The sequence below is a fragment of the Pseudoliparis swirei genome, chromosome 23 (genome assembly GCF_029220125.1).
Source record: "Pseudoliparis swirei isolate HS2019 ecotype Mariana Trench chromosome 23, NWPU_hadal_v1, whole genome shotgun sequence".
Taxonomy (NCBI): domain Eukaryota; kingdom Metazoa; phylum Chordata; class Actinopteri; order Perciformes; family Liparidae; genus Pseudoliparis; species Pseudoliparis swirei.
Window position 1 is genome coordinate 413,902 of NC_079410.1, and position 72,089 is coordinate 485,990.

General features: G+C 46.9%; 3 protein-coding genes across 3 annotated transcripts in view; 2 read left to right on the plus strand and 1 right to left on the minus strand.

Moving 5' to 3' along the window:
* Positions 1 to 21,361: 21,361 nt before the first annotated feature.
* On the plus strand, positions 21,362 to 36,172 carry cdc27 (cell division cycle 27). Its single transcript, XM_056406301.1, has 14 exons — positions 21,362 to 22,328; positions 22,505 to 22,604; positions 24,117 to 24,226; positions 24,398 to 24,497; positions 25,112 to 25,292; positions 29,875 to 30,047; positions 30,863 to 31,015; positions 33,428 to 33,508; positions 34,646 to 34,773; positions 34,873 to 34,990; positions 35,070 to 35,198; positions 35,290 to 35,364; positions 35,613 to 35,742; positions 35,817 to 36,172. Exons 1-14 carry the CDS (start codon positions 22,147 to 22,149, stop codon positions 35,906 to 35,908), a joined length of 1,752 nt encoding a protein of 583 aa, XP_056262276.1. The 5' UTR covers positions 21,362 to 22,146; the 3' UTR covers positions 35,909 to 36,172.
* A 1,130-nt stretch (positions 36,173 to 37,302) lies between these two features.
* Positions 37,303 to 49,335, minus strand: ifnphi3 (interferon phi 3). The gene is made up of 5 exons (XM_056406325.1): positions 49,207 to 49,335; positions 49,013 to 49,105; positions 48,754 to 48,915; positions 46,112 to 46,180; positions 37,303 to 37,461 (listed from the first exon to the last, which is right to left on the minus strand). The coding sequence occupies exons 1-5, from the start codon at positions 49,333 to 49,335 to the stop codon at positions 37,354 to 37,356; spliced, it is 561 nt and encodes a 186-aa protein (XP_056262300.1). The 3' UTR covers positions 37,303 to 37,353.
* A 14,311-nt stretch (positions 49,336 to 63,646) lies between these two features.
* LOC130188153 (globoside alpha-1,3-N-acetylgalactosaminyltransferase 1-like) overlaps positions 63,647 to 72,089 on the plus strand; it is a 10,923-nt gene continuing 2,480 nt past the window's right edge. Inside the window, exons 1-3 of the mRNA XM_056406319.1 lie at positions 63,647 to 64,212; positions 65,427 to 65,459; positions 65,628 to 65,684. Coding sequence (XP_056262294.1) covers positions 64,157 to 64,212; positions 65,427 to 65,459; positions 65,628 to 65,684 — 146 coding nt within the window. The 5' untranslated portion in view covers positions 63,647 to 64,156. The remainder of the gene's footprint in view (positions 64,213 to 65,426; positions 65,460 to 65,627; positions 65,685 to 72,089) is intronic.

A 72,089-nucleotide genomic window follows, 5' to 3' on the forward strand; every position in this document is an offset into this window, starting at 1 on the left:
TCCAGGGCCTTTAAGAAGATGGACCGCCATCGCGTCTTCAGTATCCCGAAGGACCTCTCCACAACACACCTCGCCTTTGACAGGCAGCAGTTGTAGCTTGGAGGCGGACAGGCTGCCTGAAGGGGGTCATGAGGCAGATGGGTTGGGACAGGCAGGGGGAGCCACCATCCCCAAGGATACAGTATCCTGGTGGAGGGGATGACTGCTCATAGAAGATGGGGCTGTTATTCAGGACCCTGGCATCATGCACTGTGTCTGGGTAGCCCACACACACATCTATGAATTTGCACTTATCACAGATGGCCTGCAGCTGGATGGAATGAAAAAGCTTCCTGTTAAAATAGCAGGCAGCATCCTCCGCTGGGGGCTTCACCTGACATGGCAGCCATCAATAGCCCACCACTCTGCTGAAAGCTGCCGACCCAGCTAGACGGGCGGGCAGGGAAGGAAGATTATATTAATATGCAAGTCATTTTATCAATAAAATGTTGTCATTGAGGTTTTGTAGTCTTTTATTGCGTTTTCTGATTTATATTAGAATTGATGCATGTTTGTAACAATAATTAATATGCCTGTGTGTTCAATTGCTAATTGATTCCTGTATCAGGGTGAACTTCACTACAACAGAGATGTGTATAAAAGTACAGTCAGTCAAAGTAGGCCTATTACTGTGTGAATTCAAGCAGATGATGCCTATCATTTCAGTGGATAATTCTTAAAACTAATTGAATCTAGGGACAAACATGTACAGATTTGTCATGTTTTATTTCCATATGGTGTGTATGTGGATTGCAAAGAAGAAGGCTACTTCTGACAAAGATAATTGAGAATTTAGCATACCTAGCGAGGAGAATTTAATTGCAACTACTACATGAAGCTATGCTGTGAAGGTAAGGCAAAATCACACAATTAAATTTACATATACCATCTCGACTTCAGCCAGAAGGCGGAGGCTCCTGCCGCGATTGTGGAGGTATCGCAGTTTCCACATGGGGTGGAGAAAGGTAAACAAGGGACAACAAGAGGGCAAGAAGTGCATTCATTTGGTCACTTTAAGGGTTACGGTATCGTAAAGCAGATTTGCATACGTCACTCCCGGCTTAATTTCGCGGGGTGCCGTGAACAGATTTGCGTCCGTCACTTCCGCCAAGTGGTTAACGTAAGTGTTCCATATATATATATGTATATATATATACATATATATATACTATATACATATAAATATATATATAATATATATATATATATGTGTATATATGTATTACATATGTAACTATGGTTCTATGAATCCTGGATCCAGAGGCGGTGCTTAGCACTGATATCTTCCGTCTTGTAGCATCAGGTAAGTCACCTCGTGTGACCCACCTCGGGTATAAGTGTCATGAGACATCCCCACGGAATCTTCGAACTCACGAGATTCCGATGACTAAAGTGGCGGTCATCAGGATTAGAACCATAGTTACATCGTAAGCGTTCTATTTCATCCTTCCTGAGAGGTGAGGCTTGCTGGATGACTTATATCAACAGAGTCACGAGGAATCCCAAAAACCTCATGACTCAAGCAGAGGATCTGGACCACCAATGCATGGAGGTGTTCTCACTCTGTAGTCTCTGGTGAATGTGCACTGAGGCTGTACACATATGCACTATATTCCCTACGGGCATACCTCTTTGGCTGTCGCCCGTGATGTGGAGATGTGGGAACAACACCCTGCTCTGGATAGCAGAGCATGCGAAAGTGCACAGGCAATGGCCTCCACTATCTAGTGGAACAGGCACTGTTCTGCAGTGATGCATCTTAGATCTAACTGACTAGTTATGGTGGTCAAGCTGTGCAGGCTGGACAGGCTGGTTGAGACCGGCGTGCCAGGCACCTTTGAGAAGCCACTGCTTGGGCCGCAGTGTGACCCGAGCCTCTGAGTTCCTCAGACAAGGCTCATTGACCGACAGGGCGTGTAGCTTGCCTACTTGCTCTGCCGCAGTTATGGCAAGGATGAAAGGTCTTTGCAGACAGCAACCACAGCTCTCCTCTGCCAAGGGTTGAAGGGAGGCGGGCATGGGTGTCCAGTACCCGGCTGCCTGGAGGCCCTCGGCTCAGGGACACACTGAGGCCTCCTTATGAAGAGGAACACCAGCTTGGCTGTTCCGCATCATTGTCGCTTTAGCATGCTGCCGAAGGCAGCTATGTACCCTCAGGATAGAGGCAGACATGATAAGAGAAGGGATGATCGGGCGTGAGTGCAGAGAGCATCAAAGGGTCCCTCCGGTCGAGAACCCGGCCGGTCTGCCGCTTGTGACGGATGGCACTCTGGCGTTCAGAATGGCGACTGATTCTGTTCAGCGCTTCTGCTCTCTGCGGCCAAGCCTGTTGGCCGACGGGATGACTGGTCCCACCATCTAGCTGTGCTAGGGTCACATGAGGCATCTGGCGTGACAGCGAAGTCTGTGCAGCCAGGAACCAAGTCCTGGCTGGATGCTGCAGACCACCAGCAAAAGTGGCCCTGTTGAAGACCCAGAAGTTGGCAGAGATGGAAATGCGCCCTGGTTCCATTCTCCTGGTCGATACCTGCCCGAAAATTGGTCAGGTGAAGGGTTCACCTGAGTAAGAAAATCAGAAGGGCACAGGGAGCTGAAGCAGCTCTGCAGCCCTAGACCCTGGAGGTTCAAGCCAACACGTGGATCTGATGTCTCGCCCAACAAGTACATATTCCCTCCAAGATGGCAGGAACTGTTTGAGCAGGTGCATGGCCTGTGGCTCCAGACCCAATGTCGCTAGAATAGACTGTCCTCAGGAAGTCCTGTAATGCCAACACTGACCTTGAGGCGGAGGAGATGCTGTGGCGACCTCGGTGGGGCGGCCTTCCTGGTGGATACCTCTGGTGCTCTCACCACGAGGATAGAGCCGCACCACTGTGACCCCGTGCCTGTGCCTGTGGCCTGAAGGGGCTGTTAGGCCCTCCATGGAGGGATGCGCGACAGCAGCCCAAGCATTGCCCATAGACAGGAAAAAGGATAAAAGACCACTGCCCTCAGACCTACCTGCTTGAGTGCGGGCAGGCCCCTTAGTGGCTGCACTATCACTCATGACCTGAGGTTACCGAGAATGGCTCAGAAAACTCTTTATGTTCACGGGCCCAACAGCCCAGGAGAGTGTAAGACAGCTGATGCAGCTGTCAAAACCACCGATAGGCAAGAAGAGAGGATAAAGACAGCATCTGCCCCTCAGAGGAAGGCTGCAGAGGATGCTGTCCACGTCTGAGGCCAGGCCGCAGTTGTACATCCAGATAGACCAATAAAGGTTATGCTCTGAGAATGGCTCACAGTTGTTTGTTCACGACGGCGTGAGAGAATGTGTCAAACAATGCACTGTGGGCCCTAAATATTCGCACATATCAGCCAGATCGCCCAGGATGGCAGGGGATCCTCATCCTCAGTTTGCGGCAGCCGTCTTGCTTCAGACAAAGTCCACATGGAAGCCTGGGAATATGCTTTGAAGCAGCTAACAGAGCAACTGTGACAGTTGCATTCTCCTGACAAAATCCTTAAGTCGACAGACATGAGCCGATCTCTGAGACCACACGGGGATGTCTGGTGCTCAGCCTGAGAAAGTCAAAGTGGCGAGTCTGTGTGGACACTCCCAAAACCAGATAACTGCTGCCTGGTCTAACCGACACCGCTGCCTGTAGAAGAATTCCCTGATTCACTGGGACAGTAGAGGTTGGACCTCATGCCTGATACAAGGTGCCTGCGCCAGAAAGCTGGTCTGAACCAGGAGAGCATTAGGCGCTTCCAGAGACTCTGGCCACCATGCATGCGAAGCATCACTGAGGCCATAAGAAGTAATCACGCGGGTGTTAAGGGCTCGGCTGCAGAGTGCAGGAGCGGGGGCTTTAGATGATTGTCATCAGCTGGTCTCATCAGACAATCAGACAACTGATGTTAACTGTTCTGTATCTGCGGTGAGACTTCAAAAGGAGCTGGATGGACAGGAGGCCGAGCAGAGACACAGTCTGCATCAGAAATCAATATCCCTGTGGCTGCTAAGACTTTGGTGCTTTATGGGGAACCTACTAGTGACAGCGACACTTGTCACAATGACATATGAGAGTTGCCGTGTCGCGAAATGGTCACCTGAGAACCGACTGGGGCACGGTCATCCGCCTCGGAGTCTCTTTGTGCCGATGGATGGAGATAGTCAGCTCAATGGATGGCACATTTGGCCATATCCTGCATGAGAGCCGAGTTGGTGATCTATCGAAGATGGTAACCTCAGATAGTCTCTGGAGGGAGACTGAAAAGGTGGCAGGACTGAGGAATGTAGGGCACTCGTGGGGTTCCGCTGCTGTATCCAGCAGTTCCTGCTGCAGCCCTGCGAATAGTAACCCGTGAGGTAGACTGCCTACAAGGGGCTATGGCCGTGAGGAATGGGAACCAGGCCCAGAAGCAGTGGGCACTGCTTGTCCCGCCTAGTCCTAAGGAGATTGGTGGACACTGCCACTGGGATGTCCTCGTGGTAGTACTGTGAATGGATCCCCGTGGGTGGATCTGATAGCTTCAGTCCTCCCTGCACTAGGGTGGCGACTTATCTGAGCTAGTTCTGCGGTAGCAGACCTACTCTATAAGCTTACATGCATTTACAGCACTGCTAGGGGAGCTCGGCTCTAGCGCTTGCAACTGGTCGGCTGGCCTAGAGCTGACCTGACCTGTCTAAGCAGGAGCTAACAGCGCAACTCCAGCGCAAGTACTGTGGAGCAGGACAGAGACTAGTGAGGGAGAGCGTCATCTGCCTCACTGTGTAATCTGTGGCTAATCCAGAAGTCTAAAGTAGCACTGCTGCTGTGGCCCAGGTCCTGTGGAGCAGGACAGAGACAGCCTGGTGAGGGTTGAGCCACCACTGGCCTCACTGACGGTAGGTGTAGCAGCTAGGTGACGGAGCACTTGGCTGTTGCCCAGGTCCTGTCGATGAGGACGGTGCCAGAGCGGGGACATCAATACAGTAGCTGATTACTGGTGTCCAATCAGAAACTTAGCAGAGCACTCTGTTACTGTGGAGAGCGGGTGTGACAGTTTCGGAGGTTGAAGACCAGCTGCTGCATTCTGATGAGCCAGAGGTCGATATCTTAGCAGGCAGAGCAGCCAGTTCAATTCAATTCAACTAGTTTATTTGTATGCTCAATTCCCCACAACTACAAATTTGTCTCGAGTGCTTTTACAATCTGTAACACATATAGACATCCCGCCCCAAAACCTCACATCGACCAGGAAAAACTCCCAAATAACCCCTTCAGGGGGAAAAATGAAATATCTAGGAGAGCAACAGAGGAGGATCCCTCTCAAGTTTCAAGTTTCAAGTTTCAAGTTTTTATTGTCACATCCCCTTTTATACAAGTATAATCGGTTCGTGAAATTTATGCAAAACAACCACAGCAGTAGCAGACCAAAAAAGAATAAGAATGAGAATAAACTATACAACATCTACACACAAAAAGAAGAAAGTATAATCAATATATATATAAACAATGTAATAGAATATACATCATATTAATATATATATATAAAACAATGTAAATATACACTTTTTGAGACTATATATATATATATACATAATATATATATATAAACAATGTAATAAAATATACACCATGGCCATAGATATTCATTAACATGTTCAGTGTAGTTAATGAGGGTCTCAGTCCTGTTCAGCAGCTCGATGGCCTGACCGAAGAAGCTGTCCCCTCGTTCGTTTCAGCGGCACTTGATACCGCGGTATCGCTTCGCCTGACGGGTAGAAGGTGAACAGTTTGTACGTGGGTGGTTATTGTCTTTCATCATCCGCTTTGGCCCTGGCCACGCACCGCTTGGTGTATTAAGTGTCCAGGATGGAGGAAGTCACCCAACGATATGCACTGTGCCGACCGCACCACCTCTGTAGTGCCCTACGCCCAGGGCGGTGCAGTTCCCGCACAGACGGTGATGTAAACCTGTCAGAACACTCTCGATGGTACTGGTGTAGAATGTTCTGAGGATGCGAAATATGTTGAATTTCCTCAGTCGCCTTAAGGAAATACAGGCAGGCGCTAGTTGGGTCTCACCACGTGAGTGGTGTGCGTGGTCCATGTGAGGTCCTGAGATGTGCACGCCGAGGAACTTGCAGTTGCTGACCCCCACTGCAACCCGTCATGGAGATGGGGTAAGCCTCCGCCTCCTGTAGTCCACGATCAGCTCCTTGGTCTTCTTGACGTTGAGGACGAGGCTGTTCTCCTGCACTCACTGTACCAGTGATCCAACCTCCTCCTGTAGGCGTCTCCTACACAGCCGGTGATCAGCCCCAACACTGCTGTGTCGCCAGCAAACTTGATGATGACGTTGGAGCTGTGCATGGCCGCAGTCGGGCACAGGAGTAGAGGAGGGCTCAACACGATCCCTGAGGGGCTCCTGTTGAGGGTCAGCGGCTCTGAGGTGGTACTGCCTTATCCTCACCACCCATGGCGCTCCGACAGGAAGTCTAGTATCCGCTGCACATGTAGAGTAGGCTTAGACCCCGAGTTTGGTGTCGGCTTGGCGGAACAATAGTGTTGAACTGGAAGGTAGTCCACAAACCAGCATTCGCAGACACAACAGTTCCTCCCTCCAGGTGGAAAGGCGGAGTGCCATGGCAATTGCGTCGCCGGGTGGATCTGTTTGACGATATAAAATTGCCATGGTCCAGCGTGGCAGGCAACATGGAACAATGGAAGTCCTGACCAACCTCTCGCTACTTACTGACAATCGAGGTGAGGGCTACGTGGTTCCAACAGTCTCAGGCAGGTTACCTTGGGGTGTTTGGGTAACAGGCACAATGGTGGACATCTTGCTTCCTTGGAAACAACAGCCTGGGACAGGGAGAGGTTGAAGGCACCATAAGACCCCGCCAACTGGTCTGCACATGCCTGGAGGGCGCCCGGACGTGGTCGACCGCCGCCTTCCGGATGTCCACCCGCTTTAAGGCTCTGGCGCACACCCTGAGATGATCAGCAGGTTGGTTCGGCGGCGCTGCTCTCGCGGCTGTTCACGCCAAACCCAGCAAAGAATGTATTAGGCTCGCTTGGAGGAGGTAGAGGAGTTTCTCACCGCTGGTTCTCCTCTGAAGTCCGCATTGTCTGTAGCTCTTCCACACCTCACGCCGCGGTTTTGAGCCTCCACCTTGTTCCTGAACTCCGCTGGCAGAGCCGATATTCACGGAGGTCGAAGCGGGCTCTTTGTATTCCTCGGCCATTCCCGAGGCGTCAAGGCGGTGTTACGCTGCATGGAGGCAGCGCCGAATATCGCCATTTATCCACGGTTTCGGTTGGGATAACCGGAATCCCACTTGGTAGGAACGCCATCTGGCGTATTTCTTGATGAACCCGGTGACCAGGACGCTGCATCACTGACGTTGTTGTCCGACGCCGACCCTGAACATATCCCAGTCCGCACGCTCAAAACAGTCCTGTAGCATAGACCATTGGTCCGACCAGTTGCACTCCTTCACAGCGATTGGTTGCTGCCAAGCCCCGCCTGTGGGCGGGCAGTTGGATGGAGCGGTGGTCCGACGGTCAACGGTGGGCGGAGGAGGGCTTTGTATCCATCCCGAAGGGGAGGTAGCAGTGGTCGAGGAACCGCCTCCCCTCGTGTTAAGCTTTTGCAAGCAGAACTGGGAGAACTTTCTTCAGGTTCGCTTGTTGAAGTCCCCTCACCACAAGTCGAGCAGCCTCGGGTGTGCCGACCTCGCTCGCTGATCGCCTGTAGAGTTCCTTCAGCGCCATGTCCGCAGCAGCTTGAGGCGGAATGTACACAGCAAGCTACGTGTGACTGCTGTAAACCTCCGCTGGGTAGCTGTAGAATGGTCGACACATGAGCATTAGGTACCCAGGTCCGGGGAATGAACGACTTGAGAGTATGTACATGACTTTGGTTGTACCAAGATCTGTTTATCATGAAAGACATACCCTCCACCCATCTTTTACCAGAGAGAGTCGGTTCTGTCCGCTGCGGACGGAAAATCCCGCCGCTCGATGGCTGAGTCGTAACCTCCGGCTACATCCATGCTCCGTAAGGGCAGATGATGCAGTTGTCCTTAGTTTCGGTGGAATTAATACCAGCCTGCAGTCGCATAAAGCTATTAACCAAAGACCGTACATTTGCCAGCAAATGGTGGGTAGTGGGGGCCCATTGGCTCGACGCTCCTCAGCCTAACCAGCACGCCAGCTCGCTTCCTCCGCCGGCGATCACGCTATGCGTGAGATCGCTACTTGCAATGGACGGAGATAGTTCCACTGTTCCTGGCGGACGTCCGAGTAAGAGTTGAAAACTTGCAGGCGAAGTAGTAACTTGTCATCCAATCTCCAGAAGTGTATGCCTGTCGACGTTAACTGGTTACAACGTTTTGTGCAAAAATAGTCGCAATAAGAAGGATAAACAACAAAACTGGCTACAAAATCCGGAGTTTTGCATCACAGCCGCCATCACGTACGGCGCCATATCAGTCCATATCTCTCCAGGATGGACAGATGCAAAAGATGTAATGTGTACAGAAGGACAGATTTAGAGTTTAAATACATTCAATGAATGTGACAGAGTGTATGAATAGTTCATGTGGCATATCTCCACGATGGAGACTCCACGATCCATCAGGCAGATGGCGGGGAGGAGGAGGGCGGAGTCTCAACAGGGGCGGAGTCTCAACAGGACAGTGGCGAAATAGGAGCAGGAATTCATCATCTAGACCTCGATGATCCATCATCAGGCAGATAGATATTCATGCTGTCTCATAGGGTCCGACCCATGAGTATCGGAAGTCGTGCGACCGGGAGAAAGCAGAGTTAGTAACGCAGGATTGAGAGATGAACATCATCCTTAAGGAGAGAAAAGAGATAGGTACTCAGTGCACTTAAACGGCCTCCGCAGCTATCAGCCTATAGTAGCATATCAAGGGCTGGACCAGGTGAACCTGATTCAGCCCCTAACTATAAGTCGTCAAAGAGGAAAGTCTTCAGTTCACTCTTAAACGAGGTGACTGTGTCTGCCTCCCCGGACTGAAATTGGAAGCTGGTTCCATAAAAGAGGAAACTTGATAACCAAAGGCCTGGCCCCATTCTACTTTTTTAAGACCTAGAACTACAAGTAGTCCCAAGATTTAGTGAGTTTAGCTCTAGTGGGCAACATATACTACAAGCCCAAGATATGATGGTGCATCACCAATCAAGGCTTTGTAGGTTAAGAGAAGAATTTAAAAAGATTCTTGATTTTACTGGGAGCCAGTGCAGAGCAGCTAGTGCAGGAGTGATGATTCCTTTCTTAGTTTTAGTGAGAACACGAGCTGCAGCATTTGGATCAACTGAGGACCTAAGACGATGAGCAGCCTGATAATAAGGAGTTGTGCAGTAATCCAGTCTCAAGTAACGAACGCTATGGAACCAATTTTCTGCATCTTTTGAGACAATATGTGCCTGAGTTTTGAAATACGAGATGAAAGAATGTGTCCTTGAGATTTGTTTACGTGGGAGTTAAAGGACAAGTCCCCGATCAAAAGATAACGCCAAGATTCTTTACAGTGGTGTTGATGCCAGGGCAATGCTCGCTCACAGAATCCAATATCACCAGATAATTGATCTCAGGTGCTCAGGCCGAATAAAATTACTTTGTTTTGTCTGAGTTTAACATCGCAGTTGCAGTCATCGATGTTTTTGTGTCTGTAAGTCATGCTTGAATTTTACCTAGTTGGTTGCTCTCCTCTGGTTTTATCGACAACATAGTTGAGTATCATCTGCATAACAATGAAAGTTTATGTATTGTTCCATGACAATATTGCCCAAAGGAAGGTTGTATATAAGGTAACAAAATTGGTCCAAGCACAGAACCTTGTGGAACCCGCGACAACGCTGGTGGTTATCGAGGCGTTATCAAGCATAAATGCAAATTGAGATCGATCTGATAAACACACTCGACAGTCAACTCCTCCCTGACGCCAACATCACCGCGACGACGCTGCTCCTGTAGGTACACATGCTGCACAACATCAGAGAATACCCTCTTCACTCAGAAGGCGGCGAGGTTCTGATCCAGGCTCTGGTCATTTCACCACTACTGCAACTCCCTCTCCGCTGGTTCATCTGCTAAGGCCATCCGACCTCTGCAGCTCATCCAGAACGGCAGCTCGACTGGCCTCAGCCCGAATTCACCCATACCACCCTCCTCCGCCTTCCACTGGTTACCGTGGCTGCTCGCATCCGCTCAAAACACTGGTCCTGGCGCATCGCGTTTCAGACGGATCGGGCCCCGCTCACATCCGGGATATGGTCACACCGCACACCGCACGTCAGCTTCCGTCAAACAGCCAAACCACCCAGACCCTGCACCGGCTAATCATCACTACATCCAGATTGTTTGTCCTGCTCAGTGGTGGAACGAGCTCCTCCTCACCGACATCAGGACAGCAGAAAGTTCTCTACATCTCTGAGACACTGAAAACACAATCTTTTCCTAATTATCCGATTAAACAGATTAGCAATTTCAGTGGCACTTAAATAGCACTATTTATGGTACTTAGTTCACTCATGTTGAGGAAATGTTACTCTTATTCTTGTTGTTCTCAGTTTGTACCTAGGTTGAAATGCATTTCTGTTGTAAGTCGCTTGGGATAAAAGCTACAAATATGCTGTATCGTACTTCAGCCAGGATTTAAAACCAAATTAGTGCCAGGCCTGAAATGCCAATCGATCTGCTCCAGTCTCTGTAACAGGATGTCATGGTCAATGGTGTCGGAATGCAGCACCAAGGTTCAACAAGACCAGGACAGAGAGGAGTCCTTTATCTGTTGCCATTAAGAGGTCATTTGTAATTTTCACCAGTGCCGCCTCGGTGCTGTGGTGTTTTCTAAATCCTGATTGAAATTTCTCAAATAAACTATTATGATGTAGAAAGTCGACAACTGATTTATACTCACTTTCTCAAGGATCTTGGAGAGGAAGGAGGTTAGAGATCGTCTGTAGTTAGCCAACACCCTGGATCCAGAGTGGCTTCTTCAGGAGAGGTTTAATAACAGCCACCTTGAAGGAGGTGGTACGCGGCCTGTTAGCAGAGACACATTGATAATATCTAATAGAGAGCCGCCAATTAAAGGCAAAACGCCTTTAAGCAGCCTCCTCGGGATGGGGTCCAAGAGACAGGTAGACGTGTTCAAGTAGAAACCGTTGAAGATAATTGGTCACGGTTGATGGAGAAAAGCCTCCAAATATACACCAGGGCATACAGCTGTTTCCAAGGCCATTCCACTTGAGGACAGATTGGCACTGGTTATGGCAAGAGAATATTAATCTTGTCCCTGGCAGTTAAAATCTTTTCATTAAAGAAGTTCATAAAGTCATTACCACTGAGGTTTATAGGAATGCTCGCTCCACAGAGCTGTGACTTCTGTCAGCCTGGCTACAGTGCTGAAGAGAAACCTGGGGTTGTTTTTATTTTTTTCTATTACTGATGAGTAATAGGCTGCTCTGGCATTACGGAGGGCCTTCTTATATGTTTTAAGACTATCTCGCCAAACTAAGCCGGGATTCTTCGAGATTAGTTGAACGCCATATGCTCAAGCTGACGCTTGCTTCAGTTTGGGTCTGAGGGTTATACCAGGGAGCAAACCTCTTCCTCACTGTCTTCTTCTTCAGAGGGGCTATCGAGTCCAGTGTCATTCTCAGAGAGCCTGTGGCACTGTCAACAAGATGATCAATCTGGGACGGACTAAGTTAGACCAGGAGTCCTCTGTTATATTGAGACGGTATCGAATCAAATACAGAAGGAATCGCTTTAAATTTAGCTACAGCACTGTCAGTTAGACATCTGGTGTAGAAACTTTGACCAACGGAGTACACTCCGTAGTATAAATTCAAAAGTTATGAGGTTGTGGTCTGACAGAAGAGGATTCTGTGGAAGACGCTCAAATGCTCAATGTCAACGCCATAAGTAAGAACAAGATCAAGCGTAGGCCAAAGCTGTGAGTGGGGTTTCCGTACTCTGACAGAAGCCAATCGAGTCCAACAAGGAGATGAATGCAGCACTAAGGGCAATCATTATCAACATCCACATGGATATTAAAATCTCCAACAATAATAACTTTATCAGTTTTAAGAACCAAACTTGATATAAATTTAGTAATTCAGATATAAACTCTGAATATGGACCTGGTATTGCAGAATCACAAATAGAATTGGCTGTAGTGTTTTCCAGGTTGGATGAAAGACTAAGAACAAGGCTTTCAAAATGAGGTGGTGTAATTTGGCTCGGATTAATTAACAGGCTCGATTCAAAGATGGTTACATTCCACCTCCCCGATCTGCGCCTCGAGGAATGTGAGTATTAATATGACTTGGAGGAGTCGATCCATACAGGCAGACATATACATCATGGCACAGCCAGGTTCCAGTTAGGCAACATAAATCAACAATGTGATTAGTTCTGATATTAAATCATTTAGTAACACAGCTTTAGATGACAGAGATCTAATATTTAGGAGACCACATTTAATAGACTTATTTTGTTGCACTGCCGTTGAAATAATGGTGTTAACTTGTATAAGGTTATTGTGTACTAACCTCTTCTGCCATACTTTTGATTTATTTAATTGAAGTGGCCGTGGATTGTGACACAGTCTTCAACCTCAAAGTCATGGTGGGTAACTGCTCGAATGGAAAGAGCGGAGAAGGGTGTTAAACTACAACCTGCTCCTGGTTCCTGATCTGAACCCCGGGTTGTCGCGGATTAAGTCCCGTGATCAACTTGGTCATATTCAAGAGAAATGAGACGCGCTTCCGTCCAACGTGGGATGAATGCCGCCTCCTCATCAGATCAGGTTTTCCCCAGAAAAGTCTTCCAGTTGTTTCCACGAGTCTACATTATTCGCTGGGCACCACCAGCCAGCCACGTTGAAAGACGAGTTATCTATATCTGCCATACAATTCGCCTGTCTGCAAATTTGGGAGAGGGCCAGAGAAAATTATTGCACCGACAAACCTGCCTTGGCATAAGCACACATGGATTCCATGACACTTTAGTGACTTCCGACCGACGGGCTCGGGCGCCATTACCACGCGGCGTGTACACAATCTGACTGTGGCCTCCGCTTGTCTCCAGCCAGCAGCTTCAAACAAGACTCCATCGCCGCCCGCATTGGCCCCGGAGCAGCACACGACTCTGGTCCGCTGCTTCGCTATGTTTCACTTATTCTGACTATAGAGCTCCCGACAAACCAGGTGTGTTCTCAGCGGGTGTGTCGCTGAGCAGGGAAAACTGGTTGGAAACGTGAAGTGGTTGGTACAGCGGGCTTCTGTGTAGACTTACTACCCCGCGGAACAGTTACCCAACCATCCGCCGCATCGTTACCGCCGGGAACAGCTATCAGCGACTGCGCCCGCCGCCACGGGAGAGAGGGCGGCTAACTAGCATAGCTGTCTGAGCTTCCGATAGCGCCGGGAGCCGCGGCATCTAACCCAGCACTTAGACCCGCTGCTCCAACCCAGCAAATAAACTATTTGCTGTAATGTATCGCTATCACAGAGGCAGGGGGGATAACCATACATGAGACACACTGAGCAAGAGGGATGGAGGGAGAGAAGAAGAAGTCATGAGTTGCTGAGCAACCGGAGCTTACCGGAAGAGTGAGATGATGCGTTCAGGAGCAGCTGGGAAAATCAGTCAATCGAGAAGCGACTTGAGGGAGTTGCAGTAGTCAAGGCGCGAAATGACCAGAGTTTGGACCAGAACCCGACCAGAGCCTGACCAGAACCCGTGCTGCCTTCTGAGTAAGAAGAGGACGTGTTCTCCTGATGTTGTGCAGCATGGAACGTATTATGAACTGGCCGTCACAGTGATGTTGCTGTCATTGACTGTTCAGTGTCTCGAGGTTCCTGGCAGTCAGCGGGCCAACACAGAGCTGTTGAAGGTGACAGTCAGGTCATGGGTGGGGATTTTCCTGGAAGGAATAGTAGCTCAGTCTTGTCAGGGTTGGTTTTTGGTGGTGAGCAAGACATCCACTGAGAGATGTCAGTCAGACAGGCAGATCTCATACCTGTGTTTCAGACGGTGGAAACGAGAAGACTGAAGGTGTCATCGCATAGCGATGGTAGAGAAATATTACGTGAGAGCCAACGACAGAGCCGAGAGAATTAGTGCAGAGGAAGAGGAGGGGACCCAGACTGAGCCTCCTTGAGGAACCCCATAAAGAGAGGAAGAGGAGGGATCCAGGACGGAGCCTCGAGGAACCCCATAGTGAGAGGGAAGAGGAGGGGATCCAGGATCGAGCCTTGAGGACCCCATAGTGAGAGGGAAGAGGAGGGGACCCAGGACGGAGCCTTGAGGGACCCCATAGTGAGAGGAAGAGGAAGGGACCCAGGATGGAGTCTTGAGGAACCCCAGTGAGAGGAAGAGAAGGATCCAGACTTGAGCCTTGAGGAACCCCATAGTGAGATAGGAAGAGGGGATCCAGGACGGAGCCTTGAGGACCCCTGCTAGAGAGGAAGAGGAGGGGGACCCAGGACGGAGCCTCCTTGAGGACCCCATAGTGAGAGGAAGAGGGGACCCAGACGGAGCCTCTTGAGGAACCCCACAGTGAGAGGGAAGAGGAGGGGACCCAGGACTGAGCCTTGAGGGACCCCATAGTGAGAGGGAAGAGGAGGGGACCCAGGACCTGAGCCGAGGGACCCCATAGTGAGAGGACACACTGCAGACAGATCCTCTTCCAAGTAGCACCATGGCAGTACCAGTGGCATTACTTGTGGTAGCACTAGTGGCATTACTCTGGTGGTAGCACTAGTGGCACACCGTGGTAGCACTGTGTATTACTCTGGTAGTACCAGTGGTCACTTGGTGGTAGTACTCAGTGGCACACTGTGGTAGCACCGTGGCAGCACTAGTGGCATTACTTATGGTAGCACCATGGTAGTACCGTGGTAGTACCTCGTGGTAGCACCGTGGCAGCAATTGCGGTAGCAATTCTGTGGTATTACCCCGTGGTATTACCTAGGAGTACCGGGTAGTACCCGTGGTACCTGTGGTAGCACTTGCACACTGCACACTGTGGTAGCACTGCAGTAGTACCTGCACACTGCAGGCACTCCGTGGTGTACCAGTGGCACATTTGTGGCAGTACCCAGTGCAGCACTCAGGTACCACCCGCGGTAGCACTAGTGGCATACCGCGGTACACTGCAGCACCCAGGCAGCTCAGCGGTAATACTTGTGGCAGCACTTGTGGTAGTACCAGTGCACACTTGTGGTATTAATCAACTAACTAGCTTCATTTGTTGTTCAATTTCACAAAATCACCAATGCGTCTCAGAGTGCTTTACAATCTGTACACATAGACATCCCTGATCTTTGACCTTGACCTCACATCGATCAGGAACAATTCAAATAAATCCTTCAGGAAGAAGGTCAACCCTTGAGGAGAGAACAGAGAGGATCCTCCAGGATGGACAGAACAATAGATGTCATGTGACCAGAAGGGACAGATTTAAAATACATTCAATGAATATGACAGAGTGGATGAATAGTTCATAGTTGGCATATTCCACTTGTGGTATATTACTTGTGGTAGTACTCGTGGTAGTACTCGTGGTAGTACTTGTGGTATTACTCGTGGTAGTACTCGTGGTAGTACGAGTGGTAGTACTAGTGGTATTATGCAGCACGGTGGAGCTTGGCAGTACGGGTAGCACGTGGAGTAAGTGGCAGTTCCAGTGGCCACTAGGTAGTTTGGGTAGCTTGGTGGAGCTGGTGCACCAGTGGTACTTGGAGGTGGGCTATTTTACGTGCGTTACAGGGTGCACCAGTGGACACCCAGAGGTGGTGCTGGTTAGTGGAGTGTGGTTGAGGCTTGTGGTATCATTTGAAGCACTTGGTGGTGCTTGCTTGGAGAAGATGGTAATACTGTGGTTTGTGGTACTCTGGTGCTGGTGGCACCAGGTACTGTGGTGCGTGGTGTTCCAGGCAGTTGGTGCACTAGTGCTGGTGGTGCTGTGGTACTCTGTGGTGCTTTGTAGCTTGTTGGTGCAGAGCATGGTAGTAATCTGGTGGTACTCTGGTGCATTGTGGTGCCATACGTACGCTCACCAGTGCACGCTCCATACGTACCGCTCCATACGTACCGCTCTATAAGTACCGCTCTATACGTACCGCTCCATACGTACCGCTCTATAAGTACCGCTCCATACGTACCGCTCTATACGTACCGCTCCATACGTACCGCTCTATAAGTACCGCTCCATACGTACCGCTCTAAGTACACTCTGTCGTACGCTCGTGCGCTCATCGTACCCGCTCCATAAATACCCGCTCTGTCGTACCGCTCATCGTACCGCTCTATAAGTACATCATCTCATTTTACGCTCTGTAAGTGCCGCTCCATTACCTCATACGTACCGCTCCATATACATCGTACGCTCTATAAGTACCGCTCCATACATACCGCTCTATACGTACCGCTCCATAAGTACTGCTCCATACGTACCGCTCTATAAGTACCGCTCCATACGTACATCATAAATATTCTGCGCTCTATATGTGCCGCTCTGTACGTACCGCTCTATAAGTACGGGTCCATACGTACCGCTCTATAAGTACTCCCATCGTACAGCTCCTGTCATTTTGCCGCTCCATAAGTGCCGCTCCATGCGTGCAGCTCCATACCGCTCCATAAGTAGCGCTCTATAGTGCCGCTCTATCATTACGCTCTCAGTACCGCTCCATCGTGGCTCTATAAGTACCGCTCCATACGTACCGCTCCATAAGTACCGCTCTATAAGTACCGCTCTATAAGTACCGCTCCATACGTACCGCTCTATAAGTACCGCTCCATACGTACCGCTCTATACGTACCGCTCTATAAGTACCGCTCCATAAGTACCGCTCCATACGTACCGCTCGTACCGCTCTATAAGTACCGCTCTATAAGTACCGCTCCATACGTACCGCTCTATAAGTACCGCTCCATACGTACCGCTCTATACGTACCGCTCATACGTCAATATGTCTGTCTCTCAGTGAGGTCAGAGGAGGCCCTGTACCTGCTGACCTAACTGTACCTGTCTGTCTCTCAGTGAGGTCAGAGGAGGCCCTGTACCTGCTGGCTACATGTTACTACCGCTCGGGGAAGCCCTATAAAGCGTACCGTCTTCTGAAGGCTCACAGCTGCTCCACGCCGCAGGTTCGATTCCTGTTGGCAAAGTGCTGTGTGGAACTCAGCAAGTAAGCAGCACCAGCACACCTTGTGGAACAATGTGGATGTCTCAATGGAGCGCTCACCTGTCTGTCTCTCTACCTCTCTACCTGTCTCTCTACCTCTCTACCTCTCTACCTCTCTACCTGTCTGTCTCTCTACCTCTCTTCCAGGCTGGCCGAAGGAGAACAAGTTCTGATTGGTGGAGTGCTGAACAAACAGAAGAGTCAGGATGACATCATCACAGAGTTTGGAGACTCTGCCCCCTTCACACTGTCGTTACTGGGACACATTTACTGGTAGAGTGTGTGTGTGTGTGTGTGTGTGTGTGTGTGTGTGTGTGTGTGTGTGTGTGTGTGTGTGTGTGTGTGTGTGTGTGTGTGTGTGTGTGTGTGTGTGTGTGTGTGTGTGTGTGTGTGTGTGTGTGTGTGTGTGTGTGTGTGTGTGTGTGTGTGTGTGTGTGTGTGTGTGTGTGTGTGTGTGTGTGTGTGTGTGCGGTGCCCTGACCTGTGTCTCTCTCTGAGCAGTAAGACAGATCGTGTTGCTAAAGGTGCAGAGTGTTTCCAGAGAAGTTTAACCCTCAACCCGTTCCTCTGGTCGCCTTTCCAGAACCTCTGTCACCTAGGTAACTCACACACACCTGACCAGGTGATTCCTCACACTCATTAACTTCATCGTGTGATTTTGTGTGTGGTCTGTGTTCCAGGAGAGAAACCAGATCCAGACCAAGTCTTTAGGTTGTCTTCTCTACACAACTCCTCTCTAGCACTGCTCCCTCCATCTGTTAGCCCCGCCCAGAACCCCTCCCACCGCCTAGACACCGCCCTCATGGAGACGCCCCAGGACACACTGGTACATACAACACGACCTCCCTGCTCTCTGAACACAGCTTGTCATGTAATGTGTCTGGTAATAAGATTACTCAATGTAGTAAATCTGATGATCATATTAATGAGCTGGTTAATCTGCCTCTAGTGGGGTGCAGTGGTATTACAGGTGGTGCGCAGGAGAATGCAGATTTTTTTTTAAAGAACTTTCTTAATTAACTTCACATATTTAAAAAACTACAAAGAACATGGTCATAAAACTAAAGGTGCGTTCACACCAAAATCATGACAAATGTTCATGTCACTATTTGTTATTGCTCCATCCGCGCAGAGAGGAGGAGTGGCGCTTATCTCCGTGGAATAAGTTAGTTATCGTTTCCACCATAGAAGAAATAAACACTATTTATACGGCAACAGCATTTTGCCGTTAACAGGTTACGCTCCCATCGGCTTTTCTGCCGGTGCCCTTCAATACAAAAGCTCAACATTGAGCTTGTGGCCGTGTGAAGCCTGCAACTCCGTTTTGGAAGATGTGTAGTGGAAAGCAGAGTTCACTATATATGAATAGTATATACATGTTTATCTGGTCCCAATTAACTTGTTGATCTGAACTTGAGAAGAGATCTGCCTTGATTGCTCAGAAGAGTCCAAGTAACAACCTTTCTGTATCTTTGCTCATGTCACAGGGCTGATTGAGCCAGAAGTGATTTCTAGAAATATGGCTGCGCTGCGCTGCGCTGCGCTGCTTTTGCGCACACACTTTCATTTCACGGTGCCTGCATGCGAGGGAAAACACGTTTGAGGTCGTGCGTCGACGCAGAGGACGCCGGGAACGTCGATCAACACGTCGACGAACGCAGCTGGGAGAAAGTCGTCCCCTTTTCGTGGCCGTGTGAAGCCTGCAACTCCTGACGCCTATGGAGCAGGGCTGTGAAGGTCTTCTAGCTCCAGAGGGTCAGCCTCTGGAGCAGGGCTGTGAAGGTCTTCTAGCTCCAGAGGGTCAGCCTATAGAGCAGGGCTGTGAAGGTCTTCTAGCTCCAGAGGGTCAGCCTATGGAGCAGGGCTGTGAAGGTCTTCTAGCTCCAGAGGGTCAGCCTATGGAGCAGGGCTGTGAAGGTCTTCTAGCTCTAGAGGGTCTGCCTATAGAGCAGGGCTGTGAAGGTCTTCTAGCTCTAGAGGGTCTGCCTATAGAGCAGGGCTGTGAAGGTCTTCTAGCTCCAGAGGGTCAACCTCTGGAGCAGGGCTGTGAAGGTCTTCTAGCTCCAGAGGGTCAGCCTATAGAGCAGGGCTGTGAAGGTCTTCTAGCTCTAGAGGGTCAGCCTATAGAGCAGGGCTGTGAAGGTCTTCTAGCTCTAGAGGGTCTGCCTATAGAGCAGGGCTGTGAAGGTCTTCTAGCTCTAGAGGGTCAGCCTATGGAGCAGGGCTGTGAAGGTCTTCTAGCTCCAGAGGGTCAGCCTCTGGAGCAGGGCTGTGAAGGTCTTCTAGCTCTAGAGGGTCAGCCTATGGAGCAGGGCTGTGAAGGTCTTCTAGCTCTAGAGGGTCAGCCTATGGAGCAGGGCTGTGAAGGTCTTCTAGCTCCAGAGGGTCAGCCTCTGGAGCAGGGCTGTGAAGGTCTTCTAGCTCCAGAGGGTCAGCCTGGCTTCTGCACCTTGCTGCTATGCTTAACATGATGATATTGATGATGTTGTACTGTTTTTATTGTTTTTATTGTAAAGCACTGTGTATTCGTACTGCGAAGGGCGCTATATAAATAAACTTTTACTTACTTACTTACTTCTAGCTCCAGAGGGTCAGCCTATGGAGCAGGGCTGTGAAGGTCTTCTAGCTCTAGAGGGTCAGCCTATAGAGCAGGGCTGTGAAGGTCTTCTAGCTCCAGAGGGTCAGCCTATAGAGCAGGGCTGTGAAGGTCTTCTAGCTCTAGAGGGTCAGCCTATGGAGCAGGGCTGTGAAGGTCTTCTAGCTCTAGAGGGTCAGCCCTATGGAGCAGGGCTGTGAAGGTCTTCTAGCTCCAGAGGGTCAGCCTATAGAGCAGGGCTGTGAAGGTCTTCTAGCTCTAGAGGGTCAGCCCTATGGAGCAGGGCTGTGAAGGTCTTCTAGCTCCAGAGGGTCAGCCTATGGAGCAGGGCTGTGAAGGTATTCTAGCTCTAGAGGGTCAGCCTATGGAGCAGGGCTGTGAAGGTCTTCTAGCTCTAGAGGGTCAGCCTATAGAGCAGGGCTGTGAAGGTCTTCTAGCTCCAGAGGGTCAGCCTATGGAGCAGGGCTGTGAAGGTCTTCTAGCTCCAGAGGGTCAGCCTATGGAGCAGGGCTGTGAAGGTCTTCTAGCTCCAGAGGGTCAGCCTATGGAGCAGGGCTGTGAAGGTATTCTAGCTCCAGAGGGTCAGCCTATGGAGCAGGGCTGTGAAGGTCTTCTAGCTCCAGAGGGTCAGCCTATGGAGCAGGGCTGTGAAGGTATTCTAGCTCTAGAGGGTCAGCCTATGGAGCAGGGCTGTGAAGGTATTCTAGCTCCAGAGGGTCAGCCTATGGAGCAGGGCTGTGAAGGTCTTCTAGCTCCAGAGGGTCAGCCTATAGAGCAGGGCTGTGAAGGTCTTCTAGCTCCAGAGGGTCAGCCTATGGAGCAGGGCTGTGAAGGTCTTCTAGCTCCAGAGGGTCAGCCTATAGAGCAGGGCTGTGAAGGTCTTCTAGCTCAGAGGGTCAGCCTATGGAGCAGGGCTGTGAGTATTCTAGCTCTAGGGTCAGCCTATGGAGCAGGCTGTGAAGGTCTTCTAGCTCCTGGGGTCAGCCTATAGAGCAGGGCTGTGAGGTCTTCTGGCTCAGAGGGTCAGCCTATAGAGCAGGGCTGTGAAGGTCTTCTAGCTCAGAGGGTCAGCCTATGGAGCAGGGCTGTGAAGGTCTTCTGGCTCTGAGGGTCAGCCTATGGAGCAGGGCTGTGAAGGTCTTCTAGCTCAGAGGTCTGCCTATAGAGCAGGGCTGTGAGTCTTCTAGCTCTAGAGGGTCAGCCTATAGAGCAGGGCTGTGAAGGTCTTCTAGCTCCAGAGGGTCAGCCTATGGAGCAGGGCTGTGAAGGTCTTCTAGCTCCAGAGGGTCAGCCTATAGAGCAGGGCTGTGAAGGTCTTCTAGCTCCAGAGGGTCAGCCTATGGAGCAGGGCTGTGGTCTTCTAGCTCCAGAGGGTCAGCCTATAGAGCAGGGCTGTGAAGGTCTTCTAGCTCCAGAGGGCCGGGGGAGGTGCAAGTGACTTTTCGTCCGTTGTGCACATGCAGCATCGGAGCTCTACTTGCGCGGACGGAGGCAGGTGTTAGCAACACGTAGAAACAGAATGACATGCTGCTGGTTAGAGACGACCAATATCAGATCGGTCAGTACGCAAAGGCGCGAAGGAACACAAGTGGCGTTACGCATTGTTGATTATTTTCGCCCATGCGTACCTGCGTACCAGTTATGTTCACCCCTGACTATATTACATAGTTATATACATATATGTTTATATATATAACTCTATGTAATATGACAATAAAGTATTCTTCTTCAATGCCTTGTGAGTAAATGCATTACAATGTGGACCGCAACATATAGACGCTAGCCTCTTTACTAGCTTGTTAGCTCCTTAAAACAGAAGTCAACGGAGCAGCGTTAGCTCCCGTTCGCTCGCGTTAGCACGCGTTAGCACGAACTCGTCTTTATTTGACTTTGCCGAGCTCCTCTTTAAACTTTGTGTTGATTTATGTAGTTGGTTATCTCGTGACTCTCTTCCAGCTGGCGTTAGGACACTGACATCGTCCTCACATGTTGACCGTGTGGCAGGTTCTCCTGCTGTCGGTCAGATGTCCGTTCCATTTCCTGTTTCCTGTCTGGGATCCAGGGGGCGGGCGGATCTGCCGGTATCAAGATCACTCTGATGCATCTGGCAAAGTTTTGAAATGGCGGGATGGATCCGGTTGATCCGGGGCGGGGGGGATCTGGTGATCCGGATCATTCTGATCTGGGTTACATGTTTTTAAATACCGGCCCTAGAAGTGGGTCAGTGTGTTAAAAGTGTTAAAACCCGTTTTCTTTTCTCCTCAGGAGTTGAATCGTTTGAATCTAGAATCTTCCAACGGAAAGATGATGTCTGATTTGTCGGTCTCCTACATTGACTCCTCCCTAATCTCCCCGGAGACCGGCTCCCTATTGGGTAACTCGGTTTCCATGGCGTCAGCTGGCTCCTTGTTGGCTAAACAGAACAAGCCCAAAAGTGGGAGGAGTTTACTGGGAGGGCCTGCAACGCTCAGCCCGCTGACACCCAGGTGAGTTATTTAAGGATGCCTGTCCAATAAAGGTACGCACACACAGAGGAGCTCCTGTGTGATGAATCAACACTAAAGAAACACCTGGGTCCACACCTGGGTCCACACCTTCTACCAGAGAAACGCTGTTGTCGGTCTGACTGCTTAGGGTTGGGTGTGTCTGTGTGTGTGTGTAGTTTCGGCATCCTGCCCCTGGAGCCCAGCCCTGGAGACGCCACGTATCTACAGAACTATTCAGCTACCATGGAAACACAATCTACAGCTCCCAGCAAAAAGGTACACACACACACACTCACACACATACTGTCAGGTCCATAAATAGTTGGACCTTGACACCATGTCCTCATGTCGTCGTCTCTGTGGATCTGAATGATACGTCCAGATGTTTGAAGGTCAGACTCCATCTTCAATGTGAGGGTCTTTACATCAGGTGAAGGTGTAGGAACTCATTGTATGTGTGACCCCTCCTCTTGAAGGGCACATCAGGTAAAGGAACTCATTGAGGACATGAGGACATGGGGACATGAGGACATGGAGACATGAAGACATGGAGACACGGAGACACGATGACATGGAGACATGAAGACACGATGACATGGAGACATGAGGACATGGAGACACGAGGACACGGAGAAATGAAGACATGAGGACATGGAGACATGAAGACATGAGGACATGGAGACATGAGGACATGGAGACATGAAGACACGAGGACATGTAGACACGAGTACATGAAGACATGTAGACACGAGGACATGGAGACATGAGGACATGACATGAGGACATGTAGACACGAGGACACGGAGAAATGAAGACATGAGGACATGTAGACACGAGTACATGAAGACATGTAGACACGAGTACATGAAGACATGGAGACACGATGACATGGAGACATGAAGACACGATGACATGGAGACATGAAGACACGATGACATGGAGACATGAAGACAGACATGGAGACATGAAGACACGATGACATGGAGACATGAAGACACGAGGACATGAAGACATGTAGACACGAGGACATGAAGACACAAGGACATGGAGACATGAAGACATGACATGGGGACATGAAGACACGATGACATGGAGACATGAAGACACGATGACATGGAGACATGAAGACACGATGACATGGAGACATGAAGACATGACATGGGGACATGAAGACACGAGGACATGGAGACACGAGGACATGAAGACATGACATGGGGACATGAAGACACGAGGACATGGAGACATGAAGACATGACATGGGGACATGAAGACACGATGACATGGAGACATGAAGACACGAGGACATGAAGACACGAGGACATGAGGACACGAGGACATGGGACATGAAGACATGACATGGGGACATGAAGACACGATGACATGGAGACATGAAGACACGGAGACATGAAGACACAATGACATGGAGACATGAAGACACAAGGACATGGAGACAGGAGGACATGGGGACATGAAGACATGACATGAAGACACGAGGACATGAAGACATGTAGACATGAAGACACGAGGACATGGAGACACGAGGACATGAAGACACAAGGACATGAAGACACGAGGACATGGAGACATGAAGACACGAGGACATGAAGACATGGTGTCAAGGTCCAACTATGTATGGACCTGACTGTATGTACAGTAAACACACACACACGCATACATACAGTAAACGCACACTTACAGTCAACACCCACATACATACATGACACCGGCTGAATCTTAATCATGAAAGTCTCTTGTCCTGTCCGTCTGTCTGTCCTGTCTGTCTCTCAGTCTGTCTCCAGGATAAGTCAGTCAAAATCTGTCTTCAGTCAGACTGGAAACAGCAGAGATGTTCTCCCCATCCCCTTCAACCAATCACAGAGCTCCGCCCCTCACACCAGGTAACTCTAACGCCCAATCACAGAGCTCCGCCCCTCCCCAAGGTGAATGTAGGAGGGGTGAGGCATTTCTGGTCCAATCAGAAAGCAGCAGGGCAGAAAGACAGACGGGTTGCTTAAGTCCAGGTCTGTTTGACAACCTGTCTGTCTCTCAATGGCCCGTCTCTCTCTCAGTGGCTCCCCCCAGGTCCTCAGTCCCAGTATGTCTGGTCCCCCCAACGTTCAGCCCAGAAGAAGCTCCAGACTGTTTACTAGTGCCAGTTCTACTGCCAAGGTACTGATACTACTGTGATACGACTGATACTACGACTGATACTACGACTGATACGACTGATACTACGACTGATACTACGACTGATACTACGACTGTGATACTACGACTGTGCTACGACTGATACTACAACTGAGATACGACTGATACTACGACTGATACTACGACTGTGATACTACGACTGTGCTACGACTGATACTACAACTGAGATACGACTGAGATACGACTGATACTACGACTGATACTACGACTGATACTACGACTGTGATACGACTGATACTACAACTGAGATACGACTGATACTACGACTGTTATACGACTGTGCTACGACTGAGATACGACTGATACTACGACTGTGATACTACGACTGTGATACGACTGTGATACGACTGATACTACGACTGAGATACGACTGTGATACGACTGATACTACGACTGAGATACGACTGTGATACGACTGTGATACGACTGATACTACGACTGAGATACGACTGTGATACGACTGTGATACGACTGATACTACGACTGTGATGTCACTGCAGTATAACCATGCTGTACCGATGTACTTCTAACTACATTTCTACTAAAGTACTTCCCGCCCGTCTCTGCTCCTGCAGGAGAACAGCAAGAAGTTAAAGATGAAGTTTCCTACAAAGATCCCCAACAGAAAAACTAAATGTAAATCAGCAAAGACGTCAAACAGCAGCAACCTGAACGAGAGTCTGGACATCTTGAGACTGGATGCTAGCCTGAGCCTCCCGGACCCCAAGATGCCCCAGTACCAGAGAGCTGCTGCAGGTACTACTACTGACACTATGTACTGCAATACCAGAGAGCTGCTGCAGGTACTACTACTGACACTATGTACTGCAGTACCAGAGAGCTGCTGCAGGTACTACTACTGACACTATGTACTGCAGTACCAGAGAGCTGCTGCAGGTACTACTACTGACACCATGTACTGCAGTACCAGAGAGCTGCTGCAGGTACTACTACTGACACTATGTACTGCAGTACCAGAGAGCTGCTGCAGGTACTACTACTGACACCATGTGCTGCAGTACCAGAGAGCTGCTGCAGGTACTACTACTGACACTATGTCCTGCAGTACCAGAGAGCTGCTGCAGGTACTACTACTGACACTATGTCCTGCAGTACCAGAGAGCTGCTGCAGGTACTACTACTGACACTATGTACTGCAGTACCAGTGAGCTGCTGCAGGTACTACTACTGACACTATGTCCTGCAGTACCAGAGGCTGCTGCAGGTGCTACTACTGACACCATGTACTGCAGTGCCAGAGGCTGCTGCAGGTACTACTACTGACACCATGTACTGCAGTACCAGAGAGCTGCTGCAGGTACTACTACTGACACCATGTACTGCAGGACCAGAGTGCTGCTGCAGGTACTACTACTGACACTATGTCCTGCAGTACCAGAGGCTGCTGCAGGTACTACTGACACTATGTCCTGCAGTACCAGAGGCTGCTGCAGGTACTACTACTGACACTATGTCTGCAGTACCAGAGAGCTGCTGCAGGTACTACTACTGACACCATGTACTGCAGTACCAGAGAGCTGCTGCAGGTACTACTACTGACACCATGTACTGCAGTACCAGAGTGCTGCTGCAGGTACTACTACTGACACTATGTGCTGCAGTACCAGAGTGCTGCTGCAGGTACTACTACTGACACCATGTACTGCAGTACCAGAGAGCTGCTGCAGGTACTACTACTGACACCATGTACTGCAGTACCAGAGAGCTGCTGCAGGTACTACTACTGACACTATGTCCTGCAGTACCAGAGAGCTGCTGCAGGTACTACTACTGACACCATGTACTGCAGTACCAGAGAGCTGCTGCAGGTACTACTACTGACACCATGTCCTGCAGTACCAGAGAGCTGCTGCAGGTACTACTACTGACACTATGTACTGCAGTACCAGAGAGCTGCTGCAGGTACTACTACTGACACCATGTACTGCAGTACCAGAGAGCTGCTGCAGGTACTACTACTGACACCATGTACTGCAGTACCAGAGAGCTGCTGCAGGTACTACTACTGACACCATGTACTGCAGTACCAGAGAGCTGCTGCAGGTACTACTACTGACACCATGTACTGCAGTACCAGAGCTGCTGCAGGTACTACTACTGACACCATGTACTGCAGTACCAGAGAGCTGCTGCAGGTACTACTACTGACACTATGTCCTGCAGTACCAGAGAGCTGCTGCAGGTACTACTACTGACACTATGTCCTGCAGTACCAGAGAGCTGCTGCAGGTACTACTACTGACACCATGTACTGCAGTACCAGAGAGCTGCTGCAGGTACTACTACTGACACTATGTACTGCAGTACCAGAGAGCTGCTGCAGGTACTACTACTGACACTATGTACTGCAGTACCAGAGCTGCTGCAGGAGCTACTACTGACACCATGTACTGCAGTACCAGAGAGCTGCTGCAGGTACTACTACTGACACCATGTACTGCAGTACCAGAGAGCTGCTGCAGGTACTACTACTGACACCATGTACTGCAGTACCAGAGAGCTGCTGCAGGTACTACTACTGACACTATGTCCTGCAGTACCAGAGAGCTGCTGCAGGTACTACTACTGACACTATGTCCTGCAGTACCAGAGAGCTGCTGCAGGTACTACTACTGACACCATGTACTGCAGTACCAGAGAGCTGCTGCAGGTACTACTACTGACACTATGTACTGCAGTACCAGAGAGCTGCTGCAGGTACTAGTACTGACACTATGTACTGCAGTACCAGAGAGCTGCTGCAGGTACTACTACTGACACTATGTACTGCAGTACCAGAGAGCTGCTGCAGGTACTACTACTGACACTATGTACTGCAGTACCAGAGAGCTGCTGCAGGTACTACTACTGACACCATGTCCTGCAGTACCAGAGAGCTGCTGCAGGTACTACTACTGACACTATGTACTGCAGTACCAGAGGCTGCTGCAGGTACTACTACTGACACTATGTACTGCAGTACCAGAGCTGCTGCAGGTACTACTACTGACACTATGTACTGCAGTACCAGAGAGCTGCTGCAGGTACTACTACTGACACCATGTACTGCAGTACCAGAGAGCTGCTGCAGGTACTACTACTGACACTATGTCCTGCAGTACCAGAGAGCTGCTGCAGGTACTACTACTGACACCATGTACTGCAGTACCAGAGAGCTGCTGCAGGTACTACTACTGACACCATGTACTGCAGTACCAGAGAGCTGCTGCAGGTACTACTACTGACACCATGTACTGCAGTACCAGAGAGCTGCTGCAGGTACTACTACTGACACTATGTACTGCAGTACCAGAGAGCTGCTGCAGGTACTACTACTGACACCATGTACTGCAGTACCAGAGAACTGCTGCAGGTACTACTACTGACACTATGTACTGCAGTACCAGAGAGCTGCTGCAGGTACTACTACTGACACCATGACCTGCAGTACCAGAGAGCTGCTGCAGGTACTACTACTGACACTATGTCCTGCAGTACCAGAGAGCTGCTGCAGGTACTACTACTGACACTATGTACTGCAGTACCAGAGAGCTGCTGCAGGTACTACTACTGACACTATGTACTGCAGTACCAGAGAGCTGCTGCAGGTACTACTGACACTGACACCATGTACTGCAGTACCAGAGAGCTGCTGCAGGTACTACTACTGACACTATGTCCTGCAGTACCAGAGAGCTGCTGCAGGTACTACTACTGACACTATGTACTGCAGTACCAGAGAGCTGCTGCAGGTACTACTGACACCATGTACTGCAGTACCAGAGAGCTGCTGCAGGTACTACTACTGACACCATGTACTGCAGTACCAGAGAGCTGCTGCAGGTACTACTACTGACACTATGTACTGCAGTACCAGAGAGCTGCTGCAGGTACTACTACTGACACTATGTACTGCAGTACCAGAGAGCTGCTGCAGGTACTACTACTGACACCATGTACTGCAGTACCAGAGAGCTGCTGCAGGTACTACTACTGACACTATGTACTGCAGTACCAGAGAGCTGCTGCAGGTACTACTACTGACACTATGTACTGCAGTACCAGAGCTGCTGCAGGTACTACTACTGACACCATGTACTGCAGTACCAGAGAGCTGCTGCAGGTACTACTACTGACACTATGTCCTGCAGTACCAGAGAGCTGCTGCAGGTACTACTACTGACACTATGTACTGCAGTACCAGAGAGCTGCTGCAGGTACTACTACTGACACCATGTCCTGCAGTACCAGAGGCTGCTGCAGGTACTACTACTGACACCATGTACTGCAGTACCAGAGGCTGCTGCAGGTACTACTACTGACACCATGTGCTGCAGTACCAGAGAGCTGCTGCAGGTACTACTACTGACACTATGTCCTGCAGTACCAGAGGCTGCTGCAGGTACTACTACTGACACCATGTACTGCAGTACCAGAGGCTGCTGCAGGTACTACTACTGACACCATGTTCTGCAGTACCAGAGTCCTGCTGCAGGTACTACTACTGACACTATGTACTGCAGTACCAGAGGCTGCTGCAGGTACTACTACTGACACTATGTGCTGCAGTACCAGAGGCTGCTGCGGGTACTACTACTGACACTATGTACTGCAGTACCAGAGTGCTGCTGCAGGTACTACTACTGACACCATGTGCTGCTGTACCAGAGAGCTGCTGCTGGTACTACTACTGACACCATGTACTGCGGTACCAGAGGCTGCTGCAGGTACTACTACTGACACCATGTGCTGCAGTACCAGAGCTGCTGCAGGTACTACTACTGACACTATGTCCTGCAGTACCAGAGAGCTGCTGCAGGTACTACTACTGACACTATGTACTGCAGTACCAGAGAGCTGCTGCAGGTACTACTACTGACACTATGTCCTGCAGTACCAGAGAGCTGCTGCAGGTACTACTACTGACACCATGTACTGCAGTACCAGAGAGCTGCTGCAGGTACTACTACTGACACCATGTACTGCAGTACCAGAGAGCTGCTGCAGGTACTACTACTGACACCATGTACTGCAGTACCAGAGAGCTGCTGCAGGTACTACTACTGACACCATGTACTGCAGTACCAGAGAGCTGCTGCAGGTACTACTACTGACACTATGTCCTGCAGTACCAGAGAGCTGCTGCAGGTACTACTACTGACACCATGTACTGCAGTACCAGAGAGCTGCTGCAGGTACTACTACTGACACTATGTCCTGCAGTACCAGAGAGCTGCTGCAGGTACTACTACTGACACCATGTACTGCAGTACCAGAATCCTCCACCATCAGAACAGGAAGTGACTTCATCTTCATGAACTTGTCATCTGTGCTCCAGACAGCGTGATGGCGTTGCTACGGGAACTGGGCCGTGGTTACCAGGCGCTGTGCTCGTACAACTGCAGAGACGCCATCAGCACCCTGAGCTCGCTGCCCCCCCAGCACTACAACACGGGCTGGGTGCTCACGCACATCGGCAGGGCGTACTTCGAGCTGGCCGAGTACACGCAGGTACGGCTCTCTGGCGGAGGCGGCGAGTTGCTACAACCGATTCATGAAACCACTCAAAGAGTCGGCAACCGGTTCAGTGGGTTTGTTGTCGTGAGATTATTCTGCCACTCGATACCAAAGTGGAGCAGCAGAGCGAGGTGGAGGAGAGGCGCTGCTCCACCTGGTGGAGGAAGGACATGAACGCCGTTTCCAGATAGGCCATGCCCCCTCAACGACGCAAACACGCCACACATCGTCGGGCGAGGAAAGCGTTGTTCTGTTTGTAAGAAAGAGAAATGAATGTTTTTAGTTTCTTGTATCCGATTAATCGATTATTAAAATAATGGTTAGTTGCAGCCCTAGTTGGTCCACCTGGAAGGCCCTGACTCCAGGGCCTTGACTCCAGGGCCTTGACTCCAGGGCCCTGACTCCAGGGCCTTGACTCCAGGGCCCTGACTCCAGGGCCTTGACTCCAGGGCCTTGACTCCAGGGCCCTGACTCCAGGGCCTTGACTCCAGGGCCTTGACTCCAGGGCCTTGACTCCAGGGCCTTGACTCCAGGGCCTTGACTCCAGGGCCTTGACTCCAGGGCCTTGACTCCAGGGCCCTGACTCCAGGGCCTTGACTCCAGGGCCCTGACTCCAGGGCCTTGACTCCAGGGCCTTGACTCCAGGGTAGGGTTCACATCATCCTGAAGACAAACGTCTTCCATAGAGCTGCTCTTGACCTTTCGCTCTACATGCTGATGGACTTGTGTGAGTGAGGGGCCTGAGTGGTCAGCTGTGGGTGTGTTTGGGAGGAGGAAGAGGAGGAGGATGACGATGTGTTTGTTTGTAGGCGGAGCGTCTGTTCAGCGAGGTTCGCAGGATCGAGTCGTACAGAGTTGAAGGAATGGAGATTTATTCAACAACACTGTGGCACCTGCAGAAAGACGTGGCGCTGTCCGCCCTGTCCAAGGACCTGACGGACATGGACAAGAACTGCCCCGAGGTAAGAGGACTAGAACCATGCAGGGTACCATCACTAGACCATAGAGGACTAGAACCATACAGGGTAACATCACTATACCATAGAGGACTAGAACCATGCAGGGTAACATCACTAGACCATAGAGGACTAGAACCATACAGGGTAACATCACTATACCATAGAGGACTAGAACCATACAGGGTAACATCACTATACCAGAGAGGACTAGAACCATACTGGGTAACATCACTAGACCATAGAGGACTAGAACCATGCAGGGTAACATCACTATACCATAGAGGACTAGAACCATACAGGGTACCATCACTATACCATAGAGGACTATAACCATACAGGGTACCATCACTATACCATAGAGGACTAGAACCATACAGGGTAACATCACTATACCATAGAGGACTAGAACCATGCAGGGTAACATCACTAGACCATAGAGGACTAGAACCATACAGGGTAACATCACTATACCATAGAGGACTAGAACCATACAGGGTAACATCACTATACCAGAGAGGACTAGAACCATACTGGGTAACATCACTATACCATAGAGGACTAGAACCATGCAGGGTAACATCACTATACCATAGAGGACTAGAACCATGCAGGGTACCATCACTATACCATAGAGGACTAGAACCATACAGGGTAACATCACTATACCATAGAGGACTAGAACCATACAGGGTAACATCACTATACCAGAGAGGACTAGAACCATGCAGGGTAACATCACTATACCATAGAGGACTAGAACCATACTGGGTAACATCACTATACCATAGAGGACTAGAACCATGCAGGGTAACATCACTATACCATAGAGGACTAGAACCATGCAGGGTACCATCACTATACCATAGAGGACTAGAACCATACAGGGTAACATCACTAGACCATAGAGGACTAGAACCATACAGGGTAACATCACTGTCTCTCTCTACCCGTCTCTCTCTACCTGTCTGTCTCTACCCGTCTCTCTCTACCCGTCTCTCTCTACCCGTCTCTCTCTACCTGTCTGTCTCTACCCGTCTCTCTCTACCCGTCTGTCTCTACCCGTCTGTCTCTACCCGTCTCTCTACCCGTCTGTCTCTACCGTCTGTCTCTACCGTCTCTCTCACCGTCTGTCTCTACCTGTCTCTCTCTACCCGTCTGTCTCTACCCGTCTCTCTCTACCCGTCTGTCTCTACCCGTCTGTCTCTACCCGTCTGTCTCTACCCGTCTCTCTCTACCCGTCTGTCTCTACCCGTCTGTCTCTACCCGTCTCTCTCTACCCGTCTGTCTCTACCCGTCTGTCTCTACCTGTCTGTCTCTACCTGTCTGTCTCTACCTGTCTGTCTCTACCTGTCTGTCTCTACCCGTCTCTCTCTACCTGTCTGTCTCTACCCGTCTCTCTCTACCTGTCTGTCTCTACCTGTCTGTCTCTACCTGTCTCTCTGCCTGTCTGTCTCTCCTCTGTCTACCTGTCTCTCTCTACCTGTCTCTCTCTACCGTCTCTCTACCTGTCTGTCTCTACCCGTCTCTCTCTACCTGTCTGTCTCTACCTGTCTGTCTCTACCCGTCTCTCTCTACCCGTCTGTCTCTACCTGTCTGTCTCTACCTGTCTGTCTCTACCTGTCTGTCTCTACCCGTCTCTCTCTACCCGTCTCTCTCTACCTGTCTGTCTCTACCTGTCTGTCTCTACCTGTCTGTCTCTACCCGTCTCTCTCTACCCGTCTGTCTCTACCCGTCTCTCTCTACCTGTCTGTCTCTACCTGTCTGTCTCTACCCGTCTCTCTCTACCTGTCTGTCTCTACCTGTCTGTCTCTACCTGTCTGTCTCTACCCGTCTGTCTCTACCCGTCTCTCTCTACCCGTCTCTCTCTACCTGTCTGTCTCTACCCGTCTGTCTCTACCCGTCTGTCTCTACCCGTCTGTCTCTACCCGTCTGTCTCTACCCGTCTGTCTCTACCCGTCTGTCTCTACCCGTCTGTCTCTACCCGTCTGTCTCTACCCGTCTCTCTCTACCCGTCTGTCTCTACCCGTCTCTCTCTACATGTCTGTCTCTACCTGTCTGTCTCTACCTGTCTGTCTCTACCCGTCTCTCTCTACCTGTCTCTCTCTATCTGTCTGTCTCTACCTGTCTGTCTCTACCTGTCTGTCTCTACCTGTCTCTCTCTATCTGTCTGTCTCTACCCGTCTGTCTCTACCCGTCTCTCTCTACCCGTCTGTCTCTACCCGTCTGTCTCTACCTGTCTGTCTCTACCCGTCTCTCTCTACCCGTCTGTCTCTACCCGTCTGTCTCTACCTGTCTGTCTCTACCTGTCTGTCTCTACCTGTCTCTCTCTACCCGTCTGTCTCTACCCGTCTGTCTCTACCTGTCTGTCTCTACCTGTCTCTCTCTACCCGTCTGTCTCTCCCTGTCTGTCTGCAGGCCTGGTGCGTAGCAGGGAACTGTTTCAGTCTGCAGAGAGAGCACGACATCGCCATCAAGTTCTTCCAGAGAGCCATCCAGGTGATCCCTGTTGCCACGGTGACTGTTTTTAACGGTTACCATGGTTACTGACGTTAGATTTGGGCCGTTTCACCGGTCTGTCCTCCTCTCCGTCTCCTGTGTCTCTGACCCTCTGTCTCCTCCCATCTGTCTGTCTCCTCCCGTCCCTCTGTCTCCTCCCATCTGTCTGTCTCCTCCCTCCCATCTGTCTGTCTCCTCCCGTCCGTCTGTCTCCTCCCGTCCCTCTGTCTCCTCCCATCTGTCTGTCTCCTCCCATCTGTCTGTCTCCTCCCATCTGTCTGTCTCCTCCCGTCCCTCTGTCTCCTCCCATCTGTCTGTCTCCTCCCGTCTGTCTGTCTCCTCCCGTCTGTCTGTCTCCTCCCATCTGTCTGTCTCCTCCCGTCTGTCTGTCTCCTCCCGTCTGTCTGTCTCCTCCCGTCTGTCTGTCTCCTCCCGTCTGTCTCCTCCCATCTGTCTGTCTCCTCCCCCGTCTGTCTCCTCCCCCGTCTGTCTGTCTCCTCCCGTCCGTCTGTCTCCTCCCGTCTGTCTGTCTCCTCCCGTCTGTCTGTCTCCTCCCGTCTGTCTGTCTGTCTCCTCCCATCTGTCTGTCTGTCTCCTCCCGTCTGTCTGTCTCCTCCCGTCTGTCTGTCTCCTCCCGTCTGTCTGTCTCCTCCCCCCTGTCTGTCTCCTCCCGTCTCCTCTCCTCCCGTCTGTCTGTCTCCTCCCGTCCCTCTGTCTCCTCCCATCTGTCTGTCTCCTCCCGTCTGTCTGTCTCCTCCCGTCTGTCTGTCTCCTCCCGTCTGTCTGTCTCCTCCCGTCTGTCTGTCTCCTCCCGTCTGTCTGTCTCCTCCCGTCTGTCTGTCTCCTCCCGTCCGTCTGTCTCCTCCCGTCCGTCTGTCTCCTCCCGTCCCTCTGTCTCCTCCCGTCTGTCTGTCTCCTCCCGTCCCTCTGTCTCCTCCCGTCTGTCTGTCTCCTCCCGTCCCTCTGTCTCCTCCCATCTGTCTGTCTCCTCCCGTCTGTCTGTCTCCTCCCGTCCCTCTGTCTCCTCCCATCTGTCTGTCTCCTCCCGTCTGTCTGTCTCCTCCCGTCTGTCTGTCTCCTCCCGTCCGTCTGTCTCCTCCCGTCTGTCTGTCTGTCCTCCCGCCTGTCTGTCTGCAGGTGGACCCTGGCTTTGCGTACGCCTACACTCTGCTGGGCCATGAGTTTGTCTTGACGGAGGAGTTGGACCGGGCGCTCGCCTGCTTCCGCAACGCCATCCGGGTGAACAGCCGCCACTACAACGCCTGGTAGGGGCTACGGGGACAGGGGACAGGGGCCAGGGCCCACTGACTGACTGACTGACTGACTGACTGACTGTGTGTGTGTGTGTGTGTGTGTGTGTGTAGGTACGGTCTGGGGATGATCTACTACAAACAGGAGAAGTTCAACTTGGCAGAAATCCACTTCAAGAAGGCGCTGAGCATCAACCCCCAGAGCTCCGTGCTGCTCTGCCACATCGGAGTGGTGCGTAGGCCCCGCCCCCTGCTGGCAGGCCGAGGGACTGACTGAGGGACTGACTGTGTGTGTGTGTGTGTGTGTGTAGGTGCAGCATGCATTGAAGAAGTCTGACGCTGCTCTGGAGACCCTGAACAGGGCCATCGTCATCGACCCCAAGAACCCGCTCTGCAAGTTCCACCGGGCCTCCATCCTGTTCGCCAACGACAAGTACAAGGTGGGTCTGAAGGAGCCACATATGGACACGTACCTGGACTAGATATGATCACTGTATCTTTACATGACCTCCGTGACCTTTCCCTCTGCAGGCTGCTCTGCAGGAGCTGGAGGAGTTGAAGCAGATCGTTCCCAAAGAGTCTCTGGTTTACTTCCTCATAGGAAAGGTAAGGGGCACCTTTGAACCTTTGAGCTCAGAAAGCTTCCGTCCTCTGAGCCTCATCTGTTCCTAACTCCTCATGACCTTTCCTTGCCACACTTCCTTGACCCTGTGTTGTTTTCCACAGAGGGCATGGAACAGTGTTGAGGAAAGGTTGTGAGGAGGTCACGCTTGGAGCGGTCCATCGCTGGTCTCGGTTGGTCAATACAAGGTGTCATGAGTCAGTAAACATGTCATCTGGCCCCACCTCCTCAGGTGTATAAGAAGCTGGGTCAGACTCACCTGGCTCTGATGAACTTCAGCTGGGCGATGGACCTGGACCCCAAAGGAGCCAACAACCAGATCAAAGAGGCCATCGACAAGAGGTACCTGCCCGAGGACGAAGGTGAGTCCCCTGGAGGGCCCTGGGTCCCGGCGAGGGCCCCGGGCTCCATGTGACCTTCTGCTGACCCCCCCCAGCTGCTGAGGTGGACGACAGCCAGGACAGCAGCGTCATGACGGACGCTGACGACACGCAGCTGCACGCGGCTGAGAGTGATGACGTCCTTTAGTCCCGCCCCCCCCACCTTCTCGAGCCAAACCGTGGCCCGATTGGCTGGAGTAGTTGCTAGACAACATTCTGACAGGTGGATCTTCAGTCATGCTCCGCCCCGGATCTCCGCCCTGTCTTCTGATTGGCTGAAACAGACTGCTGCTGCCCTGAAGCCCCGCCCTTCCTCATACATCATCAGGCTCATCCTCTGACATCACAGCTGTTTTTTATGTTCTTTTTATCATCGTTATGGAAATAAATCAATAAAAACGTGTAAACCCCACCCCCGCTGGCTGTCTACTTCCTCCTACCGACAGCCAATCAGAGCTCTCTGCACTGATTGGATCAGGTGATTGGACATTGAGCCACTTAGAGTTCATGTGTAACTCCAGCAGGTGGCAGCGTGATCCAAGAAGAAGCTCTAGTGTACTATAAATACTCTATGATAAAATAAATACTTTAGTATACTGTAAATACTCTCTTATCAGGCATGAGAATCCCTCACCTTTCGGCGAAATTCGCCGTTTTGAAACCAAAATAGGTGACTTGCGTGAATCGTGTAGATCCGAAGAGTTTTTGTTTTGGGGTAGGGGGGGGGGGGGGTCAATTGGCCGGCCGGCGTTTATGAGATTGGAGTGGGACACGGAGAAAATGTGGAGTGGTGCTCCTCGCAATAGAACATCTTTGATGGACGTGTCGCGTCTCGGCCAATCAGCGTCAAGATGTCTTCAGCGTTTGGGGGTTCAGGTTAGCTTGAATGTTAGACGCTACATCTGCTGCTGTCGCGCTGCACGGTGTAGCGATGCTAACAAAGTACCCATACCTTAAGAGCGATGTGATTTAGCATATTTTTAGGATCGATACTTCATTAAGAGAGCGATCAGAGCGCACGCTGCTCCGTGTCGAGCTGTCTGCGCAGCGCTCACAGCGAGGGGCCTTAAATGGCGGAATTTTCGGCTTTAAAAATAAAAAATGGCAGAAGTGAAATGTTTAAGTTCAGTCTGTAAAGTTGTGTAACTCTCCAGCTGCTCATCCTGGTGAACTCAATCATCCGGTCAGATACAGAGCGACCATATTATATACAATATTACTATTATTATAGGGCCCGATTACTGACTTGGTGTCAGAATGGAGGTACTTAGATTATCATACAACGTCCAACATCGATGTTCGTGGAAGTCACCAGCACCCCCCCGCACGCCTATCCTTCTCACCTTTTTCACCCCTGACCCGTTTTCATGCCTGCTTATACAATAAATACCCTATTATACTGTAAATACTCTAGTACACTATAAATACTTTATTAATACAGAGTGTGTGTGGTTTTCATGAGATTTTAATATGTTGACAGGACAACAGCATTTAAATAAAAAATATAAATTATATGTATAAAAATTTAAAACACGTCTTAATAAATATAACAATAAATAGAAATATAGGTGTCATCAGTGGGCGTGGCCCTCCTCAGTGGGCGTGGCGCCAGGTGAAACAGGTGGGATGCAGGTCCAGAGCGGACTCTAGGACCCAGAGCAGATCTCTCCTCAGAGACGTCCAACCACAGGCTGCGCTGTCCTGAGGGAGACACGGATATATACATATGTATATATTAGTGCTGTGAAAAATAACGCGTTCACTCAGTTAATTCAATTACAGGTTTAACTAGTTTTTTTTTTTAACGCATTTAACGCATGCGCAGAATGAGCTTCCAATCCGTCTGTTGTTGGTCGTCGGGACGAAAAAAAAGTCACTTGCAAAATGAGCTTCCAATCCACCACTTCAATCTGAACTCTGTCCGCTCTCATGCAGACGGTCTGTTCATCGGTAATGATCCTTCCGCAGGTTCACCTCCGGAAACCTTGTTACGACTTCTACTTCCTGTAGATCAGGGTCTCAACACGTCGATCGCGACCTGCCAGTCGATCGCGGCGTAGTGTCGGTAGATCGCATGACATTAAAGAGATTGGCCCGCCCCCTGACATGTTCTCTATAGCACGTCTTTGTTCTTTTATTAAACTAAACGTCTGTTGTTGATCGTATCTCCACAGCAGCATGTCATCTCTGTCTCTACGCGTTGCGTTAACACTTATCGATCTCCGTCTCGCGCGCCACAGAGCTCCGTGCGCGCGCATCGGGACCGAGCAAAAGAAAAGTCACTTGTCAATCTGTCCACCTGTCCGGGCCGGTGAGGTTTCAGCTTTGCAGCGGTGTCCCCGCCGTCCCTTTCATCACGGCCCAGTTCATGAAGAAAACCCACACAGTCAGTTTGCCTCAGCAGCTGCTAGAGGAAGACTAGAGACCTTTAGATTGTATCATGGTGGAGTTAATGGTTGACAAACAAGAGAAAAATGTTCTGTTTCACCCTCCTGTTACCTTTACATTTACTCACATATTTTACCCTCGGGGTCAATTTGAACCCAGCAATTAAAACCTCCAGAAAAGTATTAGAATTAATATTGCTTCCCAAGTTTAAGTGTGAGGTACTTTATGTTTGTTTGTTGACTACCTAAATAGCCCTTTAAATAAATAAAAAAGTTGATATTTCTGATATGTTTGACACAGTGAAAAACAGCCTGGGGTCAAATTGACCCCAAAGAACACCGACATTAAACATTGAATGGGGTCAAATTGACCCGAAAGGTAACAGGAGGGTTAAACATTCTGTTTAGGATGACGATGTATTAATGTTCCATATGGAAGAAAACTGCTAAATAACTGCTGAGTTGCAGCACCATTGTATAGAAGAATGTATAAATGTATATATCCGTCTTTTGTCATAAATCTCTATGTTCTCACAAAATATACCGAGAATATCGGTAATATGTGATTAATCATGATTAATCCACAAAAACCTGTGATTAATCCGATTAAAATTTTTAATCGTTTCACAGCCCTAGTATATATACATTTATATACATATGTAGATATATAAATATACATATGTAAATATATATAAATATACATTTATATATATATACATATGTATATAAATATACATTTATATATATATACATATGTATATATACATTTATATACATATGTAGATATATAAATATACATATGTAAATATATATAAATATACATTTATATATATACATATGTATATATATAAATATACATATGTATATATTAGTGCTGTGAAAATCGTTTCACAGCCCTAGTATATATACATTTATATACATATGTAGATATATAAATATACATATGTAAATATATATAAATATACATTTATATATATACATATGTATATAAATATACATTTATATATATACATATGTATATATACATTTATATACATATGTAGATATATAAATATACATATGTAAATATATATAAATATACATTTATATATATACATATGTATATATATAAATATACATATGTATATATTAGTGCTGTGAAAAATAACGCGTTAACTCAGTTAATTAAATTACAGGATTAACTAGTTATTTTCTTTTAACGCATTTAACGCATGCGCAGAATGAGCTTCCAGTCCGTCTGTTGTTGGTCGTCTCTCCAGCAGCGTGTCATTCTGTCTCTAGCGACGCGTTAACACGACTCCGATCGCTCCCGCGGATGCCGCCAGGTGCGGGGCGCAGGACGAAGACGTCGGGCTTCGCGCATACTGCTCTGGATGCCCGGCGTGTGTAAGACGGAGCGAAAAAAAAAAATTTACTTGGCCCCGTCAACAACTCTTCTCGGAGCTCTTGCCTGTCTTGAGAGCCCTGTTAACGTATATATGTGATTAATCATGATTAATCCACAGAAACCTGTGATTAACCTGATTAAAATTTGTAATCGTTTCACAGCCCTAGTATATATACATTTATATATATATGCATACGTATATATATATATATATACATTTATATATATATACATATACATTTATATACACTACCGTTCAAAAGTTTGGGATCACTTAGAAATGTCCATATTTTTCTAAGAAAAGCATTGTTTTTTTCAATGAAGATAACATTAAATCAATCAGAAATACACTCTCTACATTGTTAATGTGGTAAATGACTATTCTAGGTGGAAACGTCTGGTTTCTAATGAAATATCTCCAGAGGTGTATAGAGGCCCATTTCATCATCACTCCAGTGTTCTAATGGTACATTGTGTTATTGCCTTAGAAGACTAATGGATGATTAGAAAACCCTTGAAAACCCTTGTGCAATTATGTTAGCACAGCTGAAAACTGTTTTGCTGATGAGAGAAGCTATAAAACTGGCCTTCCTTTGAGCTAGTTGATTATCTGGAGCATCACATTTGTGGGTTCGATAAGACTCTCAAAATGGCCAGAAAAAAAGAAGTTTCCTGTGAAACTCGCCAGTCTATTCTTGTTCTTAGAAATGAAGGCTATTCCATGCAAGAAATTGCAAAGAAACTGAAAATGTCCTCCAGCGGTGTGTACTACTCCCTTCAGAGAACAGCACCAACGGGCTCTAACCAGAGCAGAAAGAGACGTGGGAGGCCCCGGTGCACAACTCAGCAAGAAGACAAGTACATTAGAGTCTCTAGTTTGAGAAACAGACGCCTCACAGGTCCTCAACTGGCAGCTTCTTTAAATGGTACCCATAAACGCCAGTGTCAACGTCGACAGTGAAGAGGCGACTCCGGGATGCTGGCCTTCTAGGCAGAGTGGCAAAGAAAAAGCCATATCTGAGACTGGCCAATCAAAAGAAAAGATTGGTATGGGCAAAAGAACACAGGCATTGGACAGAGGAAGATTGGAAAAAGGTGTTCTGGACAGATGAATCCAAGTTTGAGGTGTTTGGATCACACAGAAGAACATTTGTGAGACGCAGAACAGGTGAAAAGATGCTGGAAGAGTGCCTGACGCCATCTGTCAAGCATGGTGGAGGTCATGAGATGGCGCGGCTGTGTCCAGTCGCCGTCGCCGTCGCAGCAACTGGAGATTGTGCGCTCTTTTAGTTTTTGTGTTTATTTTTAATGTTTTCTTTGCCACAAACACATCGGCACTAACAACATACGACCACAGCACACTTTTGGACATAAACTTTTGCGCAAAACAAGGGTTTTTGTCCACTTTTTCCATCGATCCAGCGTGGCGGCAGAGATCGTCTGAGCGAACCACAACAACAGCAGTGGAGCCGCTACTACGGGAGACGAAAACATCGAGGAAACGGAGCGAATTCGGAACAGACTGAGAGTTCAAGCCCACCGTCCACCTTTGCCCAGCATCCTTCTTGCTAACGTCCAGTCTCTGGAAAATAAGATGGATGATTTTAGGGCAAGGATCAGATTCCAACGGGACATGCGGATTGTAACATCTTTTGTCTGACGGAAACTTGGCTGACCCGCTGGTGCCGGATCGAGTCATATGTCCAACGAGTCCTTCTCTGTTTTCCGTGCAGACAGAACGGAAGAGTCTGGTAAATCTAAGGGTGGAGGGGTTTGCTTCATGACTAACAACATGTGGTGCAACCCCAAGAACATTAAGACTCTTTCTCGTTCCTGCTCGCCGAACCTGGAACATCTGACGATCTCATGCCGTCCATTCTACCTTCCCCGGGAGTTCAGCTCGGTCATCACCACAGCCGTCTACATTCCACCACAAGCGGACACCGACGTAGCACTATCGGACCTACATGATGTGTTATGTCGGCATCAGAACAAGTATCCGGCGGCTGTGGTGGTGGCTGGGGACTTTAACAAGGCAAACCTAAAAAGTCATGCCGAACTTTCACCAGCACATTCGTGTGCTACCAGAGGAAAGAACGTTGGACCACTGCTATACGCCATTCAAGAGGCTACAAGGCTGTCTCTCTCCCTCCGTTCGCAAATCAGACCATGCCGCCATTTTTCTGCTTCCGGAGTATAAACAAAGGATCGCGGAAGCGGTAGTGACGAGGAACGAACGCGGTGGTCTGACCAATCAGAGGCTGAGCTACAGGACGCTCTGAGTATCGCTGACTGGGACATGATCCAATCCAGTTCCAGTGGCGTCAGCGAGTTCTTGAGTAGCAATGAGCCTCATAGCAACGCTTAACGACACCATCGTCCCCACGGTAAAAGTTAGGGTCTTTCCTAACCAAAAGCCGTGGGTTGATAGATCCATCCGTGAAGCTGTGAACGCCCGTACTGCTGCCTATAACTCCGGTCTTGTATCCGGCAACATGGACAGTACAAGGCAGCGGTCTATGGACTGAGGAGGGCGGTGAAGGACGCCAAAGGAAGGTACCGAGACAGAGTGGAATCACAGATGGAGCAGCGCGACACCAGGTGCCTATGGCAGGGGCTACGGACTATCACAAACTACCAGAGCAGACCCGCGCAATGGTGAGTGCCGACGCATCCCTAGCGGACGACCTGAACTCATTTTATGCACGGTTTGAGGCTAGCAACAACAGCGCTAGCTCGCCGGCTAACAACAACACCGTTAAGCGTAGCGGTGAGTTCTACCGCTGGGGATGAACACACTCTCTGTGCCCGGGCACAGGGTGAGGGGGGCTCTGTGGGGGGGGAACACCAGGAAAGCTGCAGGTCCAGATGGCATATCTGGGCGGTACTGAAGACCTGTGCTAACCAGCTAGCTCCAGTGTTCACCACAATATTCAACCTCTCCTTGGCTGAGTCCGAGGTCCCGGCCTGCTTCAAGAGATCCACTATTGTCCCTGTGCCCAAGAATGCTTCTCCAGCATGTATGAATGACTACCGACCGGTGGCCCTCACCTCGGTGGTCATGAAATGCTTTGAGAGGCTGATAAAGGACTACATCTGCGCCTTCCTCCCTTCCTCCATGGACCCGCTGCAGTTTGCTTATCGCCCAAACAGATCCACGGATGATGCTGTCTCCCAGGTACTGCACACCACACTCTCTCATCTGGACAGCCAGAGGGGGGGGTATGTGAGACTACAGTTCATTGATTATAGTACAGATTTAAACAGCATAGTCCCTCCAGACTGGCGGCAAGCTGATTGAGCTGGGACTGAACACCCCCTGTGTGCTTGGATCCTGGACTTCCTGACCGCCAGGCCACAGGTGGTCAGGGTGGGCAGACACACCTCAAATCCCTCACCCTGAACACAGGATCCCCCAGGGTTGCGTCCTCAGCCCCTACTGTACTCCTGTACACACATGACTGTGTGGCCAGGTTCAACTCAATACCATCATCAAGTTTGCGGATGACACAGTGGTGGTGGGCCTGATCTCCGACAACGACGAGAAGGCCTACCTGGAGGAAGTTGCTGATCTGTCACTCTGGTGCCAGGACAACAGCCTCATCATGAATGTCACCAAAACTAAGGAGCTGATTGTGGACTTTAGGAAGGTACAACAACAGAGGACGTACTCACCACTGGGGATTAACGGGACTACTGTGGAGTGAGCGGGTATAAATACCTGGGAGTCCACATCACCGAGGATCTGACATGGTCAACAAACACAGACACTCTGGTGAGAAAGGCAAGGCAGCGCCTCTACCACCTCAGGCAGCTGAGGAAATTTAAAGTTTCCCAGAGGATCCTTCAGTCCTTCTACTCTGGAGCTGTAGAGGCGTCCTGACAGGAAGCATCACAGCCTGGTTTGGCAACTGCTCCGCTCAGGACAGGAAGGCTCTGCAGAGAGTAGTGCGTTCGGCTGAACGCACTATTGGAACTACACTCCCACCCTGCAGGACTTGTACACCAGGAGGTGCAGAACCAGAGCCGGCAGGATCATGAAGGATCCTCACCACCCCAACAACAGACTGTTTCAGCTGCTGCGGTCAGGCAGGCGCCTCCGTAGTCACGCTGCAAGAACAGAGAGACTGAGACGGAGTTTCTTTCCTCAGGCCATCAGGATTGTGAACTCCGACCTCACCAGGACCCCCATAGACCCACACAACTGCCCTCTTAGGCACACACACACACACACACACACACACACACACACACACACACACACACACTTACTGTAAATATTGTGTTGTTTTTTATTTGTAAATAGTGTGTACTTGTTGCCCTTGCACATTCCTGCTGAGCATTGCCACTTTCATTTCACTGCACACCCTGTGTGTGTATGTGACAAATAAAACATCTTGAATCTTGAATCTTGACAGTGAAGAGGCGACTCCGGGATGCTGGCCTTCTAGGCAGAGTGGCAAAGAAAAAGCCATATCTGAGACTGGCCAATCAAAAGAAAAGATTGGTATGGGCAAAAGAACACAGGCATTGGACAGAGGAAGATTGGAAAAAGGTGTTCTGGACAGATGAATCAAGTTTGAGGTGTTTGGATCACACAGAAGAACATTTGTGAGACGCAGAACAGGTGAAAAGATGCTGGAAGAGTGCCTGACGCCATCTGTCAAGCATGGTGGAGGTCATGTGATGGTCTGGGGCTGCTTTGGTGCTGGGAAAGTGGGAGGTACCAGGTCAAAGGGATTTTAAATAAGGAAGGCTATCACTCCATTTGGCAACGCCATGCCATACCCTGTGGGCAGCGCTTGATTGGAGCCAATGTCCTCCTCCAACAGGACAATGACCCAAAGCACACCTCCACATTGTGCAAGAACTCTTGAGGGAAGAAGCAGGCAGCTTGCTGTCTGTAATGGAGTGGCCAGTCACCAGATCTCAACCCCATTGAGCTGTTGTGGGAGCAGCTTGACCGTATGGTCCGCAAGAAGTGCCCATCAAGCCAATCCAACTGGTGGCAGGTGCTTCAGGAAGCGTGGGGTGACATTTCAACAGATTACCTCAACAAATTAACAGCTAGAATGACAAAGGTCTGCAATGCTGTCATTGCTGCAAAAGGGGCATTCTTTGACGAAAGCAAAGTTTGAAGAAAAAAATTAATACTTCAAATACAAATCATTATTTCTAACCTTGTCAATGTCTTGACTATATTTTCTATACATTTTGCAACTCATTTGATAAATAAAAGTGTGAGTTTTCATGGAAAACACGAAATTGTCTGGGTGATCCCAAACTTTTGAACGGTAGTGTATACACACAGGCACGTGCACAGATAGAGCCCTCGTGGTGCTCAAGCTCCTCCCCTTTGCCCTGGATGAGTAAAGTGCCCTTTTTGCTGGAGACAATTTTTTTTTTATTCATCCGTATTTAAGAATAAAAGTTACTCTCTCTGTCATCAAGGCCCCCCAAATGTGTTTTAATATCCGACGGGGCATTTATTTGAGTTATTGTGATAATTTCGCCTAGACCCGCTCCGCGCTCACGAGCCCCCGCGCCCCTCCCTCCTCCTCCTCCTCCTCCTCCTCCACTTCCTCCTCCGCGCAGGTCTCCTCGCGCCACCAAGCGGCTGCACCTCCTTCTCCTCTGACCCGCAGCATCAGACAAACAGGTCCTGACGTGTTTGTCCCCTGATGTTGTTTTGTGATAAATCAACCACAACATTACGCTGCTGAAAACATGACGTCACAACTGGTCCTAAAAAAATAAACAAACAAAAACTCCGTGATTTCAAAGCCTCGTCCAGCTGTTTACTGATGTTAGTTATGTTTAGAGAATAGAGAGAGAGAGAGAAGAGAAGAGAGAGAATAGAGTGAGAGGGAGAGAGATAATTCAAGAGAAAAGAGAGAGAGAAGAGAGAGAAAAGAGAGAGAGAGAAAGAGAGGGAGAGAGAGAATTCAAGAGAAAAGAGAGAGAGAGAGAGAGAGAGAATTCTTATTCCGTTCTATTCAACAGGCTAGTCTAGGATTTTCGTGGCCAGACTGAAAACAAATCATAAGGCCTCTGGTTCAGAGGGCCGGGCCAAATGTGGAGGCGGCCGTATCCGGCCCGCGGGCCTTAGTTTGAGGACCACTACTCTTGGCTGTTGATGTCTATCAATATTGCTCATTTTGAAAATGACGTCAGAGGGCGATACGGATCCGTATCAGACCAGCGAGGAGGGCGATACGTGAGCCAATCAGAACGCTTGTACTGTCGTTGCTCTATAATAATTCATCTTTATTCATAAAGAACATGTAAGCTAGCGGTCTGATGCTGCCAGAGGAAACGCAGGTCTAGGATGTATTGCATCATCAGTGTATTGATGCTTATGCTTCAAGTCTGGCAGATTTTTTTTGGGCATTGGGTGCCCTTTTTTTAGGTTTGAGCACCTGCCCCCCAAAATGTCTGAGCACGTGCCTGTATATACATCTATATACATATGTATATAGATATATATACATATGTATATAGATATATATACATATGTATATACGTGTGTGTGTGTGTGTGTGTGTGTGTGTGTGTGTGTGTGTGTGTGTGTGTGTACCTGCTGCTGCAGAACTGTTGTCACGTTACTGAAGTAAGAAGATAAAAGACCTGAATCAGCACCGGACAACTGGAGAGAGAGAGAGACAGGTTAGAGAGACACTCAATCTGTCAGACAGACAGGTGATCACACAGACAGGTGATCACACAGACAGGTACTCACACAGACAGGTGCTCACACAGACAGGTACTCACACAGACAGGTGATCACACAGACAGGTGCTCACACAGACAGGTGATCACACAGACAGGTGATCACACAGACAGGTGCTCACACAGACAGGTGATCACACAGACAGGTACTCACACAGACAGGTACTCACACAGACAGGTGCTCACACAGACAGGTGCTCACACAGACAGGTGATCACACAGACAGGTACTCACACAGACAGGTGATCACACAGACAGGTACTCACACAGACAGGTGCTCACACAGACAGGTGCTCACACAGACAGGTACTCACACAGACAGGTACTCACACAGACAGGTGATCACACAGACAGGTGCTCACACAGACAGGTGATCACACAGACAGGTACTCACACAGACAGGTGATCACACAGACAGGTACTCACACAGACAGGTGCTCACACAGACAGGTGCTCACACAGACAGGTGCTCACACAGACAGGTGATCACACAGACAGGTACTCACACAGACAGGTACTCACACAGACAGGTGCTCACACAGACAGGTGCTCACACAGACAGGTACTCACACAGACAGGTGATCACACAGACAGGTGCTCACACAGACAGGTGCTCACACAGACAGGTACTCACACAGACAGGTGATCACACAGACAGGCGATCACACAGACAGGTGCTCACACAGACAGGTGATCACACAGACAGGTACTCACACAGACAGGTGCTCACACAGACAGGTACTCACACAGACAGGTACTCACACAGACAGGTACTCACACAGACAGGTGATCACACAGACAGGTGCTCACACAGACAGGTGATCACACAGACAGGTGCTCACACAGACAGGTGCTCACACAGACAGGTGATCACACAGACAGGTGCTCACACAGACAGGTGCTCACACAGACAGGTGATCACACAGACAGGTGCTCACACAGACAGGTGCTCACACAGACAGGTGATCACACAGACAGGTACTCACACAGACAGGCGATCACACAGACAGGCGATCACACAGACAGGTGCTCACACAGACAGGTACTCACACAGACAGGTGCTCACACAGACAGGTACTCACGCAGACAGGTGCTCACACAGACAGGCGATCACACAGACAGGTGATCACACAGACAGGTGCTCACACAGACAGGTACTCACACAGACAGGTACTCACACAGACAGGTGCTCACACAGACAGGTGCTCACACAGACAGGTACTCACACAGACAGGTGATCACACAGACAGGTGGTCACACAGACAGGTGCTCACACAGACAGGTGATCACACAGACAGGTACTCACACAGACAGGTGGTCACACAGACAGGTGATCACACAGACAGGTGCTCACACAGACAGGTGATCACACAGACAGGTGCTCACACAGACAGGTGCTCACACAGACAGGTGCTCACACAGACAGGTACTCACACAGACAGGTGATCACACAGACAGGTACTCACACAGACAGGTACTCACACAGACAGGTGCTCACACAGACAGGTGATCACACAGACAGGTACTCACACAGACAGGTGGTCACACAGACAGGTGCTCACACAGACAGGTACTCACACAGACAGGTACTCACACAGACAGGTACTCACACAGACAGGTGCTCACACAGACAGGTACTCACACAGACAGGTGATCACACAGACAGGTGCTCACACAGACAGGTGCTCACACAGACAGGTACTCACACAGACAGGTACTCACACAGACAGGTACTCACACAGACAGGTGCTCACACAGACAGGTACTCACACAGACAGGTGATCACACAGACAGGTGCTCACACAGACAGGTACTCACACAGACAGGTGCTCACACAGACAGGTACTCACACAGACAGGTACTCACACAGACAGGTGCTCACACAGACAGGTACTCACACAGACAGGTACTCACACAGACAGGTACTCACACAGACAGGTACTCACACAGACAGGTGCTCACACAGACAGGTACTCACACAGACAGGTGCTCACACAGACAGGTACTCACACAGACAGGTACTCACACAGACAGGTGCTCACACAGACAGGTACTCACACAGACAGGTGCTCACACAGACAGGTGCTCACACAGACAGGTACTCACACAGACAGGTACTCACACAGACAGGTACTCACACAGACAGGTGCTCACACAGACAGGTGATCACACAGACAGGTGCTCACACAGACAGGTGCTCACACAGACAGGTACTCACACAGACAGGTACTCACACAGACAGGTACTCACACAGACAGGTGCTCACACAGACAGGTGATCACACAGACAGGTGCTCACACAGACAGGTGCTCACACAGACAGGTGATCACACAGACAGGTGCTCACACAGACAGGTACTCACACAGACAGGTGCTCACACAGACAGGTACTCACACAGACAGGTGCTCACACAGACAGGTGATCACACAGACAGGTGCTCACACAGACAGGTACTCACACAGACAGGTGATCACACAGACAGGTACTCACGCAGCTTCCCTTGTCCAGCAGGCGGTGCTGCAGGTGTCGGAAGCGGCTGAGCTTCTGGTGGTCCCAGGAGGCTCCGCCCCCTCCGACAGGTAACTCATGGTCCTCAAACAGCTGCTCCGCTCCTTGCAGTGACTCATACACTACCCATAATGCTCGGCGGCACTGCAGGCAACCAATTAGAGGTCAGCGGTCAACAATTTGAAGACAAACCTTTTGTCCATAAATCAGCACTGTGATTGGCTACAGGTCAGAGGATTACCTGAACGTGATTGGCTTTTGCAGTCGGGAAGGCGGAGTCTGGAAAGGAGATGTTGGCGCGGTATGGCAGGCAGTGGATGGGAAACAGCCCCCCCTACAGGCCAGACGGGGAACATGCTAATGTCAGCTCGTGCTAAACTACACATAGAACTCGACTGACCCAGCTGATGTCTGTTTGGAGGTCAAAGGTCGTACCAGGTCTCGGAGCAGCCGGTGGGCCGACTGGACCAGGTCTCCCTCCAGCGAACAGGTGGGCCGGGCCGCCGCCAGCAGATGGAGGCTGGAGACCTGCAGGAGCACGAGGAGGACTGAAGGCCGGGTCATGGTCCCCGTGGTCATGGTCCCGATCCTCAGCTGGTCTTCAGCAGGTCCTGGTTCTGATGGATCTGGTCCTTCAGGTGGTTTTGGTTCTTTAGGTCCTGAGGTTCTGAATAGATCTGAGTTTTAGTTGAAATTCTATGCGTTAAATGCGTTAAAAAACAACAACTAATTAATCTTGTAATTTAATCATAACGCGTTATTTTTCACAGCACTAATATATACACATATATATATATATATACATATATATGTATATGTGTATATATATAGATACACATATATATATATGTGTATATATACATATACATACATATATATATATGTGTATATATACACATATATATATATACAGACATATATATATATACATATATGTATATATATATGTGTATATATATATACACATATATATATGTATATTTAATTATTATAAATTAAATCTAATTTCATCATAACTGTGATTGAATAAATAACTATGAATAATAATGAACAATGAACTCACCGTGAGAGCTGGTCTGCTAGTCTACTGGTCTGCTAGTCTACTGGTCTGCTGGTCTACTGGTCTGCTGGTCTGCTGGTCTACTGGTCTACTGGTCTGCTGGTCTACTGGTCTGCTGGTCTACTGGTCTACTGGTCTACTGGTCTGCTGGTCTACTGGTCTGCTGGTCTGCTGGTCTACTGGTCTACTGGTCTGCTGGTCTACTGGTCTGCTGGTCTACTGGTCTACTGGTCTACTGGTCTACTGGTAGTTGTCGTTCTGTCTGTCGTCTCGTGTTTAAATAAAGTTTCATCCTGGACAGAAACTGAAACTCTGATGTGTGAAGAATTCTGCAAAATGTGGAAATCCCCCCCCCCCCCCCCAGGGTGCCAGGCCTCATGTGGGCCATCTGACCTCCCCCCCCCGCCCCCCCCAGGGTGCCAGGCTACCTTTATAAAGTATGGATGACAGAAAATGACGTAAGTATAAATGAATAAATGTATAAATAAATAAGTAAATATAATATTTTATGTATTTACAGGAAATCATCAAATAAATCTATTCCTACATTTATTTATGTCCTTACATGCAAATGAGCTGAAGCCTGATAGACAGACAGGTAGACGGACAGGTAGACAGACGGGTAGACAGACAGGTAGACAGACAGATGGACAGACAGGTAGACAGAGAGGTGGACAGACAGGTAGACAGACGGGTAGACAGACAGGTAGACAGACAGGTAGACAGACAGGTAGACAGGTAGACAGACAGGTAGACAGACAGATGGACAGAGAGGTGGACAGACAGGTAGACAGAGAGGTGGACAGACAGGTAGACAGACAGGTAGACAGAGAGGTGGACAGACAGGTAGACAGACAGGGAGACAGACAGGTAGACAGAGAGGTGGACAGACAGGTAGACAGACAGGTAGACAGACAGGTAGACAGACAGGTAGACAGACAGGTGGACAGACAGGTAGACAGACAGGTAGACAGACAGGTAGACAGACAGGTAGACAGACAGGTGGACAGACAGGTAGACAGACAGGTAGACAGAGAGGTGGACAGACAGGTAGACAGACAGGTAGACAGAGAGGTGGACAGACAGGTAGACAGACAGGTAGACAGACAGGTAGACAGAGAGGTGGACAGACAGGTAGACAGACAGGTAGACAGAGAGGTGGACAGACAGGTGGACAGACAGGTAGACAGACAGGTGGACAGAGAGGTGGACAGACAGGTACACAGACAGGTAGACAGACAGGTAGACAGACAGGTACACAGACAGGTAGACAGAGAGGTGGACAGACAGGTAGACAGACAGGTAGACAGACAGGTAGACAGACAGGTAGACAGACAGGTAGACAGACAGGTAGACAGACAGGTAGACAGACAGGTAGACAGAGAGGTGGACAGACAGGTAGACAGACAGGTAGACAGAGAGGTGGACAGACAGGTAGACAGGTTACACAGAGTACACAGAGTACACAGAGTACAGGTACACAGAGTACACAGAGTACACAGAGTACAGGTACACAGAGTACACAGAGTACACAGAGTACAGGTGTATCCTCCATTGAACCCCTCAGTGGCTGCAGTGAAGCGCCGGGAGCAGCTGGGGGTTCAGTGCCTTGCTCATGGACACTGAGGCTGTGTCTCCCGGACCCTTGAGCCCTTGGATGTCCTTCAGGCTCCGGGCTTCACCCTGACCCCCAGCAGCACCAGAGCCCTGAGTCCCCGCATGGCGCCCTGCCAACGGGCACAACATGTAAACGATGGACACTACTGGCCCTCAACGGCCGCCATCTTGGCTTCGTAGCGGAAGAGGAGGAGCCCTTTCGCCAGCTTTTCATTGTATTTCTAAAACAATGGCGGACGAGATGGCGACGGTAGCACAAGCGGTCGACCACGGAGGCTCCTGCCGCGATGGTGGAGGTATCGCAGTTTCCACATGGGGTGGAGAAAGGTAAACAAGGGACAACAAGAGGGCAAGATGTAATGTAGTGTGATGTAATGTAATGTAGAGTGATGTAATGTAATGTAATGTAGAGTGATGTAATGTAGAGTGATGTAATGTAGAGTGATGTAATGTAATGTAATGTAGAGTGATGTAATGTAGAGTGATGTAATGTAGAGTGATGTAATGTAATGTAATGTAGAGTGATCTAGTGTGATGTAATGTAGAGTGATGTAATGTAGAGTGATGTAATGTAGAGTGATGTAATGTAGTGTGATGTAATGTAGAGTGATGTAATGTAGAGTGATGTAATGTAGAGTGATGTAATGTAGTGTGATGTAATGTAGAGTGATGTAATGTAGAGTGATGTAATGTAGAGTGATGTAGTGTGATGTAATGTAGAGTGATGTAATGTAGAGTGATGTAATGTAGTGTGATGTAATGTAGAGTGATGTAATGTAGAGTGATTTAATGTAGAGTGATGTAATGTAGAGTGATGTAGTGTGATGTAATGTAGAGTGATGTAATGTAGAGTGATGTAATGTAGTGTGATGTAATGTAGAGTGATGTAATGTAGAGTGATGTAATGTAGAGTGATGTAATGTAGAGTGATGTAATGTAGTGTGATGTAGTGTGATGTAATGTAGAGTGATGTAATGTAGAGTGATGTAATGTAGAGTGATGTAGTGTGATGTAATGTAGAGTGATGTAATGTAGTGTGATGTAATGTAGTGTGATGTAATGTAGAGTGATGTAATGTAGAGTGATGTAATGTAGTGTGATGTAATGTAGAGTGATGTAATGTAGTGTGATGTAATGTAGAGTGATGTAATGTAGAGTGATGTAATGTAGAGTGATGTAGTGTGATGTAATGTAGAGTGATGTAATGTAGTGTGATGTAATGTAGTGTGATGTAATGTAGAGTGATGTAATGTAGAGTGATGTAATGTAGAGTGATGTAGTGTGATGTAATGTAGAGTGATGTAATGTAGTGTGATGTAATGTAGAGTGATGTAATGTAGAGTGATGTAATGTAGTGTGATGTAATGTAGAGTGATGTAATGTAGTGTGATGTAATGTAGAGTGATGTAATGTAGAGTGATGTAATGTAGTGTGATGTAATGTAGAGTGATGTAATGTAGAGTGATGTAATGTAGTGTGATGTAATGTAGAGTGATGTAATGTAGAGTGATGTAATGTAGAGTGATGTAATGTAGTGTGATGTAATGTAGAGTGATGTAATGTAGTGTGATGTAATGTAGTGTGATGTAATGTAGAGTGATGTAATGTAGAGTGATGTGATGTAATGTAGTGTGATGTAATGTAGAGTGATGTAATGTAGTGTGATGTAATGTAGAGTGATGTAATGTAGAGTGTGATGTAGAGTGATGTAGTGTGATGTAATGTAGAGTGATGTAATGTAGTGTGATGTAATGTAGAGTGATGTAATGTAGAGTGATGTAATGTAGTGTGATGTAATGTAGAGTGATGTAATGTAGAGTGATGTAATGTAGTGTGATGTAATGTAGAGTGATGTAATGTAGTGTGATGTAATGTAGAGTGATGTAATGTAGAGTGATGTAATGTAGTGTGATGTAATGTAGAGTGATGTAATGTAGAGTGATGTAATGTAGTGTGATGTAATGTAGTGTGATGTAATGTAGAGTGATGTAATGTAGAGTGATGTAATGTAGAGTGATGTAATGTGATGATGTAGTGTGATGTAATGTAGAGTGATTTAATGTAGAGTGATGTAATGTAGAGTGATGTAATGTAGAGTGATGTAATGTAATGTGATGTAAGAGTGTGATGTAATGTAGTGTAATGTAATGTAGAGTGATGTAATGTAGTGTGATGTAATGTAGAGTGATGTAATGTAGAGTGATGTAGTGTGATGTAATGTAGAGTGATGTAATGTAGAGTGATGTAATGTAGTGTGATGTAATGTAGTGTGATGTTTCAAGTTTCAAGTTTTTATTGTCACATCCCCTTTTATACAAGTATAATCGGTTTGTGAAATTCTTATGTGCAAAACACCCGACAGCAGTAGCAGACTAAAAAAACAATAAGAATGAGAATAAACTATACAATATCCACACAAAAAAGAAAGTATTAACAATATATGTATATAAAACAATGTAATAGAATATACATCATGACAATATATATATATAAAACAATGTAATAAAATATACACTTTTTTGAGACAATATACAGGACTGTCTCAGAAAATTAGAATATTGTGATAAAGTTCTTTATTTTCTGTAATGCAATTAAAAAAACAAAAATGTCATGCATTCTGGATTCATTACAAATCAACTGAAATATTGCAAGCCTTTTATTCTTTTAATATTGCTGATTATGGCTTACAGCTTAAGAAAACTCTAAAATCCTATCTCATAAAATGTTAATATTTCCTCAGACCAAGTAAAAAAGATTTATAACAGCTGAGTGTTTGTCAAGGCTCAGGAAACCCTTGCAGGTGTTTCGAGTTAATTAGACAATTCAAGTGATTTGTTTAATACCCTACTAGTATACTTTTTCATGATATTCTAATATTTAGAGATAGGATATTTGAGTTTTCTTAAGCTGTAAGCCATAATCAGCAATATTATAAGAATAAAAGGCTTGCAATATTTCAGTTGATTTGTAATGAATCCAGAATGCATGACATTTTTGTTTTTTTAATTGCATTACAGAAAATAAAGAACTTTATCACAATATTCTAATTTTCTGAGACAGTCCTGTATATATATATATGTATATACATACAATATATATATACAATATATATATATATAAAACAATGTAATAAAATATACACTTTTTTGAGACAATATATATATATATGTATATACATACAATATATATATACAATATATATATATATAAACAATGTAATAAAATATACACCATGGCCATAGATATTCACAGAATATGTTCTGGTGTGTAGTGTTAATGAGGGTCTCAGTCCTTGTTCAGCAGCCTGATGGCCTGACTGAAGAAGCTGTCCCTCAGTCTGTTTGTGCGGCACTTGATACTGCGGTATCGCCTGCCTGACGGTAGAAGGGTGAACAGTTTGTGGCCGGGGTGGTTATTGTCTTTCATCATCCGTTTGGCCCTGGCCACGCACCGCTTGGTGTATATGTCCAGGATGGAGGGAAGCTCACCTCCAACGATGTACTGTGCCGACCGCACCACCCTCTGTAGTGCCCTACGCTCCAGGGCGGTGCAGTTCCCGTACCAGATGGTGATGCAACCTGTCAGAACACTCTCGATGGTACTGGTGTAGAATGTTCTGAGGATGCGGGGGGCCATGTTGAATTTCCTCAGTCGCCTAAGGAAATACAGGCGTTGTTGGGCCCTTTTCACCACGTGAGTGGTGTGCGTGGTCCATGTGAGGTCCTCGGAGATGTGCACGCCGAGGAACTTGAAGCTGCTGACCCTCTCTACTGCAACTCCGTCTATGGAGATGGGGGTGTGCTCTCCTCTCCGCTTCCTGTAGTCCTGTAATGTAGTGTGATGTAATGTAGAGTGATGTAATGTAGAGTGATGTAATGTAGTGTGATGTAATGTAGTGTGATGTAATGTAGAGTGATGTAATGTAGTGTGATGTAATGTAGAGTGATGTAATGTAGAGTGATGTAATGTAGTGTGATGTAATGTAGTGTGATGTAATGTAGAGTGATGTAATGTAGAGTGATGTAATGTAGTGTGATGTAATGTAGTGTGATGTAATGTAGTGTGATGTAATGTAGAGTGATGTAATGTAGTGTGATGTAATGTAATGTGATGTAATGTAGTGTGATGTAATGTAGAGTGATGTAATGTAGAGTGATGTAATGTAGTGTGATGTAATGTAGTGTAATGTAATGTAGAGTGATGTAATGTAGTGTGATGTAATGTAGTGTGATGTAATGTAGAGTGATGTAATGTAGTGTGATGTAGAGTGATGTAATGTAGAGTGATGTCATGTAATGTGATGTAGAGTGATGTAATGTAGAGTGATGTAATGTAGTGTGATGTAATGTAGAGTGATGTAATGTAGAGTGATGTAATGTAATGTAGAGTGATGTAATGTAGTGTGATGTAATGTAGTGTGATGTAATGTAGAGTGATGTAATGTAATGTAGAGTGATGTAATGTAGAGTGATGTAATGTAGTGTGATGTAATGTAGTGTGATGTAATGTAGAGTGATGTAATGTAGAGTGATGTAATGTAGTGTGATGTAATGTAGTGTGATGTAATGTAGAGTGATGTAATGTAGTGTGATGTAGAGTGATGTAATGTAGAGTGATGTCATGTAATGTGATGTAGAGTGATGTAATGTAGAGTGATGTAATGTAGTGTGATGTAATGTAGAGTGATGTAATGTAGTGTGATGTAATGTAGAGTGATGTAATGTAGAGTGATGTAATGTAGTGTGATGTAATGTAGAGTGATGTAATGTAGTGTGATGTAATGTAATGTGATGTAGAGTGATGTAATGTAGAGTGATGTAATGTAGTGTGATGTAATGTAATGTAGAGTGATGTAATGTAGTGTGATGTAATGTAGTGTGATGTAATGTAGTGTGATGTAGAGTGATGTAATGTAGAGTGATGTAATGTAGTGTGATGTAATGTAATGTGATGTAGAGTGATGTAATGTAGTGTGATGTAATGTAGAGTGATGTAATGTAGTGTGATGTAATGTAGAGTGATGTAATGTAGTGTGATGTAATGTAGAGTGATGTAATGTAGAGTGATGTAATGTAGTGTGATGTAATGTAGTGTGATGTAATGTAGTGTGATGTAATGTAGAGTGATGTAATGTAGTGTGATGTAATGTAGAGTGATGTAATGTAGTGTGATGTAATGTAATGTGATGTAGAGTGATGTAATGTAGAGTGATGTAATGTAGTGTGATGTAATGTAGAGTGATGTAATGTAGTGTGATGTAATGTAGTGTGATGTAAGGTAGAGTGATGTAATGTAGTGTGATGTAATGTAATGTGATGTAGAGTGATGTAATGTAGAGTGATGTAATGTAGTGTGATGTAATGTAATGTAGAGTGATGTAATGTAGTGTGATGTAATGTAGTGTGATGTAGAGTGATGTAATGTAGAGTGATGTAATGTAGTGTGATGTAGAGTGATGTAATGTAGTGTGATGTAATGTAATGTGATGTAGAGTGATGTAATGTGATGTAGAGTGATGTAATGTAGAGTGATGTAATGGAGAGTGATGTAATGTAGAGTGATGTAATGTAGTGTGATGTAATGTAGTGTGATGTAATGTAGAGTGATGTAATGTAGAGTGATGTAATGTAATGTGATGTACAGTGATGTAATGTAGAGTGATGTAATGTAGTGTGATGTAATGTAGTGTGATGTAATGTAATGTGATGTAGAGTGATGTAATGTAGAGTGATGTAATGTAGTGTGATGTAATGTAATGTAGAGTGATGTAATGTAGTGTGATGTAATGTAGTGTGATGTAATGTAGTGTGATGTAGAGTGATGTAATGTAGAGTGATGTAATGTAGTGTGATGTAATGTAATGTGATGTAGAGTGATGTAATGTAGTGTGATGTAATGTAGAGTGATGTAATGTAGAGTGATGTAATGTAGTGTGATGTAATGTAGAGTGATGTAATGTAGTGTGATGTAATGTAGTGATGTAATGTAGTGATGTAATGTAGTGTGATGTAATGTAGTGTGATGTAATGTAGTGATGTAATGTAGTGTGATGTAATGTAGAGTGATGTAATGTAGGTGATGTAATGTAATGTGATGTAGAGTGATGTAATGTAGAGTGATGTAATGTAGTGTGATGTAATGTAGAGTGATGTAATGTAGTGTGATGTAATGTAGTGTGATGTAATGTAGTGTGATGTAATGTAGTGTGATGTAATGTAGTGTGATGTAATGTAGAGTGATGTAATGTAGTGTGATGTAATGTAATGTAGAGTGATGTAATGTAGTGTGATGTAATGTAGTGTGATGTAGAGTGATGTAATGTAGAGTGATGTAATGTAGTGTGATGTAGAGTGATGTAATGTAGTGTGATGTAATGTAATGTGATGTAGAGTGATGTAATGTAGAGTGATGTAATGTAGTGTGATGTAATGTAGAGTGATGTAATGTAGAGTGATGTAATGGAGAGTGATGTAATGTAGTGTGATGTAATGTAGTGTGATGTAATGTAGAGTGATGTAATGTAGAGTGATGTAATGTAATGTGATGTACAGTGATGTAATGTAGAGTGATGTAATGTAGTGTGATGTAATGTAGTGTGATGTAATGTAGTGTGATGTAATGTAGAGTGATGTAATGTAGTGTGATGTAATGTAGAGTGATGTAATGTAGTGTGATGTAATGTAGTGTGATGTAATGTAGAGTGATGTAATGTAGTGTGATGTAATGTAATGTGATGTAGAGTGATGTAATGTAGAGTGATGTAATGTAGTATGATGTAATGTAATGTAGAGTGATGTAATGTAGTGTGATGTAATGTAGTGTGATGTAGAGTGATGTAATGTAGAGTGATGTAATGTAGTGTGATGTAGAGTGATGTAATGTAGTGTGATGTAATGTGATGTAGAGTGATGTAATGTAATGTGATGTAGAGTGATGTAATGTAGTGTGATGTAATGTAGAGTGATGTAATGTAGTGTGATGTAATGTAGAGTGATGTAATGTAGTGTGATGTAATGTAATGTGATGTAGAGTGATGTAATGTAGAGTGATGTAATGTAGTGTGATGTAATGTAGAGTGATGTAATGTAGTGTGATGTAATGTAGAGTGATGTAATGTAGTGTGATGTAATGTAATGTGATGTAGAGTGATGTAATGTAGAGTGATGTAATGTAGTGTGATGTAATGTAATGTAGAGTGATGTAATGTAGTGTGATGTAATGTAGTGTGATGTAGAGTGATGTAATGTAGAGTGATGTAATGTAGTGTGATGTAGAGTGATGTAATGTAGTGTGATGTAATGTAATGTGATGTAGAGTGATGTAATGTAGAGTGATGTAATGGAGAGTGATGTAATGTAGTGTGATGTAATGTAGAGTGATGTAATGTAGTGTGATGTAATGTAGAGTGATGTAATGTAGAGTGATGTAATGTAATGTGATGTACAGTGATGTAATGTAGAGTGATGTAATGTAGTGTGATGTAATGTAGAGTGATGTAATGTAGAGTGATGTAATGTAGTGTGATGTAATGTAGAGTGATGTAATGTAGTGTGATGTAATGTAGAGTGATGTAATGTAGTGTGATGTAATGTAGTGTGATGTGATGTAATGTAGAGTGATGTAATGTAGAGTGATGTAATGTAATGTAGAGTGATGTAATGTAGAGTGATGTAATGTAGAGTGATCTAATGTAGTGTGATGTAATGTAGTGTGATGTAATGTAGTGTGATGTAATGTAGAGTGATGTAATGTTCCTTTGGTTCCTTCGGTTCCTTTGGTTCCTTCTGTTCCTTCGGTTCCTTTGGTTTCTTCGGTTCCTTTGGTTCCTTCTGTTCCTTTGGTTGCTTTGGTTCCTTCTGTTCCTTCGGTTCCTTTGGTTCCTTCTGTTTCTTCGGTTGCTTTGTTTCCTTCTGTTGCTTTGGTTCCTTTGGTTTCTTCTGTTCCTTCTGTTCCTTTGGTTCCTTTGGTTCCTTCTGTTCCTTCTGTTGCTTTGGTTCCTTCTGTTCCTTCGGTTGCTTTGGTTTCTTCTGTTCCTTCTGTTCCTTTGGTTCCTTTGGTTTCTTCTGTTCCTTCTGTTCCTTTGGTTCCTTTGGTTCCTTCGGTTCCTTTGGTTTCTTGGGTTCCTTCGGTTCCTTCTGTTCCTTTGTTTCCTTCGGTTCCTTTGGTTCCTTCTGTTCCTTCGGTTGCTTTAGTTCCTTCTGTTCCTTTGGTTTCTTTGGTTTCTTCTGTTCCTTCTGTTCCTTTGGTTCCTTCGGTTCCTTTGGTTTCTTGGGTTCATTCGGTTCCTTCTGTTCCTTTGTTTCCTTCGGTTCCTTTGGTTCCTTCTGTTCCTTCGGTTGCTTTGGTTCCTTCTGTTCCTTTGGTTCCTTCGGTTCCTTTGGTTTCTTATGTTCCTTCTGTTCCTTTGGTTCCTTTGGTTTCTTCGGTTCCTTCGGTTCCTTCTGTTCCTTTGTTTCCTTCGGTTCCTTCAGTTCCTTTGTTTCCTTCGGTTCCTTTGGTTCCTTCAGTTCCTTCAGTTCCTTCGGTTCCTTTCTGATGGAAGTGGACGGTCACGCGTGGCCTCGCTCAGGAAGCGGTTCAACCCCCAAACGTTCAGCTTACATTTACAGAGAAGAGACGAGGACTCGAAGCAGGAAGCTGAGCTTCAGCTGGAGGAGCTCAGGAAACAGGAAGGAAACCATGATGCCTCAAGTGAGTGACGTTCAGCGCAGCTTGGTCAGAAACGGGTGAAGGAAAGTCCTCTTGAGTTTCAGCTTCCTCTTGAAGGAAAGTCCTCTTGAATTTCAGCTTCCTCTTGAAGGAAAGTCCTCTTGAGTTTCAGCTTCTTCTTGAAGGAAAGTCCTCTTGAGTTTCAGCTTCCTCTTGAAGGAAAGTCCTCTTGAGTTTCAGCTTCTTCTTGAAGGAAAGTCCTCTTGAGTTTCAGCTTCTTCTTGAAGGAAAGTCCTCTTGAGTTTCAGCTTCCTCTTGAAGGAAAGTCCTCTTGAGTTTCAGCTTCTTCTTGAAGGAAAGTCCTCTTGAGTTTCAGCTTCCTCTTGAAGGAAAGTCCTGCAGGACCTTCTCTCTGCTTAAGGCCTTCATCCTCTGCTACAGAAGTTTCCATAGAACAAAGTCACCTCAAACCTGGTCCTGCTTCTTAGTATATTAGTCACCCATTAGTCACCCATTAGTCACCCATTGTTCATCCATTAGTCACTCATTAGTCACCCATTAGTCACTCATTAGTCACTCATTAGTCACCCATTGTTCACCCATTAGTCACCCATTAGTCACTCATTAGTCACCCATTAGTCACCCATTAGTCACCCATTGTTCACCCATTAGTCACCCATTAGTCACTCATTAGTCACCCATTAGTCACCCATTGTTCACCCATTAGTCACCCATTAGTCACCCATTGTTCACCCATTAGTCACCCATTAGTCACCCATTGTTCACCCATTAGTCACCCATTGGTCACTCATTAGTCACCCATTAGTCACCCATTGTTCACCCATTAGTCACCCATTAGTCACTCATTAGTCACCCATTAGTCACCCATTAGTCACCCATTAGTCACCCATTGTTCACCCATTAGTCACCCATTGTTCACCCATTAGTCACCCATTAGTCACTCATTAGTCACCCATTGTTCACCCATTAGTCACCCATTAGTCACCCATTAGTCACCCATTGTTCACCCATTAGTCACCCATTAGTCACCCATTGTTCACCCATTAGTCACCCATTAGTCACCCATTGTTCACCCATTAGTCACCCATTAGTCACTCATTAGTCACCCATTAGTCACCCATTGTTCACCCATTAGTCACCCATTAGTCACTCATTAGTCATGCATTAGTCACCCATTAGTCACCCATTAGTCACCCATTGTTCACCCATTAGTCACCCATTGTTCACCCATTAGTCACCCATTAGTCACTCATTAGTCACCCATTGTTCACCCATTAGTCACCCATTAGTCACTCATTAGTCACCCATTAGTCACCCATTAGTCACTCATTAGTCACCCATTAGTCGGATGGAGGTGAGCAGTCGGATGGAGGTGAGCAGTCGGGTGGAGGTGAGCAGTCGGATGGAGGTGAGCAGTCGGATGGAGGTGAGCAGTCAGATGGAGGTGAGCAGTCGGGTGGAGGTGAGCAGTCGGATGGAGGTGAGCAGTCGGGTGGAGGTGAGCAGTCAGATGGAGGTGAGCAGTCGGGTGAGCAGTCGGGTGGAGGTGAGCAGTCGGATGGAGGTGAGCAGTCGGATGGAGGTGAGCAGTCGGGTGGAGGTGAGCAGTCGGATGGAGGTGAGCAGTCGGGTGGAGGTGAGCAGTCGGGTGGAGGTGAGCAGTCGGATGGAGGTGAGCAGTCGGATGGAGGTGAGCAGTCGGGTGGAGGTGAGCAGTCGGATGGAGGTGAGCAGTCGGGTGGAGGTGAGCAGTCGGGTGGAGGTGAGCAGTCGGATGGAGGTGAGCAGTCGGATGGAGGTGAGCAGTCGGGTGGAGGTGAGCAGTCGGATGGAGGTGAGCAGTCGGGTGGAGGTGAGCAGTCGGATGGAGGTGAGCAGTCGGGTGGAGGTGAGCAGTCGGATGGAGGTGAGCAGTCGGGTGGAGGTGAGCAGTCGGATGGAGGTGAGCAGTCGGGTGGAGGTGAGCAGTCGGATGGAGGTGAGCAGTCGGGTGGAGGTGAGCAGTCGGATGGAGGTGAGCAGTCGGGTGGAGGTGAGCAGTCGGATGGAGGTGAGCAGTCGGGTGGAGGTGAGCAGTCGGGTGGCAGATATACTGAAGTGTTAAGATGTTGGTGAGCCGTAGAGGAGCTGCTAGTCCAGTCTGTTATGATACAGTAAACAGAAGACATATTGTTTACTGTAAACAGAATACATATTGTTTACAGTAAACAGAATAAATATTGTTCACTGTAAACAGAATACACAGTGTTTACAGTAAACAGAAGACATATTGTTTACAGTAAACAGAATACATATTGTTCACTGTAAACAGAATACATATTGTTCACTGTAAACAGAATACATATTGTTTACAGTAAACAGAATACATATTGTTCACTGTAAACAGAAGACATAATGTTTACAGTAAACAGAAGACATATTGTTCACTGTAAACAGAATACACATTGTTTACAGTAAACAGAATACATATTGTTCACTGTAAACAGAATACATATAAATTCACACTAAACAGAATACATATTGTTTACTGTAAACAGAATACACATTGTTTACAGTAAACAGAATACATATTGTTCACTGTAAACAGAATACACATTGTTTACAGTAAACAGAATACATATTGTTTACAGTAAACAGAAGACATATTGTTTCCAGTAAACAGAATACATATTGTTTACTGTAAACAGAATACACATTGTTTACAGTAAACAGAATACATATTGTTTACAGGAAACAGAATACATATTGTTTAAAGGAAGTCTCTAAGGAGCTTCTTTGTATTCCATCTTCTGAACTTCCTAGTTTCCTAACTCGTGACCTCTCCTTGACACCGTGACGTTACAGAGAGGTTAAGGAAAAGGGGTTAGGAAAGGACGTGAGGAGGTAATATTAGACCCCGTTTACACGATGGGAAAACGCATATATTTTCATGCGTTTTGGCCTTTCATTTACACAAAAACGGAGGTTTTATCACGGAAAACGATCATTTCTAAAAACTCCGGCCAAAGTGGAGATTTCTGAAAACTCCGTTTTTGTGTTTGCGTGTGAACGAGGTCAAACGGAGTTTTAGGTTGTCAAACGTCACAGTATGCAACTAAAAATGCTTCACGTCATGTGAGCGTCCTATGTTTACAGTTAGTTTGGCCGCTCCTACCAGGGTTGCCAGGTCTGTGACAAAACCAGCCCAATATCAGAACTCAAAATATGCCCGTGCCAAACCATATACACTGCTTTTAAAGTGTGGGTATGTGGACATGTCCAATGTCCATGTGTGTACGCGCTGATCTGGAGTCAGTTTGGTAGGATTTGTGTATAAATAAATTATTTCATTTAAAATATGGATTTTTATTTAAAGATATTCATGTAATTTGCATGCAAAATAGGTCTACCCGAACCAGCGGACAACAAATTCAACCCGCGGCAACACTTCAAAAGTAGACCAATTCCGCGGGAAAACCGCGGACCTGGCAACACTGGCTCCTAAGTCCAGTGTCGACTGCCTTCATTTTCGTTGTCAGGTGCGCCCGAGTTATTTCCTCCTTGACATGAGGATACTCCTCGGAGGTCTCGAGTCTTGAGAATTCTGATTGGTTTGCATGTCTTTATCCTTCTCGTTACACTGCCGACTACAGGTTTTGCAGAGTTATGACGGCGCCCGGGGGCGTATTTATGCGGGTTCATATAAACAGAAACTTTGAAAACGACCTTGTGTGTACGACGTTATTTTTGAAAACGGAGGGGCAGAAATATTCGTTTCTGTAAATACCCGGCTCTGTGTAAACGTGGCCTTTAGACTCTGTCCGTCACCTGACGACGTCACCAGTTGTCACCTGAGGAGAGGGGCGGAGCCTCCACAGCGCTGAGCAGGATGCAGACCCGAGGTGCACTTCCTGCTTCTGCATTTGTCTGAACCTGCTGATCCACGACAGAACCTTGCTGGATCTGGTCTCAGTCTGGATTCAGGACTCCGTTGTGTTCAGGACTCCGTTGTGTTCAGGACTAACGGGAGACCGGGACTAACGGGAGACCGGGACTAACATGATGCACCTGATCAACAGTAAAGCTTTGATCCTCCTGTCGGCTCTGATGCTGGGGTGAGAACTACTACTACTTCTACTACTACTACTAGTAGTACTACTACTACTACTAGTACTACTAGTACTACTAGTACTACTACTAGTACTACTACTACTACTACTACTAGTACTACTACTACTAGTACTAGTAGTACTACTACTACTACTAGTACTATTAGTCGTAGGACTACTAGTACTACTACTACTACTAGTACTACTACTACTACTACTAGTACTACTACTACTAATACTATTAGTCGTAGGACTACTACTACTAGTACTACTACTACTAGTAGTCATAGGACTACTAGTACTACTACTACTAGTACTAAGTACTCGTGTACTACTATAAGTACTCGTGTACTACTATAAGTACTCGTGTGCTACTATAAGTACTCGTGTACTACTATAAGTACTTGTGTACTACTATAAGTACTCGTCTCTACTATAAGTACTTGTGTGCTACTATAAATACTTGTGTACGACTATAAGTACTGGTCTCTTCTTGATGCATTGGGACGTTTAGATGTGATCACTATTGATTGTTATACTATTGATTGTTATATTATTGATTGTTTTATTATTGATTGTTATACTATTGATTATTCAATTCAGTTTATTTGTATAGCCCAATTTCACAAATTACAAGGAGTGCTTTACAATCTGTACACATAGACATCCCTGACCTTTGACCTTTGACCTCACATCGGACCAGGAACAACTCCCAAATAACCCTTCAGGGGGAAGAAGGTCAGAACCCTTGAGGAGAGAACAGAGGAGGATCCCTCTCCAGGATGGACAGAACAATAGATGTCATGTGACCAGAAGGACAGATTTAAAATACATTCAATGAATATGACAGAGTGGATGAATAGTTCATAGTTGGCATATTCCACGATGGAGACCTCCACGATCCATCAGATGGAGGTAGAGAGGAGGAGTGGGCGGAGTCTCAACAGGACAGTGGCGTAGTCAGGAGCAGGAATTCCACGACCCAGACGATCCATCAGGCAGATAGGATCTATGCCGTCTCATAGGGTCCGATGACCCCATGAGACGTGAAGTCACAAGGACTCCGGGGAGAAAGCAGAGTTAGTAACGTGTGATGGAGAGATGAACATTCATCCTTAAGGAGATATTATATTATATGTTATATTATTGATTATTATATTATTGATTGTTTATTATTGATTGTTATACTATTGATTGTTATATTATTGATTATTCCACAGAGGGCTGTTCTGCTACATCTTCCACTCCTACAGGTATTATAGATATATATATATAAATATATGTATTAATACTACCCTGTACCTGTTTACCCTTTACAACCTTTACCTGTTTACTTGTTCACCTGTTTACATGTTTACCTGTTTACTTGTTTACCTGTCTACCTGTTTACCTGTCTACCTGTTTACATGTTTACCTGACAGACTGGCCAATGATGTCATCCCTGAGAGTCATGAGTTCCACTTGATGGCTCCAGATCAGTGAGTACCTTCATCAGGCTGTGTGTGTGTATATATATATGTGTGTGTGTATGTGTGTGTGTGTATATATATGTGTGTGTGTGTGTATATGTGTGTGTGTATTGTCGAAGGTTGGGAAAAGATGACCAGGACGGCAAAGTAAAATTCAAAACAAAGTGGATTTAATTAAGTGTGGTAGAACAAAAGTCTCAAAGACACAAAACATTTAACGTGCAGCACGGGCCTGATGGAGTCGGCTCAAAGCATCGTTCGATAACAGACTGGAGTTCTCCAGGAGAACATGGCTCTTTATATCTTTAAGAGCAGCGTGATTAGATAATATAGATGGAGACGTCACTCGGTTTAATCTTTGTCCGTCTCATCGTTGGAGCTCAGGGTGGTCCCACCCTCTGGGCTCACGACAGCAGCACTGGTTGGTTAAAACAGATGGAGGTGTTCCTGGTTTAGACTTTGAACACCTTCTGATGGAGCTCAGGGTGGTCCCACCCTCTTGGCTCACGATCTTCTCGCCATCATCATAATCAGTGTGTGTGTATGTTGTTCTCCATCTAAAGCAGGAGCTGTGTAGTTTCTTTAATATAATAGTAACTAAAAGGCATTGAAACTATCTGTTGCTTTCATAAACCAGTTCTTGACGGTGACAGGTACGGCTCTTATTTAAATCTCAATTCTAGGACTGAGCGGTCAGGGTGAGGTCAGCCTGTGTGGATGTCATCTTCTGGCCGAGGTCCAGAAGTGTTTGTCCCTCCAGTATCTGTTCTTATCCAGCCGTCTCAGTATGTTCCATGTGGGTGAGCTGAGTATGAGCTGTTCTCTCTGGTCAGAGCCCGACTGCATAGGAGGACACACGGTTTGGTGCTTCGGGGCCTTAATGCAAAGCGAGGGACATGGGGGACTAAGTATGTATATTTATATCCTGTCCTTTCACTCAACTTCCTGTCCTTTTACTCCACTTACTGTCCTCTCAATCCACTTCCTGTCTTTTATCTCAACTTCCTGTCCTTTCGCTCTTCTTCCTTTCACATTTTCAGTTGACTTCACGTCGGGCTCATGTGTGAGACTAGCTAGAACCTCTAACTGTGTGTGTGTGTGTGTTGGTGCTTCGGGGCCTTAATGCAAAGTGAGGGGCATGGGGGACTATGTATGCATTTTTATATTCTTAACAAATCCCCCTTTTCACACCTTAATGGTGTGAACTCTATCATTTAGTGTTATTCTATAACTGGGCTTTTAATCTTCTTCCTTTTCAAAAGTGTCATTGATCAAACCCTCCCCCTTTACATCTTCTGTTAGTCCCTCATATGGTTCAATACATGCCCAATCAGGAACACTGCATGGTCCTAACAGGGACATCTGTTGGCTATGTAGAGCATCTTTTTCTCTTTGGTAGTTTCAATCAGGCGGACTGTAAGGGACCTGGTGGGACAGGACTCCCACGGTGGCGTTGTGGGAGAAACTGCAGGGAACAAGATGCTGAGAGTTTTACAGTTAGTTATGAAACAATCTCCTCATGCATTCAAACCCGACTATATCATCAACCGGGTTGGAAATGGGGCAGTGGTCAATCTGCGGCGGGCAGCAGCGCATGCTAAGCAGCTAGATCCATTTTGAGTTCTAGCGGTATATCTGAGGTATAACCATCGGTTTTGGTCTCCATTGAAACCTGTTTCTATTTCTAATTGGTCATTAGCAGTGAAGTTGGTCAAATCCACGTATGTTATCACATCTGAAGATTTTGAAGGGGACTCTATTTTCCACCCGCCTTCCCAATCACTGTTCACCCGCGTTCCGGCTTTTCCGGAACATTGTCCGAAGACTGTTTGTTCTTGGCTTTTTTCCAAATCAGTTCTTACTTTGTTCAATGTCCTTAACGGACTTGGAGCTGGGGCACAATGTGTCAGGTGATGCCACTTCGCACCCGCCTTGCCTCTGACCTGGACCGAGTGTGACGTAACCTCCTTCACTTCGTACGGTCCAGTCCACCTGGGTTCAGTCCACTTTCTTTTGTGAACTTGAACTCTGACCCAGTCTCCTACCTTTACCTTTGACTCTCTTCCTTCCGGATCAATCGACTGGGCACGAACAACCTGGTTGGAGAGATCTTTGATAAGAGATATTAGTGCAGCCATGTATTCACTCATTTTGATTTCGCTAACATCCAGAGATGGCATATGACCTCCATCTCTGGGTGGCCCGGCATTCTCCTGCCGGTCAACAACTCATGCGGTGACAAATGCGTATCCCCACCTGGTGATGTTCTCATCGACATCAATGCCAGTGGTAACGCCTCCACCCATGTTATCTTGGTGCCATCGCACATTTTTTGCTATCTTCCTCTTTATCGTCTGATTGGCTCTTTCGACTAGCCCCTGAGACTGAGGATGATATACCGACCCAAACTTGTGGGTTATGCCCAGTGCTCGTTCAACTTCTGCCAAGTGTTGTTGAAATGTGTTCCATTGTCAGACCTGATGAGTCTTGAAACTCTATACCTTGAGTGTGTGCGTGTGCACTATATATTTGTGCACAACATTTTTTCAATTTTCTAATGGTTCCCGTCGGGGTCCCTGATTGTAAACCTACTGATATCTGATACTCTGGCGTCAACATTCAATTCAATTCAATTCAGTTTATTTGTATAGCCCAATTTCACAAATTACAAATTTGTCTGGGAGTGCTTTACAATCTGTACACATAGACATCCCTGCCCCAAAACCTCACATCGGACCAGGAAAAACTCCCAAATAACCCTTCAGGGGGAAAAAAAGGGAAGAAACCTGCAGGAGAGAACAGAGGAGGATCCCTCTCCAGGATGGACAGAACAATAGATGTCATGTGCTTCCCTTTTGAAATATTTTGAAATAATTCCTAAATCCGTCCTTTTCAATAATAATACTCTTAATGAACAGAGTCAACATCTAGAAGAAAAAAGAAAAGAAAGATAATAAAAAATTAAAAAATGCATCTGCCAAATGAATGCAGGAGAACCATGTCTTGTCTGGACCCACAGCGTCATCATTGTGCTTGGGTTAGGAATGTCATGAGTCGGCATAATTGTTAAAGAACAGGTTACAACTTTATTTATTGGCCCCAAATCAAGGCCCATTTTCCAGGTTTAGGAACTGGATTACTTGGTGTATTCCAGGGAGCCCTCGTCCCCTCCAGTACACCTGCCTATAACAGCCTTTCTATGGTTTTAGAAATTCCTACAGTCTGTTTCATCCTTAGGGGATGCTGGTGATGATTAAATTGGAATCGTACGCGGGTTTAATTCTATCTCAACGGGAGCCATCGGAGTCAGTCACACATCAGTTCACCCTTTAGTCCACAAAGTGTCTGGAAATAAGCTAAGCATGTTGTCAGTGTTCTCTCTAGCATGTGTCTAAGCATGTGTCTCTGGGACTAACTGGACCTCCGATGTGTGTGCAGTTCTGTAATGTTCTCAGATGTGAAGTAATGCGAGTGTGTATTTTGTGTGGGCACCAGTCCGTAGCCTCGACCCCTGCTCTCACCATTGTTCTTCTCTTTGCCTCCTCTCTGGAGCAACACTGTGATGTGGAGCTGAGGAGCTGCGGTGTCAACGACTGCATACAACCTGCAGCTCTGGTGTTCATTCACAGCCGCTGCTACTCCTTGCTTCTCTGCATAGATCTCCGAGCCTCCACAGTTGGGTTTTCATGAACCTCAATCTCGTGTTGCAGGCAGTCCCTCAGGATCTTAGATCTCATCTTGTATCAAGGTGTAGTTAAGGGCACAATGTCTTTGGTCCCCTGGTGGCGAGTCGGGATGCAGGACTTTGAACCAAAGTCTCCACTGCTGGCTGTTGTCATGCAGAGGTGTGATGTCATCATCATCTACTCTGTCCCACCGGACGCTTTGCTTCCTGTTCAGTGTCTCTTTAGTCTCCAATTGAATCATTGGCTGACTCGTGGGTGTGGCACATTTCTGTTCAGTGGATACAGTTCGCTGTCAGCTGTTGGATCTGGGCACAGCTAATGTTGTGTCTCTGGTCCGGGCCTGGTGCCGTGGATCACTATTGCCTTGTGGCTGTGGCTATGTGTTGGATGCTTGTTATGGCGGGGTAGACATTATGGGAGCACTGAAGCGGTCCTGACTGAGACTGCTAACCCTGTGGTAGAAAAGGACAAACATTAGCCCAATGTCCAGCCTGACTATAATTTAAAAGGTATTAATAATCCGTCTAAAGCCTCCGTTGCACCAACTTCCCCTCACCCACCGTCTTCTCTACGGTGGCGCCCAATGTGGGGCTGCTGACCCGCCTGTTGCGGGACATAGTGTCAGGGCCTTCATGCAAAGTGAGGGACATGGGGTACTATGTATGCATTTTGATATTCTTAACAGTATATATATGTGTGTGTGTGTGTGTGTACTGTGTATATATGTGTGTATATATATGTGTGTATATATATATATATATGTGTGTGTGTGTACTGTGTATATATGTGTGTATATATATATATATATGTGTGTATATTTATGTGTGTGTATATATATGTGTGTGTGTATATATATGTGTGTGTGTGTGTAGATATATCTGTGTGTATACAGGACTGTCTCAGAAAATTAGAATATTGTGATAAAGTTCTTTATTTTCTGTAATGCAATTAAAAAAACAAAAATGTCATGCATTCTGGATTCATTACAAATCAACTGAAATATTGCAAGCCTTTTATTCTTATAATATTGCTGATTATGGCTTACAGCTTAAGAAAACTCTAAAATCCTATCTCATAAAATGTTAATATTTCCTCAGACCAAGTAAAAAAAAAGATTTATAACAGCTGAGTGTTTGTCAAGGCTCAGGAAACCCTTGCAGGTGTTTCGAGTTAATTAGACAATTCAAGTGATTTGTTTAATACCCTACTAGTATACTTTTTCATGATATTCTAATATTTAGAGATAGGATATTTGAGTTTTCTTAAGCTGTAAGCCATAATCAGCAATAAATCAGAATAAAAGGCTTGCAATATTTCAGTTGATTTGTAATGAATCCAGAATGCATGACATTTTGTTTTTAATTGCATTACAGAAAATAAAGAACTTCATCACAATATTCTAATTTTCTGAGACAGTCCTGTATATGTGTGTGTATATATATGTGTGTGTGTATATATATATATATATATATGTGTATATATATGTGTGTGTGTGTATATATATATATATGTGTGTGTATATATATATATGTGTGTATATATGTGTGTGTGTATATATATATATATGTGTATATATATGTGTGTGTGTATATATCATACCTGCAAACTTGTCACCTTTCGGTGAAATTCACCGTTTTGAACTCAAAATAGGTCATCCACGTGAATCGTGGAGATCCGAAGAGTTTTTGTTATGGGGGTCACCTGGCCCGCTGCCGTTGAGATTGCAGTGAGACGCGGAGAGAAGTGTGAAGTGGTGCTCTTCGCAATAGAACATCTTTGATGGACGTGTCGCGTCTCGGCCAATCAGCGTTCAGATGTCCACAGCGTTTGGGGGTTCAGGTTAGCTTGAATGTTAGCCTGCTACATCTGCTGCTGTCACTCTGCACGGTGTAGCGATGCTAACAAAGTACCCGTACGTTAAACACCATGTGATTTAGCATATGTTTAGTATCGATACTTCATTAAGAGAGCGATCAGAGCGCACGCGCTGCTCCGTGTCGAGCTGTCTGCGCAGCGCTAACAGCGAGAGAAGAGGCGGAGCTTAGAGACCGACTTCGGCTTAAAAAATACAAAGATGCCAGAAGTGAAATGTTTCAGTCTGTAAAGTTGTGTAACTCTCCAGCTGCTCATCCTGATGAACTGTGGATCATCTGGTCAGAGACTAACGGCCTCATAGTGATAATCAATGCTATGATGGAACCATGTAGTTTCATTCATATCTGGCTGTATTAATACTCATATTACTGTCATTTGTTAAGTGTTGAAAAAGTTGGTAAAAAGTGAACCATACAGATGTTTTATTTATTACTATTATAGATAAATATACCAGTCTCGTATTTATGGTACCATATTGTTTTTATCTTATTGTATTGAATTCTGGTATCGGGTATCATGATATTTATGGCAGGTATGTAATATGTATAGCAGTTATAATATGAGTATCGTGACAAACAGGTAGAGACAGAACAGATTCAGGGAGAAGTCCATGAGGACTGGTCAGGAAAAAAAAGGAAGTTGGTTCATGAATGACTTTAACCATATTATATATAATGACAATGTATATTTGTTATTACTATCATTATAGGGCTGAGTCAGAGCGGAGGACCTTTTGTTCTTAAACTGTTTATTATCATGATTTAGATTTGTGGTTAGAACAATAAAATGACTGTAGTTGTGGTTCTAAAAGCTTTGAGGCTTCAAACAACGTGGATGTGGTGTGGTGACAACA

Excerpts from the sequence above, each read along its gene's own strand:
- ifnphi3 (XM_056406325.1), bottom strand. The coding sequence starts at position 49,335 with ATGACCCGGCCTTCAGTCCTCCTCGTGCTCCTGCAGGTCTCCAGCCTC. Across the intron at positions 46,181-48,753 it reads TGCTGGACAAGGGAAGCTGC|TTGTCCGGTGCTGATTCAGG; the intron begins GTGAGTACCTGT and ends CTCTCTCTCCAG. Across the intron at positions 37,462-46,111 it reads CAACAGTTCTGCAGCAGCAG|GACAGCGCAGCCTGTGGTTG; the intron begins GTACACACACAC and ends TGTCTCCCTCAG.
- cdc27 (XM_056406301.1), top strand. The coding sequence starts at position 22,147 with ATGATGTCTGATTTGTCGGTCTCCTACATTGACTCCTCCCTAATCTCC. Across the intron at positions 25,293-29,874 it reads GTACCAGAGAGCTGCTGCAG|ACAGCGTGATGGCGTTGCTA; the intron begins GTACTACTACTG and ends TCTGTGCTCCAG. Across the intron at positions 31,016-33,427 it reads TGGACAAGAACTGCCCCGAG|GCCTGGTGCGTAGCAGGGAA; the intron begins GTAAGAGGACTA and ends GTCTGTCTGCAG.